Below are 72,089 nucleotides of genomic sequence, written 5' to 3' on the forward strand. Positions count from 1 at the left end.
CCCACCCATTTGTTTCTGCATCAGACAACACAGTCTGGACTGAGTGATCCAGTAAATCCTGTCACCCACTCAAACCACCAGCTGTGAAGAATCCAAACCACTTTGAAATATCAACTTGCTGATTGCCCAATGTCTCAGTCTCGGCATGGGACTGTCCAACTGCAAAACATGCCATTCCTGTTTTTCATTACAGTGTCATACTTTATCTGCAAAATACAAACAGATGGGTAATGACAGCAGGAGGAGTGAAAGGAATTGATCGAGAGAGACGGATGAGTAATCCACGGTCACATTCTGCTGTCTGAAAATATAGTTGAAGTCTACAGAGAGCATGAGGAGTGAGTAAGAAAAAGAGACTGAGCAGTAGAAATAGGATAAAGACAGACAAAGAAGAGAAGCTGAAAGTTAGAGGGAGGTAGAACATAATGAATGACAGAAAGAAAAAGAGAAAGAGAGGCGATAAAAGATAATGAAAGACAGAATGGGCGAGGGTGTGGGGGACTTAAATATATATAGACTGTGAACAGTCATATATTAAGATTTGCCCTTAATGTTTTTTATAGAGATGGGTGGATTATGACATCCTTGATTAATTATGTCACCGTGGATACAGTTTTGGCATCAGGTCTGCTGCAACTCAATGGAAAACACAAGCAGTGACGTTATGTAATGCGTGAGCATGATGTTTCAGACCACAGTCAGACAGCCATGACACAGAACTGAGGAGCCATAGAGACACACAGTACTGTGTCCATGATAAGAAACAGAGGGAGAAATGACTTTATCTCACACCCACTTCATTTTGGTTCACTAGTATTGACACAGATCATAGTAGATATTGCAAAACAAATGACTTCTTAAAGTCCTCCCTGTGTTGGTTAATTGAACTTGCATCATCAGGTAAAAAATGTTTTGGCATCACAAATCAAGATTAAACACTGTCATGGAGGATATTTAGCTTGTATCTCATGAAGTCATTTCCATGTTGGACAATTCTGTGCCCTATGGTTTACTTCCTCTGCCAACATTCAATGTCAATGCAGGAAGCACAGTTTCTTTGTAGTTTTGCATACTGGTACTTATATTTTATGTTTTTATTGAATAGTTAATCTACTTGTAATCAAACAGGTTTGGGGAATAAAGCAGATTGATGATTTTTTTTGCAAATAATTCACAGTACAATGCAGCTTTAGTGCAGCTCCTGATATATCATCAATCAGGATCAACACTTTGGTAATCCACTACAGTGATAGGACTGAATTATGCTGATGAAAAGCAAGTCTGAATGAATGATAGCTGTGTGTTTGTGCGTATGTGTGTGTGTGTGTGTGTGTGTGTGTGTGTGTGTGTGTGTGTGTGTGTGTGTGTGTGTGTGTGTGCGCGTGTGTGTGTGTGTTTGCTTGGTGGCATCATTTACCCTCCTAAGCCTTATTTACAGTACCTTAATGACAGGACCACAGGCATGATGATGCATCACTGCCACACATTACATAGTAGGCAAACACACACACACACACATACACACACACACAGAGAGAGAGAGAGAGAGAGAGAGAGAGAGAGAGAGAGAGAGAGAGAGAGACAGAAAGAGGGTCAGTTTACATGTGCAGTGTGACTGTGGTGTATTTAAGTATTTAAGCGTCATAAACAACAAAGCCCACAGCAGGGCCAATCACTCAGATGAGAGGTGAAATTGCCTTAATGGTGTGTGTGGAGTGTAAAAGACTGCAGATGCAAACAGCGAGTCTGCAGGCTAACGTCAGACACTGGCCTAAACACTGTTTTAGGGGCTGAAATTACAGTCTGGCTGCTGCTCTGTCTACCACCAACACACCAATTTCAGGAACCTGCAGTGCTGCGAGCTGACAAGAGTTTAGTCATTCATCTCTCGCTGTAGCAGAGGACGACACATTAAGAGAAGGACCCTTCTTTCAAATGCAGTCGATTTAACGTCAGTATCACCTCATCATAAACGAAGGGCAAATGTCAGGTTAATGGAAAACCAAAACATTTGGGAAAGATGCATTTACTTAGAGACAAATTTTCAATAAATGATCGTGAACGTTTCAGGTGAGTTTCTGATAATGCAAAGAAAATACAGTACCTTTGGCGTGCTGCTCCGATTCTGACTTCATGTGTTAGTTCACATAATGGCTTTCTTTAATCTTTCTTGCTGTGACTCAACATTTTGGGAATTAGAATAATTGGCTTTCTTTCTGAGCGTCAAATGAGAAGATGAGGACAATATCAATCTACTATTTTCACTCTTGCAAGTAAGTATAGAAAGTAGGTGAGCACTAAATGACATACAAGGTAAGAAAGAAATGCAAAATCATTTTAGAATGTTTGCGTACCCTTTTTATTTTCTAAAGTGAAACACTATCAATAAAAAGTTTTTGTTTATATCTCTCTGTCTCTATGTAGGTTTTGTGTGCGTGTGTGTCTGTCATAACCAGTGCACCTGGGCCTTTGTGTGCCTTGACAAAGACTTTTATCAGAAACTTAAGACAAAACCTTCCAACAGTTAATCTCTATAATGTCTTTTCTCTTATCAACGCCACCTCAAAGCACAATCATAAGCTAATATCAGCACACTCCCTCCAAAGGCTAACAGTAGATAACTCAGCTATCGCTAACACACATTAGATCATTATTATTGGTTTGCTAACGTGCTGTGTGCTCTTAGTTTAGTTTTTTACATATAAAGCTAACACAAAACCTCATGACTAATGATGGACAATAGGAAAGTGTAAAGATATAACTTTTTTCTAGTATGGACTTGCTTTTACCATTTCTTCATTTCCCAGTATCACCATGTTGCTGCAGATGGTGTAAGATAATCTCAATATGTAATATCTTATTAATGACAACCCCCTGAGCCTCCTTTGAAATTTATATTCTAATATTGACTGTTGAATATGACGCTGATCTGTGGCGTCTATGATATCATAAACTTTGTTTTCAGTGTCTTTTCTGTCAAAATAAGAAAGGAAAACAAAACAATGAAAGAATCGAATTAGAGAAAATTATGTAATATAAGCACATCGTATTGACACATACAGTATGTTTTGAAACAGCTTTTGTGTCACCATGTGATTTCACACATCAGTAGAGAAACAGGAGCATGCAAACAATCTGACCTTATCGTCACAGGTCATTAGTTCTGAACGTCTCAGAGAGAGAGAGAGAGAGAGAGAGAGAGAGAGAGAGAGAGAGAGAGAGAGAGAGAGAGAGAGAGAAGCACTGGAAAACTACTGTCTGTAAACTTACTGACTTAATTACAGCCTGTGTGGGGGTCTACTACACACATGCAGCCTCCACTCTCTCCTCTAACAACATCCAATAAATAAAATAGTTTAATTTACATGAAATTGTTGATCTGTATGTCTGTTACATGTCCAGATCATTACCTACTTATATAGTAGGTAATGATCTGATATAGCGAAAGGTTTGTCAATATGACTTTCACAATGATGCGTTGCTGCAGCGAGCCAAACCTCAGACACATTCTGTGCCTGCGTGGCTGCTCTAACCTGTTAATGTGCATGCTGAAATGACATGAAAGAGGTTCAAGTGAGGTTAGTAAACAGCGTTGCTGCCAAATCCAATACAAAAAAACCAACAGAAAAAAACATGAAAGGCCTCCATACTGCTCCTGTGGTGTCTTCCAAGTGTCTGTAAGCTGCAACATTCAAATTAGACTCGAAACGAGGACTTTTTAGACCATGTTTCTAAACCTAAACGTCCACTGTGATTCACGCGCACACGCGGATCTGGAATCTGGATTATCAGAGGACATTTAGCCTATTTTATTGGATTTGGCTGCAACGCTGTTTACCCCTTAAACTCCAAAAGTGTTTTGTGGACTCAAACACTTCACCCACCCCTCCATCGGCATGTAGATAATGAGTGAATTTTCATTTTCATTTGCATTCAGAGAATGAACACCAGCTCTCAAGCAGGCTTGTACATAACTGGCATAATAAATGTAATTTGATTCTATTCTCTGGTTTGTATATCCTTGAATCTGACTTTTCTAATCAATGTTGTAAATAATATAGGTTTTTTTTTGGTAGTTTTTCTTTACTCTTGTTGAGGGTTGAAGGACAGAGGATGTCACACCTTGTTAAGCCCTATAACAGATTGTAATTTGTGAATACGGGCTATACAAATAAATTCTGATTGATTGATGATAAAAGATTCAGTAAAAGTGTTGAAAAAAAAACCATTTACATTTACTCTGTCCTCTGTCGTGACAATCAAGGGATGCTTCATTCGATCATCTCATTGTCACCTTCTGTCTGGCCTGGAAGTGTTCAACACTAAGGTAAGACAACAAGACAACATGATTCATGATCCTGTCTTCAAATTCATTCTTGTTGGTATCACAACCGTAAGGAACAGAACAATATTATTGAAGCAGTCAGAAACCAGACTAATCACACATTACTATCTGTTAAAGCATTCAGTGTTATATGATAACTAAGAACCATTCAAGTAAACAGACAACATTTTGTAACATTTTAGGAGGTCATGTCAAGCAGTGACTAGTCCACAGACGGACTGTGAGGGGCCTGACACGCCGCATGTTTGCTGTGTGCTCAGTGAGTTTGATGGCTGCTTTCAGTAGGAGCAGGGTGATTATGGTGATGTATTACCAGGAGCTGTTATGGTTAGTGCTGACAGCTGAGGCCAAACATTTTCACACAGACCTGTCTGAGGGAAGTGGAGACACTGTCAGGTTTGTTTAAACTGTCGCACTCCTTCATAATCTCTCTCTGTCTTTATACCCCCCACTCTGCTCTCTTTCCATTTTAATGTCTGTACTCCTGCTATCTCTCTCTCTCTCTCTCTCTCTCTCTCTCTCTCTCTCTCTGCACGCTGCCTCAACCTAGGTGGGCTGGGGAGACTATTCTTCACCACTGCTCCTCTCTTTTCCTTTTTCTTCCCTTACTCTCTCCTCTCATTTCTTCCCATCTCAGGTGTAGACACATAATTACTGTATGGGCTCAATTCAGTCTCCAGTTACCCCTAATGTGCTGCCTTTTAACTGTGTCCAATCATGTGTTTGTTTGCACTGTGCTCGTGTATGTATGTGTGTGTGTGCGTGCGTCCATATACACAGCGATGTACTGGACGTGTGTTCAAAGTGCGTGTCTTTCTGAAAGGGAAGAAGGAAGCGCAAATACAAACGTGCGTGCCCACACACACACACACACGCACACACACACACACACACACACACACACACACACACACACACACACACACACAATTAGGAAGGACATACTTCTGGAACAAAGGCAGCAGATGCCTGAAAGCAAAGTTCTATGATCAGGTAGATGCCTCTGATGTTTGACAATTCCAGAAAGTGTCTGTGACCATCAGATACAGGCGAGGGAGACAACACAGAGTCACAGTTAGCTGTCATGCCTTTTGATCTAACTTTTGAACTTTTTGAACTAATTCCTTCAGTGCTGCCAGATTTTCCACATCCAGTGTGCATCTGCAAAACCAAAAAAATAGCCCAACCATGACACCCTACTGAACAGCGAGTCATGAATAAACCATTGATAAGACATTTCAAATGAATTAGGTCAGTCACAGAATCATTTATTCAAAACAAAATTATTATGGGGAACAGATTCTGCAATTATTCTCCATCACCTCAAGATTGCTACAGTGGAGTTAATGTTAATGTGTATTTGGGTTTTGAAAACTATGCAAGCATTAGCTGATGAGAGTCATGAGATGTGGGTGAAAGGTCCCAAAAATCCTTTGTGCTTTTGTTTCGTCAAACTGTTGTATCTGAGCTTCAGTGTCAGAAGCTTCCATCCTGTCTCAAACTCAATCTTAACATGAGTGAGTGAGGAAGAGCAATGACTGCTCTTCCTCACTCACTTCTTCCCTCAATACTCAGCTCATCACTGTTGAGCTCAAAATCTTTGTAGCTGTATTGATTCTGGGCCAGTTCATGAAAGTAAGTCTGCTGATGCATGTGGTTCTTTCAAGTGCTCTACTGCCAAACACACATCTGTTTATGTGATATGAAAGGAAATGATCCCTCCATTTTGGAATAATGGACTTTTCGTGTTAAATACTCGTGTTTTGCACTATACGCCAAGGCCACACACAGTAAGAGCCAAAGCCAAATCTGATGCTCCAACATTTAAAAATCCATTCTTTACTACGGTTGGTTGCAGTGAATAATAAAATGTTCAAAACAGAGATTTTTTAGTTTGATCCAAAAATGTGCAGATGGATCTGAAGTCAATATGCAACCAGAGGTTAGTCATGTTAGTACATGTGTTTACATATACTGATATACATATGAGTATCTCTCTCTCTTTTCTACTCCCTCTTTGCCACCCACTTCTCCTCTCTTCCCCAGGTTTCTCCTCTCACCCCAACAGGTCGAGGCAGATGGCCCCCACACTGAGTCTGGTTCTAAAGGTTTCTCCCACATAATGAGGGAGTTTTTTCTCTCCACAGTCGCCGAAGTGGCTGCTCATTGCCGGAACTGTTGGGTCTCTCTATATAATTTAAGGTCTTGACCTTATTATGTTATGATTTGGCTCTTAAATTGAACTGAACTAAATACCTTTTATTATAATTCATTCCTCATTTTTTGTGTAAAGCACTTTGTAACCTTGTTTATATAAGTGCTATACAAATAAAGTTATTATTATTATTATTATTATTATTATTATTATTATTATTATTATTATTCCACAAGCAGCTAAAATCTGTCCTAGCTGGAAAGTGGTGGGATCAAATTCAGTCATCATCATTCCTGTGCCTGTAGGGAGAACATGCAAACTCCACTGAAAGACCTCGACTGGCTCCAGCCTCCGACCCAGAAGCCTGATAATATGAGCTAACAGTGATCACTGCACCACCATGACACCCTGGGTTTCAGCCAAATCAGCATTTCTTTGAGGTCTAGATGATGTGTTAGATCTTCCCATTTCTATTGTGCTCACCACTACTAGCTGTTGAGCATGCACACACGCACACACACACACACACACGCACACACACGCACACACTCACACACACACACACACACACACACACACACACACACACACACACACACACACACACACTAGTAGTATCAGTCCATTGTTACATTGGCTTACATATGGGATTTACTGACATAAAAAAATTATCAAATATCAGCAGAACTTTACCAGAGACCTCTCCACTGTAATTTTATGGTGTCCAGTAAATATACAAAAGCAGTTGTCTTTACAGTATGTGAGTGTTGGTGAATGACCTGAAAACAAGTGTCAGCAGAGTGCTATGTAATCTCACACAGACGCTCCTCTTCAGACAGTCTCTGACATTATGAGACAGACTCAGGAGGCATTTAAGTAGAGGGCTGGCTCTCAGACGCTCCGCTCAATTTTTTTCTCTCTCTAGACAGGAGGAGGAGGGGGAGTGGGAAGAGAATGAGGGTCTCTCTTTCGCTCTATCTTATCCTTTATCCTTCTCCTTCCCTTACCCTGTCTCTCTCTCTTCCTCTCTCCCTCTTTGTATTTGTCTGGGTAAGATGTATTTGTACATGTTTTCCAAGATTTGGTGTTAGAGCACGGGAGTCTGTACCAAGAAGCGAGTTTAACATACCCAGGATATCTTTCCAAGATCCAGCTGAACTTAACCTAACAATCGCAATCAGTCATGGACCGACCCAGGCCACTGAGCATCGTTGCTGGTGACCATGGTTCAAACATATACCACAGGAAAACAGCATTAAAATGAATGTGCATTAGAAAACACAAATGATGGAGTCAAAGAAAGTCAACACCAACTCTGCCACCTGTCCCATGTGAATATTTCCATATATGCTCAGAGGAAAAGATTATTACAGTAGTTATCGTAGCTACTGCATCTCCTGCGATGCATTAGTGTGTATGCAAGCAATATGCTGCTACCAATCTATTTGTATATTTATACCTCTGATGGTGTCCTTTATTATAACAATAATAGGAAGTGGAAGTTTGAGATGCATGCATACATGAGAAAAGATTATAAACCAAATACATGCACAATGACATATTTGAACAAGTCAGATGCCAAAAGAAAAGGATTAGAATCCCCAAATAGAAAATAATAAATCTATACTTAATAAAAAACATTGCTATTGACTAGCAAAATGCATGTGAAATGTGCACAGCATTTTCTGAGCAAAATGTACCTGAATGTTGAGGCTGGGGAATGACTTCCTTTTGCAGCAGTCCCTATAAATATATATAGAGTACAACACTGTACAATTGAATAAATAATTCTAAATGTTTTTCTGAAGAGATAAATATATATTTGATCCTGAAGTTGTAAATGTCTGTTTAACAAAAAATAAAATGATTATGACTCAGGTCATTACGTGTATTACTTCGTTGTTCTGCCGGTTTTAAAATCCCAAACTGAATTTCTTTTATGTACAATGCTAATATATATATTTTTTTAATCTAATTTAGCAAAAGCTACAACTCCTCCATATTTGTTCATCTTGTTAACACTCTAACCTACAGTGCATGCATTCGGCAGTCGGTAACTGTTGTATGTCAATGTCACAAAATGCAATGAAAACTCCAATGGGACCTTTTAATGTGATTAGGACACATACATGTATGTGACTAAGGTTGGAATACTCCACATGTCTTAATTTGATTATTGCTTATTCTGAGTATGACCTCATTCAGGTTAAGGTAACCCGAAAATACTGTTTACATGGCCGTGGCTTAGTCACACAAATGGCTTACTTGGCTTCATATTGGAATATCCCTGCCAATGTCAACATCGTCACTGTCAGTAGAATGGGCAGAAATCAAAGAAAGAAACTTTGTTGAATTAAAATAATGTAATAATGTATTTTAATGTTTAATATATCCCATGATTATAAATGAACATTTCAGTCAGTATAACTTCTTTAGACATTAAATATTGTTCTTACCTTCTCATCTCTACAGTCTACTTTGGCAGCATAAACAGTTTTACATCACTTGCAGTCTTTGTAGTGAACAGATTTGTTGCAACAACAAAAATGAAAGGAAATTCAGTTAAAATGTTGGCATAAATTGAAAATCCCAGGTTACCAGATAAGTTTTATAGGACATCATTTAGTGTGAGAGGGGGAAAGAGGGCAGCAAAGAGCCAGGTCAGGATGAATCTGCAACTTTTACAGGAGGACTCGAACCTCCCAAACAGGTGAGCTACTGAGCGGATCATTTGTTTAATTTTAAATGTCAAGTTGCTACCATAAGACGTGATCATTCAACAGGCGTCTGTGAAGAGGAAGCAATGCTTTCCCATGGCACATCAAACAGAGGAACAAACTCATAAATCTCACCTCGCTGACTGTGGTAAACTTTATTGACATAGCATTGTCTAAAGAAATGTGTTTGAATGTGTGACCTAAAAAAACCCTCATGTGTGAAAAGTGGAACAACTATTTGCACCTGAGGGAGAATCATGTGCTGGAAGAACAGAGTGATCCTGTTATGGTGCCATGTCAATTATTTTGTCCTGGGTTAAAAAAGGACAGTACATACAGGCAGAAGAGCTGCACCCAACTGCAAAGGCAAAAATGTTGGAGATCTGCCAACAAGGTATCATCCAGTGTCAGTAGGAATTACCCATGTAGGTATTACAAAAGTTAAAATTCATAAAATCACAAACATCACTCGTGGTGTGTGTCTGCATACCTAATGATGTGATATAATCGTTGTGCATCCTCAGGCTGATGTTCCATGAAACACTACTCAAATATGCATATAACTCATAACTTAAAATGCTTAAGTCAAAGCATGTAATCAACAGATGTAATTATGTTTATTATTCATATGACACATTTTGCTGCAGGCAATATTGTGACTGCAGACTGAGAGGAGGCTGATATGTTCAGGTTGTCAAAACCTTTTTAGAATGGTGGATCCACATTTTGAATACATTTCAAATGTAAGAACTTACACAATATCACACCAACAGACATTGTGTAATTATGTATACAAAAATACTCATCTTTGTGGTGTGACAAAGTTGCTGAGTACATGTCTGTCCTCATATAACATTTTCAAAACAGATATTCTGAGTATTGTCAGGTCTGCTTTGTTAACATCCATGGGCGTCGCCTGGCCTGGGCATCCGGGGCTGTAGGCCTGGATGCAAACTTCTTTAGCCCCGAATAATTTGCCAGTCGCCACTTTCTGATTCTTAGATGCATCACGATGACTGGACGACTCTGCATGCAGAGACAGAACATACTCGATTCATGTTTTCCACTACGTGCATTGTTTCAACCCTTTTCCACCGCTTTACACTTTAACAATAAACACCATCACTGATCACAAGTTATTAGGACACGTACAGGACTGACGTTTACTTTGTGTTCGTTTGATTCGCTCTAGAGTTTATGAGACACAACTGCTACACAACAATAGATGTAACACGACACGCACAGACAGGACATCAGGGTTAAAGTGACCGGAAAGCAGTGGTGCTGCTAAGGGGGAGTTCAGGGTTCAGGGTTAAGCCAAGGCAAGGCATCATTTACACCATGTTTTTAGCCTAAATGTCATCTTATGCCCTCATATGGTAACTCTTACACAGTGACCAGTATTCGACAAATTCATCATGACAGAGACAACTAATGTAAACTGAAGACAAAGCCTCTCAGAGATACTTACCACGTTTCCACCAGTCTTGCAAAATTGTGCAGAAGAAGATGTAGACTTGCAATTATTGTAACTTATTAAAACAACTATGCACTTAAAGAATAACTGGTACAGCATATACTGATACTGCAGATGTAAAACTGTGGTATTTATCAGGTATTACAAAGTCTTCAGTGAAGGAACATGAAACATAATAGAAAATATTTGTATTAAAGGAGACTGATAGGTGTCCCTTCATGACAACCTGACAACATGTCTTGGCTTTTAGCTGAGTGAGATTGACATACGGTAATAAACTTTTATTTAGTAAGATGCTTCTTGAGACCTTCCCAGACTTCCTCGTTTCCCCAGTACTCAGGACAAATTTTACTTTTTTGTTTGATCCCTACTGGCTGCTCACAGCAATACTGGCTTGTGTACTTTCTTATGAACATTTTCACTTAATTGTATAACATTATGAAATGTGGCACTGCATCCGTTTTTTCAGTTCAGAGTAGTTCACTCTAATCATATTCATCCATGCTGACAGTGCTGAGCCTCTGATTGAAAACTGGACCAACAGTGATTTATAAAGCTAATATTGACTTAAAATGCAGGCAAAGCATCATGCAACAAGAGTGGATTGGCATAGTGTAATAGCCTATAGCTAGAAAGATGATAATGATGCTATGCTTCATAAATTTATTTCTATATATATTTTAATTAACCTAAGATGAGACTATTGCTATAATCATCTTTGTAAACCATCTATGGGCATAGGCCACACACTCCAGAGGTCAAGCAGTGGTGGTAGACATGCCATGGCTCTCTTTATCTTAAACAGTGTCGTTATCCAGTGTCTGCTTTATTCAAATCAGCTATGGCCAGGTAAGCTGTCGTTAGACTCTATGGTCAGACTTTCCCCTGGTGTTCATACAGCAACTCCCCTCCCAGACTTCTAAAGGCCTCACCCACCACTCTTCAACATTCCTCAATAGACATGGAGGAATAGTATAATGCAGTAGCATGCAGACACACTACCAGCAGCGTGGAGCAGACCGATGTGAGAATGCTGCTGCTCTCGCTGCTTCGCCTGGTTCCCACAGCTTGTCAGTGGAAACCCATGCAGGGAAAAATATTTGGCTTCGAATCCTGGAAGACAGAGCAGCAGAACCCAACCAACCTCAGACCTGGTCCAAGTCAGGACGGAAGAAAGAGGGAGCAGCCTCGGGGCAAATACCAGGCTGTCTGAACAAGAAGGGGAAAATTCTATCCAAACCTGACAGGACTCGATGGGCTAGAAGGGAGCCTAATTTCACACATAATTACTTGGGTTTGGCTCAAATATCTTGTTGAAAAAATCTTCTTCTATCTTGTTGTAGAATTAGTAATTAGCAGACAAAAAAAATTGCAATGAAATGTTGTGGCTTTCAAGCAGGTTTGGAACAAAGTATTTTCAGGCTGAAGTCAGATGAGGCTCATAGTTTTTTTACATTGGCCAGAATTTACATAGTATTTTAATTTAAAGCATTACCTTTTTAATCTTTTTCAGGTTTGTTTGTTCAGTCAGGCACCTTTGAAAAAATACACATTGGATTTTCCAGCAATTTTCAATGTAGAAAGAAATAATCAACTGAGTGATGATTTGCCTTTCAAATGTGAGGTTAGTTGCATGGACAGCCAATGATTATAGATAAGTCTCAGTGTCAGCTTATCTCAAAATCAATCGTGACAGTGACAGATTTGCCAAAACATATCAGGAAATATTGAAATGTGCCATACAAGAGTCCACAGTCCAGTTTTCTTGATTCACCAACCAACAATATAACCTGCCAGTCAAATTAAAAACTCCTAGTGCATGCTAACAGTTGAGGTCTGACTCGAAATGCGATACACGGGTCATGAAATACTGGACTTCAGTATTGTGTGGGGGATCTTGGGAACGGGGGGAAAAAGGGAAAAGTAAAAGAAAATGAAAAAGTATTTATCGTGGAGGTGGTCTTGCTTTAGCGTGACTTTTAGTTTGTGAGTAATGGTCCAAGGCGCCTAAAGAACACTTAAAGTGCAAGAATAGAGCCACAGAGGAATGTGCACAGTCCTGTTTGAAACTGCAGAGCTGGGCAGAGCTCTTAAATCACGTTAGTGAACTGGATTCAGAATGTTTTTATACTAAGGGTTTGCAATTCCCACAGAGTCACCAGCTTAGCCACTACTGCTGCTCAGGGAAACACACCTTGGTGGTTTGAATTATATTAATTTCTTTAATTGCCTGTATATCTTAAGATGCCTTAAGACAGTCTACAGAAAATAACTTACTTACCATTCAACATGTTTCTGGCAACAACGGCACTGTAGATATTAAACTACAAATATCAAAGTGTAGGATGGCTTCACGGTTTTCATTATCTGCTGTATGATTGACATTACCACCTATTCCTGAGCGTATTGTCCAACACTTGCTGTCTAATTATATTTGCAGTTTGTATTTCTCCGCATGGAACCACATGAACATGTTTCAGAGTAAAAGGCAAAAACGAACAACCAAACCACTGAAAGTAAAAGGCAATCTGCACTGGCAATATTGTTTTGTAAAGCCAAAAGTAGCGAGGATCTTTGAAGACTAACAATTATATGTTCTAATCTACCACACAGGAGATATAGCATGTGAAGTGATTTCTGAGGAAAAGGAAACTAAAAGACTCACAGTCTGATTTCTCACACTAGTGGCTTGAAGAATCACTTATACCTGACAAACGTGTTTGGTGGAGTGAAGGCTATATTAGTGATTTAGTTATTCTTAAGACTTCAACAAATAAAAGGGGAATGAACATGTTTAGATTTTCTAATCTGGACAATCTAGTGTGTGAATAACAGTTGCCAAAGCAAATGATGAAGTGCAGTGATGTGCCATTGCAAAAACTCAGAAGAAGGAGGTCATCTTGGACTATTGTGCATGTATGAACACCCATATATGTCATTTTTGGACAAGGAGTTAATTCACTTAAACCTGAAGTGTTGGACATTAAGTGCCAACTTTTTTAATGCTTTGGTCAGAGGTTAACAATCTCACATACCTCCACAGTCCTATCACTTGACTATGCAGTACCTGTTTACCAACAAAATGCAGGGTTAGGGTTAGAAATAGAAATAATATAATAAGAAATATTAAAACATATTTGAAACTGTATTAATCTGAGGTTTAACACCATAGCACCACATGGTCCATCCATCCATCCATCATGACATTACTCTATACCCAGTGACCCCACACCTGAGCATGGTGTTGACTTGTCCAGACCACAGACTACATTTACAATGTGAAAGAGAGGGAAACAGAGTGAGGGAGGAGAAATGATGAGTGGGAGAAACATGGAAAGACAGAATGATCTGTTGAAAATCTCACAGCAGACATGTTGTCCTCCAGCATGGATTCCTGAGAACCCAACCATTGTGGAAAACCTCTAACCAGGCTTCCAGCTGGATTCCTGCTCTCAGGGCTGACCACTAGAACTTGACAGGATAACAGACACAGGATTAGATATAGCATTTAACAGAAATACGGGAATAAGGAAGAACCTAATTCTTTGAATCATTTTACATGTATACTTATATAGTTCACAGTTAGACCAAAATGCAGTTGATGGAAAAGGAATCGGGATCAGCATAATGTATATCACAGCTCCTATGGGCACTTTTTGTTGAAAGCTATAGTCTTTAGTAAAACATGGACCTTCTACGCTCTAAGACTCTATTTTACAGACTGATCGTTCCCCTTATAATGGTAATTGGTCTGTATTTATACAGAGATTTTACAGTCATGATGACCACTCAAAGCACTTTACAGTAGAGTTTTGATAAACACATGCACAAGCGGATTTTCTTAACAAAGCAGGAAGCATACTACTTACCTGGAGTCCAACTCAAGCTCTGAAATAATTGACAATCTCTGGAAAGGTAAAGCACTGTGGAAAATATAAGTCTTTTTGTGAGGTCTGTTGTGTTGTTTCTTTATTGACTTGGTCAAGTTGACTGAGCCAGTTGTGACCTGAAAAATGTTTTCCCACTTGAGCCATTATGTTTAATGAACTGAAATTACAATGTGGATAGTCTTGCTCAAAAAGGCTTGAATGTATTTGTACTGATCAAATAATACTATAAAAATTAAGATTGAAATCCATGTAATCCCTCAAGAGGATCTTGTTTCCTCTTTGTTACGCGTCTCTTACCACCCAAATACTCACCACTACACCCTCCTGACAGTCCATTTGCAGCTTACCTAAAAAAACAGCTTCCATTTTTGATATCTTGAATCTGGCAGTGCTGTGGCACTCTACATCATGTTGTCAAGTCAGGATCCAAACTACACAAAACGCACATTCCACATAAGGAGTGTTTCAGCAAGATTATTGGATGTCATCTATGAGACATCTAAGGTTGAGCAAAGCACAGCAGGCATGCCCGATTTTGGATTTTTAGCAAATATACATTTTCATGATACAGAGATCACCCAGAGAGAGAAAACATGTTGTTTGACACATATTAAAAGCTAAAAATATAAGAACAGACATCCCTGCTCCCCCTAGGACACAACACGTAAAGAACACATCAGGCCTCAGGTCATGTGAGAAGCACAGTATTGTTATGAATTCATACTTTTAATTTTTTGGTAGTCTATGTTTTCTTTGAGCCATACGATTACATGCTAACAGGCTAACAGGATGTGTGGGTATCAAGTCAAAGTAACATGATTTATGCTATATACAAATACATAAAACTGATAACTTAATGTTTTTATTTAACTTACAGTGACAATTATGATGTTGCATATGTGTTAGCCACACCTCTCCCGTGTGGACACGTGAGTGCACAACAACACATTGTGGTGATTCTCTGTCCTTTCACACTTGGTATCAGTCAGCAGCAGTTACTTAAAAGCACCACCTGGCAAATGCTGCCTATCTACAACACAGCTGTGTCCCCACCTTCCTCCAGACCTCTGATCAATAACCTTTCACCCTGACCTTGACCTGCCACCCCTGCAGCATCTTTCACCTCCCTGCATGACAGCAGATGATCATCTTTTTCCTGCAGACTCAGAAGGCCAGTGGTCCTCCATCCTGTGGGCCTTAGAGTCTGTGTACACACGCACTAAAGTACACACACACACACACACACACACACACACACACACACATCCGTTCACCCTGAAATTTGTAAGCTGCCCATGTCCCAACAGGAACAACCATGGAAAGTAAACACGAGGAATACAGTATGTGATGGGATGACAGGGTCTCAAAAGGCAAAGTAAAAGTGAATCAGGAACAGGAAATCGTTATTGGTGGAGTCAAGGGTGAAGGTTTGTTATTTTCTTCATTTGGGGACGTTTGAATGAGTTTATCCTTGACACAAACTTAGTTTTTCTTATTTATTTTTGTTAAACTTGTGTATGAAATACAAATAGATGATTAGGTTTTATTTAAAAAAGAATCCTCCGTAAGTGTGCAGTTTACTTACATATGTTTATTAGCAGTGTTTAAAACACCTTGACAATTAATCAGTCTTGTTTAAAATGGTAAATTGTCTGTATTTGTATAGCCCTTTTCTAGTCTTGATGACCACTGAAAGTGCTTTACAGTACAGTTTGCCATTCACCCATTCACACACACATTCCTACATTGCATCTATGGGCAGCACTTCCTTTATGAGAAGGGGGGTTCAGTATCTTGCTCAAGGACACTTTGGCATTCAGACGGGGAAGACTGGGATCGAACTGCCGACCTTCTGGTTCGAGGACAACCCTTTATACCCCAACACATACAAAACCATCCTGCAACCACTATGCATTCTACAAAAAATAGCCGATGTTCAACTCTCACTTCAGGTCCTGGGTGATGAACGTGCCCAGGAAGCGGAATGACTCCACGGTGTGACTCCACATTTCCTATGAGGGGCCATCCCGGAATCAATATCTTGGCCAAGGACACTTCGGCATGCAGATGGAGAAGACTGGGATTGAAATGCCGACCTTCTGGTTGGAGGACGACTGCTCTACCCCTCAGCCACAGCTGCCCATCTTGAATCATTTCTATATGTGCTGTACTGGAATTACTGTTGAATCCACATCATTGGCTTTGAACTAAAAAATGACATTTCACCAATTTTACAGGAAGACCAAATCAAAAGAAGACAATTATTTTAGCCTTCATTCAAAACACATATATTTTTCTACATTAGTGTGGTGGTTTTTTTGTTTCATATTAGACTTAAACCAAGGGCAAATCTGGTGACAGTATGAAGAAAATATCACAAAAATGTGTTTAAACAAAACAACAATTCATTGGGATAAAATATATTTAAAAGTCCTTACATTACATTAAGTCATTGAATGTTATTAATTTGGCTGAAATACCAATCCCAACCATATGGTAAAATGGAAGATATTACAAATATAATATAAATATAATATAATATAATATACTGTAAAAATAAAAAAGTATGATTTCAAATACCATTAATAGAATGATTAACAACTGAAAGAAGGTTATAACACTTTGGAAATATGAAATAAGCTACTGAATATTGAGGTTACAACAAAGCAAAACAATGGCACAGGGTAAGTAAGTCTTTCCTTTCCACAGCAGTGATTCCAGGTGGATATGTGTGTGGCTTTTTTCCATTTCATGAGAACCTGGTCTCCTGTTTTCAAGCATAAAGCATTCCAAATGTTTGGTCGGATAGTCCATATTTGAAGTTAATACCTTTTGGATTTTCTGCCAACAAACTTCTCCCTCCTTCATGTGAGCCCCCTGTTTTACGAGATGTAGAAATTAGGCCGTCATCTGCACTTAAGTTTCAACCGTTCACACAGCACAAGGTTTTGCCGTGCGTTTTACAAAGAGAGGGGATGATCCACAGTACAGAGCTTCACAGAGGTTGAGAAACAGTAGAAACTGTTGTTGAATTCGAGCAGTTATTCTTTCACACACACATACAGGGATTTGGAGGCGGTGACCAAGTCCAGCATTATGTCTGAGGTAAATGCACACAAGTTATTGGTATTTACATTGCAAAATTAATAGGTTTTAAAACAAGTTTTGGCATCGTTAAAAGAAAAGCTAACCAATTTAACAAATAAATAATACAACCCATTCATTTATTCAAATTACTGACTGATGTTGTTATCTGCAAAAAATATTTTATAATAAGTTGCATTTAACGGGACTCTGTTTTGTGTTGTGTTAGTAACACAGTTTATTTCCATGTGAGGCTCACTGTTGTCAGGGTTAATCTGCTGCTGTGAATAACTTGCTGCCTGGTCTCTGTGTCACCAAATTAATTAACATGTCCCCAGTGTATTAATAGTCTTGTGTTTTCCTCTTTCTGTTATGTGTGGTGGCTGCGTGATCTGGTTCCTCAATCGTGCCTCTCCTTCCTCTATTTTGTTTTTCTCTATGTTAAATTGTTTCCATCTCTTTCTGGACAGATTGTTCCTCCGACTTTAATCTCACCAAACCTCACCAAACCAAAAACCCTTTGTTCCCTTTGTCAATAAATTACGGCACCACATAGCTCTATCACTGGTGTCTGCATGCTGGCGCTTTCCCATGTGAAAAATTTAGCATTTTACTGTGATTAGGGAACATCAAGTGTCTAATTTAAGTGTTGATCTTAAATTAGACACACTAATTTGTCCCACTATGAATTCATTATGATGTGCACAGTGAACCCCCCCCCTCACACACACACACACACCGACATATTGATAAAAGAACCATCGTTCATAGTTGATCTGGCCATCGAGAGCACCAAAAGAAACCCTGCCACAACAGTGGATCGTCAAAGAATCCATAATGTTGTTATTGTCCATGGCAGGCAGAACCCAACATAACACTAGTGGTTTTGTATGTAAACTCCGACCATAGGAATATCGGTGCCATTACTTTTGAAACAAACCACAACCTATGTGCATGTGAAATCCAGTAATTAAACAAAGAGCACAACATCTATAGCCATGACACCCTATTTCCATATATTAGCATTATACTTGGGAAATACAATGTTATCATAATTGATGTGTCTAAAGTGCCTTGAGATAATGTATATTATGATTTGGCGCTATAGAGATAAAATTGTATTTAAATTAATTGATGGACAGTAAAGAGTTGCTTGATAATTTATATAAATACAAGCCGTACACTTGTGTCGGTGGACTTGCATGGGCACAAGCAGGATGTCCTGTGGACACTGATTCAGAAGTAGAGCATCATGGCTCAAGCCTGGAAAACCACTGATGCTCCGGCTCAAAGTGATTTCACTGGCCATGCCCTGTTTTGCCATCATCATTTCATCATCTTCATTGCCGTCATTCCTGTCATCATTCCTGAGGGAGAATCGTCAAATCAGCTCCACATGAGCTCATCGCTTTGCCTGCATATACAGGATGGATTACCACACTGTAAACTGATTGAAAGTATCCACACACACAGGCACACACACTAACTCTCCTGCCTAAGATGTGAGGAAGACATACTGAAAGGGTTTCTTGAAAGAAAAAAAGTGTGCATGTTTTCAGTGTTGCCAGGGGGAACAAGGCCCAAACACAGAGAAAGGAGTTTGACACTTAATTTCTCTCCAGGGCTCACATCCTCTTTGAGGCACCACACACATTCATATCATGCATAAGCTAAACCACACATTCTACACATACACCAGCACGTAACATGAGCGGGGCCGGGCGCCCTCTCGGCTTCTCCAATCCCTGGAGAGTCGCAGGCGTTTCCAAAGGAGGCTTTTCCAGCAGAACTCGGGGTATTTTCCAGCACTGGCCTCCTCTCCATTAGCCTGGCTGGCCTACAAAGAGTCTCTGGCAGTAAATCCACTGCTCAGCGTGTTATGGCGCAACAGCTCTGACAAGAAAGAAATGTCACAGGGCCCTGCTGCCAGACCACAGCTAACGGCTGGCTAAAGATGTGAACGAGCGCCAAGAGGGGATTCCTGCTACACACACGTCACCACAGCAGAGGCGGGGAAAGGAAGGGGTGCTGAGGTCTGAATATGTCACTGTGGGTCATTATGGATCCATGCCAGAGCAGAGCATTTTCCTACGTGTGTGTCTGTGTGTGTTTGCTGAGGCCCAATAGTCCCCTTAAGTTTAAAACAAGCCTTATACCTAAGACCACATTATATTATCTCAGCTGCACATTGGTCATTACGGTTTTCTAGCTGTTTGTTACCATGCAGCAGCTAAAACAACCTACCACCCTATGAAATCACATAGATTTTTGTCCACTACAGATTTCTTTCACACATATAATCAGTCCCCACAACCGTATCACGCAACGTTGAAGAAATTGAAAATAAACAACAACCTGCATCTACCCCTTTGCCCCGATCGGTGCCAATATTAAATGGGGTCTTTCTTGGCTCATGCCTTTTACCAAGTTTCGTGGACATCCATTCTGTAGTTTCTGTGTAATCCTGCTGGCAAACAAACGATCAAAACAAACATACAAAGGATATAAACAAAACAAACCCAAAGAAGTGCAGAGGATCATCCCACAGCTGCAATATGGCCAGTGAAGCATCACTCCATGGTAACTTGACTCTTGATACAAACATACACAGAGTAAGAGAGAGAGAGAGAGAGAGAGAGAGAGAGAGAGAGAGAGAGAGAGAGAGAGAGAGAGAGAGAGCGAGAGAGAGGGAGAGATGGTGACATTGATATTGAGGGATTTCCAAGTCCACAGCCGCTCTCTGATCACTTCCACATGTATCTAACAGTTTAGTTCAGGTCCTGTAGGTAATGCTGCCATCCATCCTGCTATGACATTCACCTATATGATAAACCTCTTGTCATAACTCTATGGAAACCCTGCCTGTTCAATGATTTGTGTACAGTAGGCTCATGAACAGACATGTTAATGAGCTCCGTCATTACTATTTTTTTGAGCATTCTGGTTCACTGGAAGCCCACCTCTATGAAGAGAATCCACAATGTTACAGTAAATCATTTCTAGTTTGAAATTGGACTGATGGATATTTGAACCCTTTCAGAGGATTTTGTAACCCAACAATTCCTGACCTAATACAGCTCTCACACAAACAGCTGTTTCTAAGTATTGGATTATTCTGACTTTTGCATATGCCACAATGAAATTCATGAAATTTCACATTATTGTTAATTAAAAATCAGCTTATAATTTATACAAACATGTTTCAGTCAGGAACACTCTTGTCATTACAAACCATTTATAGCAACAAATGGAAATCCGACTTTCGTTCCTGCAGTTTTACTCCTGTAGCAGTAGTGTAGCAGGGATCAGTGAGGAGAGCATCATATTTAAATGGTCCGACTTGATGTGAGAATGGATGTGATTGGTGTATGGCTGATTGGACAACAGAGCTCTGGCATACGACTTCCGTGTTCTGCATGAACTAACGCAGAGCTTTAGCTAAGTATGTTGGCCTTTTAGCTGTTTTTGCAGGGGGGAAGTTGCTGTTGTATCTGAGCTATTTTTTGGGGAGAAGTAACACTTTTTTCTTGGATCTAGATGTAAAAGATACATCTCATTGTTGAGCAGGTAGCGTACAGTGGGTTAATAAAACTCTTGCCCATGAAGACCTGCTGCATCTAAGATGAGAGTCTAAAAAGAACAGGGGAGCTGAGAAATGCACAGTTGGTAGCTTGTCACCTTTTACATGATCTTTATTCACTGTTGTAAATATAAATATTGATTGTAAAAGCTTTAACATACAGGGATATTATTATGTGACAACTTGTTGTTTGCCTACAAATCTGATTAGTGTGTGTTCTTTATCACAGCAGTCAGGACTCTTGCTGTACAAACTGTAGAGGATTTTTTATTGCACCACTACACCTAAAGCTGGGATGATCACATTTTGGAGTGAGAGCAGGACAGAAAGAATGCATTAAAGAGGGGAGTTTTCACACACATGCTAGTTATTCAATTTTTGGAAGCGGATCATGATGACTGTTTTAGCTGTTTCTGCACGGTATCCACCCCCCAACCCCCAACACACACACACACATAATTGTGCACGGCTACTTTCATATTGCTCTGTGTCCAGAGGAGATTCAACACCCATGTTATTTATTATTGCTCTGTGTGTATGTGTGCTCCCAATGTTTCCCTCCAGCTTTGTTTGGTGTAAGAGTCCCATGTGTCTCTGGCTGGGACGTATCAGCACTGGAGAGAGGTAACAACACTCTCTTCATAACACTGACGCCAGATGCTGGGTGTTCCTCACATTTAATGCAGTTGCTGTGTGGTGGGTACATGACACATCTAAGCCCTGGAAATATGCTTGAACTTGCACAGGCTGTAGATGTTCACATATGTTACATTATTAGTTATTGATTTATTGATACATATTCTGATTCAAATTCTGCTTGTGGAATCTTCCACATCTGGGCATATTATTTTAAAAGGAAAAGAAACTTTTTGAGAGTAAAAACTGAATTCATCAGTTAAAAGTTCAAAACAAACCCAATCAAAACTAAATATCTGTCTTCCACATACCTCTGCCAACGTCTATTTGTTTAAATTTCTTTGATACAGACATCAGAAACCAAGGACATGTTTCATCAGATGAAGTTAACGAATTAACTTCGGTTCAGGAGCAGGGCCTACCTGAACCTTCTCGTCAACAATACCATGCCATTACTTGTATCCCTCTGGTGGGTCATAGAGCTTGGCTTTTTAAGGTAGACATCATTTAGGATGCCTTACACTTTCCTGCAGAAACAGTCCTAATATCTTTGACTCTCTTTCAGAAGGCTTTGTTGGAGCCTTACCAAATGGTCTGTATTTATGTAGCGCTTTTCTAGTATTGATGACCACTCAAAGCACTTTACAGTACAGTTTTGCCATTCAGCATTTCACACACATGAGTACTGTTCAACTGTGCAGCACTTTCTCTATCATAGATCATTCATACACAACCCCCAACCTTCTGGTTAGTGGACGACCCACTATACCTTCTAATCCACTGCCGCCCATAACATCTCCGCTCCTAAACAACAAATACAAATTCCCTTACAAACTAGATTTCTCAACAATTCCATCTTTATCTCCTCTATTTTGGCTTTCTATCCTCACACAAGCTTCCTTTCAGAGTCTGGTACCACTATCCAGTCACTATAGAATGGAGTTACTGTGGACTCAATTGTCACTGCCTTCAGAGGAAATTGAAGCACCTCTCTGCTCTTGTCCCCTTTCTGGCCACCTCAATTATTCCATCCACATTATTACTCGAGCCAAATCCCTCCTGTCCAGCTTTTAATAAAAGCTGCATCTCTCATCTCTCTCCATGATAGAGTTGTTCTGGATGATGCATGCACAATTTGAATGCTTCTATGGCAACATTTCCTGGAACGGGAAACATAGAACATTTCCTTCTTCGATCATGTCTTCATCACTCAAACCATGGACATTCAACTTTACACAGACGTGACTCCTGCTATAAGTTTCGGTGGCTAATATGGAGCAGGACGATTGGGTTCTACTCGGCTGTCAAAATCCAAATCTCTCAATTCAGGGTCTCGCTTTCCTTCAACTGCGCTCTCTGAGCTATAGCAAATCATCAAAGCTGCCATACTTTAGGGACACTAATGTATTAGAAAGTCGATAATCATTCACACTGACAACATCGCAGTTGTTGAGATCATAAACAAGCATCGATCTCATTCCTCAGCCATTACAGTTTCAGCGCAGAGCAGGCTCATGTTGCTTTTGGCTCAACATCTGTTAATACGTAAAACAATCAAAATCCACCCCATCCCTATCCTCATCCCTTCATCGTCCGTCCCTCATCCCTACCTGAATCCATTCATCCTCTCATCTCTCCCTCCCTCTCCCCATTAGTGCATACCTCTTGCATGTCTTGTTGGTGCTGGCTGGGAGGGCCCATAATAAGTTCAAGTGGAGTGATGCTGAATGAATGAGAATTATCTGTGCTGTCAAGTTAGCAGCCTAGCAAGCTATTGGAGCTTGGAGAGCTTGGAGAGCTCCAATAGCTCCTCACTCCTCACTCCTCACTCCTCACTCTAGCTAGCAAGCTAGCATTTTAGTCTTCGACTATTATTTACAACAAGACTGCTTGATATGCATTACGCCAACTCACATATTCTACCATTACTGACAATAACTCCTCAATTCATTTGTCATTGCTGTTCCCTTCATCTCTATCAGACATTTTTTTATGCACATATACTTTAAACATAGACACACCTTTCCATTATGTTACAAACTGTTTCTTCTAATCAATGAGACTATTTTGTTGATATTCTCAGTTACATGGGACATCTACTGTACTTCTGTCCGTCCCGGGAGAGGGATCCCTCACATGTGGCTCTCTCTGAGGTTTCTACAGTTTTTCCTTACTCTTGTTGAGAGTTAAGGGTTAAGGGTTTAAGGATTTCGCAACCTGTTAAGCCCTCTGATACAAATTGTGATTTGTGATTATGGGCTATACAAAGAAAATTTGATTTAACACACACTCTATTGTTTGCATACACTGTCCTGCTACCAGACTGCGCTCTAGACCGCGAATATGGAAATAAAATATGGATCAAATATGGATCCATCCACCACTAATGGTCCACCAACAAATGCACTATTTACTTATGTTTGAGAAATGTTTGCTAGAAACTGTGGTGGCCATTTGTTATAAGAAATAATAAAATACTTCTAGACTTGTAATGTTAAGAAAGAACAACATTTAAATAAAGCAGCTTGTGCTTTTTGGCAGACAGATGCCAAGAAAAGCATATTTTTCAAAATGTTGGGGTATATCTTTCTAGCAACTGTAAAAGTGCAGTGAACCTGCAAAGCATCAATCTCAGCACTTGTTTCATCTTTAGTGATTAGATTTAGACACACTGTTTGCACCAACTCTTCGTTTTGAATGTAAGCATTGTGAAAAGGTTGAAGACCATTGCAAGTTGTGTTTTCTCTTCTGTCTCATATATCCCAGAGGTATAGTGATGGAATCCTTTCAACCCGTTGCTGTTTTGACATGCCCCATCTAGAGCAAATTATGTGAAGTACAGGAAAAGGAGCTTTGAAAATCCCCTTCTGGAGGCATTCTGGCTATTTTCCTCACGCTGTGTTCAGCCAGTTAGCTGAGTGTGTGTGACTGATTAACCATGTTTCACTGATAACTGTGAGTGTGTTCCTCTCTACATCCAAACTGGGAAAAGTTTGTCCAGGCCTCCAGAGGTGGAGACTGCTTAACACACAACAACCAAAAGCCAAAGTCTTAAATTGTGAAATCTTTGCAGGGTGAATTCGGGTAATCTGGGACATTGGGTAATGTAGGACACCTAAACTCCAGTGTTTATTTCATGTTCTAACAAAATCTAGTCAACAGGACTTTTACTATAGGTTAGCATGAATATCATGTGACTGAAATGACTTCATGGGGGTGATATTACAGAAAGGGGCGGGGCAAGTGTCAATCAGAGGCTCCTTCTTGGAATTTCATGCCAAGGTCAATTACATAGGATTCTGAAAAGATTAATGTTAAGGAAATCTGTCGCAAATTAGACATTGTTCTTGATTGTTATAAAATACATTTTGTGTGATGTATTCAAACAAACAAATCCCATTCATGGATTTTTCAAGACATGGAAAGTACCAACAGTACCAATCAGTGATTACTTTGTCTGTATACTTCAGGGCTAGTGTACTACACATTTCTAGATACTATGATTTAGGAGCTTAACAGGAGATTCAATGGGGGCACCACTGGATGTCCCATTCAAAGGATCATAAGCCTACTTTGTAGTTCAGAGGGTAGACTGGTTGGTTTATTATTGTATTTTTTCAGAGTATACTGTAGCCCTTTTTAATTTATGGTGAAGATATATTGGGTTTGAGTGGGTATTTATTTCAAAAGCCACTACAGTATTCATTATGCTGCCTGGTTTTCTTTGTTGTTGCCTGTTCTTGTGATAAATATAGAAATGGTGAATGCATGACCATCTTCTCTCAGTAAAATAATAATTTTGTAATCTGTTGAATATCAAACATCGCATGTGTATGGGTGCTTAAATGTAAACTGTGTATTTGAAAGATTTGGCCCTGGTCTTAGATATATAACTTCATTTTTAAAATGACTTTAACCATCTGTGTTTACATCTTAGATTAAACTAAATTATCCACTGCAAACATTAAACATGTCTTCTTCTTGGGTCACATCCACATTCCAAAAAGCTCAAGAGAATAAGTCCAGGATTAAAGTTGCGCTGTGCAGATACTTTGGAAAACTATGAGGTCTGACTGCCAAATAGTATTCCACTGGATCCAACTGTGTGTGATCTCTTAATTTAATCACTTAAATCCAATTGCTGTCCTTGTCATATCTGTTTCTGATTGATTTGATGAATCATCACTGATAACAGCTGGATTGTGTTTGGCGATAGTGAAGCACAAAATAAGTGATCACACAAAGTATGATAACACATGAACTTGACTCCTTTGAACAAAGACTAACTTATTTACTCTCTGACCTTTGTGCCATTAGTGGGATAATAATTATATGTACTTTATACTTTTGCACCTGTTTTTCGGATGCAGATGTGTCACATAATACCATTTGTGATTTTCATGTACAGGATTTCCAGGCGCAGCCGTGTTGAGGAGTTGGATACAGTTCTGTTGACTTCATCAAGCCGTGACTTTCAGTGCGCACTCCGGCTGTTTGCAGCCAAGTTTGACGCGGTCAGGATGATAAACAGCACCTCCAGCTTCAAGGCCATGGTTCTCTGTGGGAGAAGTCAGTGGATTACTCTCTCTGGATTACGGTGGGGGGTTGCTGCCCCGAGTGAAAGAGTTTAAGTATCTTGGGGTCTTGTTCAGGAGTGAGGGGACAATGGAGCGTGAGATGGACAGGTGGGTCGGTGCAACATCAGCAGTAATGCAGGCGTTGTAATGGACCATTGTGGGGAAGAGGGAGCTGAGCAACATGGCAAAGATTTAGATTTACTGGTCAATTTACATTCCAGCCCTCACCTGTGGTCAAGTATTGGGTAGTGACCAAAAGAACAATAACAAGCAGCCAAAATATGTTTTCTAAGTCAGGTTTCTGAACTCAGCCTTAGAAATAGAGTGAGAAGTCTGGAGGGAGCATGGAGTAGAACAGCTGTTCCCTCATGTTGAACGGGGACAGTTTAGATTCAGGTATCTAGTCATGATGCCTCTGCGTCTTCTTTTGGAGGAGATCCAGGGGTCAATTGGGATGAAACCCAGGAGTAGACCCAGAACTCGCTGGAGGGATAACATATCCCAACTGTCCTGGGAACGCCTCAGGATCCTCCAGGAATAGCTGGAAAGTGTGGCTTGGGAGAGGGACGTTCAAATCGATCCAAACAGCAGTCAGGAGTTTCTGTTTGAATTTCTAAAAGACGTTCTACTCACCATATTGACAAATACAAAGCCATTGATAGATATGATTTGGGAAAGTCATGCAATCTGTGACTGGCACTGAAAATTCTCAGTAATTCAGCTACAATAATTGATATCTCTTCATAATGGTGCAAACAAACCATCATTGACCTGTAAAATTACTACAAGCTGCAACTTAACTTTTCGCATTTTGTTAGGTGAATAAATACATAACGATTTGATTGATTGATTTAAGTGTAGATTTGGTAGTATTTACCTAGCATCACAGCCTCCACCTGCTCAGCTCTGAACTGCTGCTCATTCTTATGCTCAGTACACTTTCTTTCTCTCTCCTGCTCTCTCTCCACCAGTTGCAGTGCCTTGTGTGCATTTTATGAACCACTTCATCTCTTTATGTTTCTTATCAACATTTTTAATGCCTCCCAAAGTATCAATATTCGCTATATGTTAGTAAAGCTTTTTTTTTTTTGCAACATTAAAAGATTAAAAAACAGTAACCATGTTGGTGGTAATCATCACGTATCGGACCATACTAGACCAGTGAAATTAAAGCTTTGCCTTTATTGCATTAACAGATGTTAATTTGTGTTTTTGCACACGCCCACAGACCATGGCTTACCATACAAGAATCAGATTATACCACCTGGTCCTGGCAGTCCTGTCCTCTTATACTGTAATAGTAGTAACTTCAGTCTTAAAAAGGCAGTGGCTATAGATAGAATTGATCCGTTTCATGCTGAATCATCATCTTAATTTATGACTTGCCATTTGGTCTATACAGCAACAGGAGACAATAGCTATGACTGTTAAAGGTCTAGTTTTCATCTTTAAGTCCATTACCTCCCCTATAAACTTCCTGTTAGAGACACAGAACAGTATCAGCGGGCCCCACACTTTACTGCTTGGCACACACTTACAACAATCAGTCTACATGACATTTTGGCTGCAGTTCAAAGGCTCAGTTAGTAAAGGCTCATATCCTGCAGTGAGCATATTTGTGTGTATGTGTATACTTGTACAGATGTCTTTGTGAGGACCATTTTGAGCCTACAACCTACAGAGTGAGGACATTTTTGTAAAGTATGGACATTTTGGACGTTCCTCACTTCTTCAAAGGGGTGTTTGAGGGTTAAGACTTCGGTTTAGGGTTAGAATTAGATTTAGGTAAGGATTAGGGTTAGGCATTTAGTTTGGACAGTTAAGGTAAGGGTAAGGGGCTAGGGAATGCATTATGCCAATGAGTGTCCTCACTAAGATAGAAGTACAAACATGTGTGTGTGTGTGTGTGTGTGTGTGTGTGTGTGTGTGTGTGTGTGTGTGTGTGTGTGTGTGTGTGTGTGTGTGTGTGTGTGTGCATAAAAACATTCAAACAGATGTATAAGACTAAAGCTTAGATTTGTGAGTATCTTGGATACGTGTGCAATCATATTGTTGCATATTGGTGTCAGGCTGCCGCCATATATCTCATACATATCAGGAAGATCTCAGAAAACAGCCTTGATCCAAATTATTCAAAACCAACGTTTTTTTTAATTTGTCTCAACAGTAATTTGTGTTTTAAGTCACATTTTGTAGCACGTCAGCCTGTAGTTATGTCACACCTATGACAGAATAGCTAACATTATGCAGCATGTGTCTTGAATATGTACGTGAAACACATAATCACACTGTGAACCAAGGTTTGAAGAAAAAGGTTTTGGAATCACTTCTTTAAGTATATCAACGCAAAACAGGTTCTAAGTGAAAACAGTTTTGTATTTATGTTACACATGAATAAAAAACTATTCCATGGTTTTCTCATACTACCAATGGTTAACTCTCCCCAATTATTTCTGTGTTGATGTTCGTCAGAGAGACAGATCTGCATGTTCAGCTGGTCATACTGCAAGAAAATATCAAAACATGTTAGAAGGTGATCAGAACACATCAGTCGAGGCTGAGCCAAAAAAGCTGCAAAATGAGCCTGCCCATGTTTACATGTGTAAAATTTGTTGTTGTCTACATTTGTTTATCTATTGTGTCTGTTAGCTAGGATGGCACTGGTTAGCTCCCTTGTTATAAGACTGTGACAACCAGCCAAGTAGTCACTGAGCTGCCAGCATCAAGGGACACCCACTTGTATTTCACTGTGCCATCTTCTGGTGTCACAGGGCTGTATGGGGAGAATGGGAATGAGTCTGTGATTGTGTGATTATCTCTGTTTGTTACTGACGTCACCTGTAGAGACATTTGAGTGAAGTGAGCGCAAGAGGTCCCAGTCCCTTACAAAGCGGTTGTGCTTTCATTACTTCAAGATGTGATTCAATCCTTCCAAAGAAGATAAAATCATTAAATAAACTAGATAAACAAATATTTAAATACTCAGCCCAAATCTGAATGTCACAGTTAAGTAAAGGATTGATTCACCATATCAGCAAATGCATAAATAGATAAATATGGTTGTTATTAATTCTGTGAGGTAAAGTGTTTTTCTTTCGTAATACATGTAAGTACTCCCAGCTTTTATGAGATTCCTGCTCTTCATTAATAATGATGAACCCAATCAGATGACAAGTTATTACTTTTCAGGAATGTCTCTCATTATCCAGTGTCATGCTACAATAACATGGCTGTTCATCACAGACAGGATCATCACTCTCTATATAATCATTATTCAGTTTAGGTTAGAGGATCTAATGAATCAGATAGGGACTCTTCTTTTTCCTCCCTCTGTCTCTCTTAACTTCATCATGTCCTTATTGGTGATGTTCATTCTTTCTATTCATTACACAAGAATCATGAGATATTGTCCTTCCTCTAAAGGATCCTTCTGGATCTTTATTTTTAAAATGAAAGAGTCTGACGGACAAAGGGGATAGCAAAGGGAGGGCAGTTTAGACTGGAGCTAAATCTTGATTCATGTTGGTTAGTAATGTGTTTCTGCAGTCACCGGTCAGCACAGCACAGCCAGATGAAGCTCCATCACACTGCTCTGAAAACAACAGGACTGCAAACCAGATGTGTGATCACACAGCCAGCAGCACTTGGCCGTTATCTGTGTAGTTAAACTGAAACAAGCTAACAAAACCATGTTGATATTACTGAAACAAACCAGCCCCACGCCCAAAATAAACACACACACACACACACACACACACACACACGCACACACACACACACACACACACACACACACACACACACACACACACACACACACACACACACCTCATGTGCCTATGAGTCCTGGTCAGGGATTTCAGTCACTGACCAGTAAAACAAAATCATTTCAAGTCAAAACATAGCATGCCATAAGACTCCTACATTAATACACATTAAGGATATAATACTCAGTCTCGGTCAGACGTCCTGGAAATGGCTTGACTGCAGGTTATCCTGAAAGCTCAAAGGCTTCACTGTCTCCTTTCTCTGATGCACTAGTTTGAATGTTGTATCATGAAAGTGAACACACGCCTGGTCAGACAGTAAAGTGGGCAGGATTATCAGATTTAGTAATTCAGACAGTTAAAAATTAAGGTCTATGAAAAGTCTGTAACGTAATGCGATTCAACATGATTCAGTGAGCTACCAGCAGGACCGTGTCTGAAACACTATCCGTTACTCTGAATAGAACGCAGAATTTTGCAACGAGTGGAAAAAAGAAGGTGCAAAAACCATTAACTTCAAGATGGAGAGAATTTAAAGAAGCTAAGAATTGACATAGGTTTGGCATAATGGAAGCCAGTCTGTGGAAGCCAATCCTGCACTGCTGGAAATTACCACCATAGCTACTTCAGTAGAACTGCAGCAAACATAAAATCCTACATTTGAGGTTTTGGAAAGTATCATAGACTCTAATCAAATCCACAACTCACTGCCTCAGTGTTCTGTACGAGCAACACTGGTTGGTAGAACCTGCATTAATGAGTTCATAAAGGAATTATGTGTTTTCTTTTTGCCTTTATTTGACATGACACAGAAGTGAACTTAGAGGAAATGAGGACGTGTCAAAAAAGTTTCCCAGCTGAGTTTGAACTGGGATCCGTTTAAAAATGTTGGTTCTCTTCGTCCTTGAGTGAGATCATTCGATCTTTATGGAGTAAGAAAACAAAACATGTGTTTTTAGTCATATTTGGGTGATTACTTTAACATATTGAGCCTGCACATGGACAGTGGAGATGAGAAATATGTCTCTGCAGTGTTGGTTGTGAAAACTTGTCATCGTTGGAATCCAGTGGAGTGGACATGAGTTCAAGCTGTGCACAGCTGCTGGTCTGTGATGGAGGAAAAGGTTTCTTCTAACCGGCACCTGTCAGGACCTCAGTGGATGTGTAAATTCTGAAAGACGTTGTTAGGTTCAGTTAAAAGAATTGTAACCAATTCTTTCTATAAGCTATAGTCCATCTCCAATCATATACACTTAAGAGGAACATTGAGAATGTGGAGCGGGATTAACTTAAAAGATTCTGTTGAAGATATCAGTTCAAACATGCTTAACACCTACACACTACAGGGGGGTGTTTTAAGCTGTACATATTATGCATTACACATACACACTTGTTTCCTAGTAATATTTTTGTGAATGTGAAATCCATTTCCTAGTTTTAGAAATCAGGATACGTCCTTAACTTGGTTTTCAGAAGGAACAATATTCAGTAAGTCTGACAGAAACTGTGGCCTGTAAACACGTGAGGGTTCGCTCACTGTGTGCCAAGTGCACAGGTGCACCAATAGCTCCATTATTAGTAGTTAGCCAGTAAATCAAAGTAAGAACAGATTTTCTGAATTTGGGTGGAGGACAAAACCAGAATCATGAATACAAGAAGCAGGTTTTTCCTGCAATGCATGTAAATCAAATTCCTGAATATGACCAAAACAGGGATATAATGTTTAATCCACTGATGCCATATAATGCCTAATGGCTGATATTATCTATATGTGGGTTATGAGAAGAAAGGTAAATATTAAAGATGAATTGAATAAATAATAATGTGTGTGTCCATGCTGTGTCATTTTATTTAACACTGTAAAACAGATAAAAGAGACTTAATGAAAACGGAGGTCCTCTGTATACTGTACCAGAGCCTGTACAGAACAGAGAGGATGGATGAGTTTTATGAACGGTTTTGTTTACTATTGCTTTTATGAATACGTTACATTGTGTCTAATGACATGTTTGGGATTGTAAACTTAGATGTGACCCATCACTTATGAAAACTACAACCAAAAGACTTTGAAATGAATGTGAAACTTACCTAACCCTGCAAACAGGGACTTTGCCCCACATGTGGTGAAAAGCTGTACAGCATGCATTATGAACACAGTGTATTACAGAGAGTAATTTTGTTTGTCAGTAACTATTGGATTGTTGCTTAACAAAGTGTGTGTGTGTGTGTGTGTGTGTGTGTGTGTGTGTGTGTGTGTGTGTGTGTGTGTGTGTATGTTTGTGTGTGTGCACGCACGTTATGAGCATGTCTACCAGGAATGCAGTGGCTACAGTCTAGACAGCTGATCCCCACCTGTCCTCTCCCAGGATCCAACTGTCGCAACCCATGACAGTTTCTCTAAGTGTCTGACTGGGTTTATATATTAACTTCATTTCATTTTCATTCTTCCCTGTAGAAATCGACTTAGTGTTTCTGTTGACGGACATTGAAGTGACTGAATTTGCTCCATTAAGACGACATGTTAAGCAGCAGCCACTTAAATGCTATTTACAGTCTGTTGCTCTGCTCTGTTAAAATCCTGATTTTATAACTACGTCATCTGACAAAATCATGAGACAGAGTCATGAAAGACAAAGGCTGTGCTGTGATTTGAGTTCTCAAAGAGACAGTTGTCTTTCTCACTTTGTTTCACTAGCAGTTTCAGTATCAGTAGTCTGGGAAACAAACTGCTATTCTCTGACACTCACTGAGCAGGGTAGTTTACAGAATAAAAGCAATACAAAGCATTACCCCCACCACTCCACCCACCCCATCCATGCACAGAGCAAACACTGATGCAAGACTCATACATTTTCAATGAGGAAACACCAAAGGCACGTTTAACAAAGATTAAGATAAATTGATAAAAACACAATAATAAAAAGGATGAGAAAAAGACTAAAAAAGATGATGAAATAATGAATAATGAAATGCCAAAAGAGCGGAGATGTTCTGAAGTAATACACCATTAATAATACTAAAAAACAGGGAAAATAAATCAATGAGTGTGCAGTTGATTCAATTTGTGGAGATGAGAGTTTCTCAGCAGTCATCAAACATCTAGTCGGTTCAGACCACACAGTTGGAGGCCCACATACACCTTTGAGATCTGTGTTTACAAAACAACATGAGTCCAAATAATGAACCAGCATCTGATATAATTTCAATCAGGAGAGACTTCGATTCAACGTTTAAACAAACATTTATTGACATGCGCACAGGGAAAGTGATGTGAATGTTGTAGACCCCTATGTGATGTCATCAGGATTAGAATGGGGTGAAGAAGAACGTAGTACATCCCCCCCCTCGGGCTCTAGACACTGGTGGTGGTTGGGGATCCAGATGAGGTGATGATGACTCTGCTGAAGACTGGAGGAGATTGGGGTGCAGGTGGGTTACGCGCGTCACTGAATGATGGCTGACTGCGAAAGAGAGAAGAAGGGATTCAAAGTTTGACCGCAGCCGCATGATTGGCTGGAGGAGACTGTGGCAGAATCTGATTGGCAATTTAGAAACGCCCACAATCAGCTGATCAATAGGCATAGAGAGAGTGAGAGAATTGAGATTGGTTGATAGTACGGAGGTCTCCCTGACTTACACCTCTTTAGGAAACATGGTAAATTCATGAAATTAACCAAGACGCTTAGAGACCATCCGCTATATATGTCTCTGTATAGGTAGGGAGGTTTCTCTACAACAATACTGATTCTCTATCCACTACTTTTAAATGTGGTAGATGCCATAAACTAACTTCCTGCATGTGACTTACATCATAATCGCTCTAAAAAGCGACAATACTTCGAACTGTTTTGTGCCTCATCTGCACATGCCTCTCAATATCCTGCCAAATGTCTGAAACTCACATGAAATAATGTAAAGTAATAATACATAGTAGAGATGGTACTAAGTCTTAAATGACTAGTGGACTATGGAACCAATGACAAACCTTAACCTGGACACTAACTAAACACAAACCTGTGGAGTGGAGCATCATGAGGTCCCAGCATGGAGTACTGGAGCTAATGACCACTGGGCACACATGACTATTTTATGTTCACACTTTATTTAATTGATAACTTGACTTATGGAACACTGTTCATAAATCGTTCAGAACTCACTACCTGTGCTTATCCTCAAATGACACTGTCACAAGAGCACGTCCTTGTTGTTTACACAGGAGGGCACACAACAATTTGGTGATGATTATGAAGAGTAATGATGTCAGTGACAGACACACCAGTGCAGAATTACTGGCTAAGCCACAGGTACGCTTGCTATGCAGACAGCAGATCACCTGTTACGCTAAAGGCTTTGTCCTGTCGGTGAGAGATGCTGGAGTCCACGGGAGAGTGTTGTGACAGAATTATGCTGCAGCTCATGGGAATCTACTACTGACGGAATGTGGCTATGAGAAAGAACGCAGGAATCCTAAACATGCGGCTCACCTGAACTGCACGGCGAGACACAAACGACTAGAATAGGATAGACTAGATTCTAGAGCAGGCTGTCTTACACGCCTCTATTGTTTCGCAACCTCATGTAAGACGATGAAAACACAAGAAGCATGTTTAGTTTCCTAGTGATTCTGGGGACCTAGCCAGAGTCCCCACAGATGGAGTGGTCAGGGGGTCTGTTTCCCACTATATATTACTGAGGCAACATGGGGACTCTATTGACTTTAATGGACTCATTAGCACACGTTAGAGGAATAATATTGCCTCAACAGACATCAAAGACTACAAAGAGAGTCGGGTTTCAGCAGTCTGACTGTAGGTGATGTTGTGGTACCAGAGGAGGCTAAGTGAGAGAGGCTGGATGGAGTGAGGGAAGGAATGATGGTAACTCTACCAGTACAAGATAACAAAAGATATAAAACATAATGATGTGAAGGCAAGCACACACATTTCAATTCTTTAGCCCTTTTCTACATGATGGTTGTTTGATGGAGGAAGAAAATTGATAGGGGAAGACAGAAAAGACAAGAAGCACATGAGGGTTTAAATTTAAGGTGAAGCCAAGGAGAACTGTCCTGCTCCGAGTCCTTAAGATTTGAGGATCCCAGAGGAAACAGTAGCTTTTTTTTATTTAGAGGTTCTTCATCACATACTTCTGGATACAAATAAAAGTGCAGATTCTGCTTTTATTAAGGCAACATCCATACTAATATGTTTTTGTTTGAAAGCAGCCTAAAATGTTCCCTGGCCACACAAACATTTTTGGCTCTGAATTAGTTTTAATCCCAGTCCATACCAACACACCTGAAGGTGCATATCACGTGACCACTTACACACACTGGGCATGCAGGTACCAGTGTACATAGAAATTGGTCGAATAATAACTCGTCTCCTACAGAACACTTGTAATCTCTACTATATATTATTATTTTACGTTATTTTATGTCAGTTTCAGATATTGGAGAGAAACCTCCCTAACTATGCAGAGACATATATAGCGGATGGTCTCTAAAAATCTTGGTTCATTTCATGAATGCACCATGTTTCCTAAAGAGGTGTAAATCTACACGAAGCTCAGCGTAAGTTCAGTCAGGAAGACTTTCCACTTATCAATCAATCTCAGTTCTCTCACTCTCTCTATGCTTATTGATTATTATAGGTCTATGTAAAGTGCCTTGACATAATGTATATTATGATTTGGCGCTATACAAATAAAATTGAATTGAATTGAATTGAATGCATGTTGTGTTCTACACTGGTAGCCGAGGCTGATGCAGATTGTTTTTTTCTGGAAAGGGGGAGGGGGTCATGATAAGAACCTGACGAATAAGCAAAGGCTATGTAGTGACTGAAAAGACCCACTCATAAGGGGGTTATGAGTGTCTACATCATTGTTTCCAAACATCTCAGTTTCTGTCCGTCTATACTACAACGCTGCCTCAGAGTTTTCAGATTAATATGGGGCCAGCAGATCCCTTCACCTCCTGAGCCTACATCCAGTGATATAGTGTTATCATTGGTGTCAAATGAAGCAATGCTATTACTGTAATCAATAAAAGACCATGAGCAAACTAGAAGAGCAACTGAAAAGGTTGAGAGCGGACCTACTCTTAAATCTGGGAAGAATCTCAAGAAGGGCTGAGACAGGGGCTGAAACCTTCTGTATAAAAGATACTGACTGGTGTGTGATCGAAGCTTGATCCTCTGATTTCTGGAACATTAAACATGGTAGGAATATCTGACTGAATGGGGTCTGTTTCCTTTTCAAGTCTTTCGCAGTGTGTGTAAAGAAAAAAATAAGTGTGTTTGTATTCATGTGTACACTGTGCAGGGCCAGTGTGTGTGTGTGTGTGTGTGTGTGTGTGTGTCTTTGTGGAGGTGGAGATAGATCTGACCTGTCAGGGTCTCAGCCTCTGAGCAGCAGTGAGAGTTTGTTTTCTGTAACTCTCTTCTCACTCTACCTGCTGTCTGGGAATGTTCACCAGCTGTGAGAGCACACACACACACACACACACACACACACACACACACACACACACACACACACACACACACACACACACACACACACACACACACACACACACACATACATCATAATATATCACAGTCCATTTTTAGTCACATGACAGAAGGAGATGTAACTTAAACTTAGTTTATTTTACGATACAAACAAACCATTTGTTGAATCTTAGAGATCTAGGAAGAGATTTGTGATTATACATGAACTGCAAAATGTAACTAAAGAACTTAAACTACATCTGACTTTGAATTTAATACAAATTGACAAGCCTCTGGATTATAAGATAAGAAATTAAATTTTTAAAAATGAAACTGAAACTCTAACTTTAACCATTACTTCTACTAACCTTACCCTAACCTTAAGGGTTAAACATGTCTTCACCTTCAAATGAAACAATTTATATCACTGGGATTTTTTTATCCCCACAAGGAAGACTAGTCCCAAAAATGTGATTGTGTAAAGACATTTAGGTCCTCACAACAGTAATACCTACTCACACACATACATTCGTGGTTCATTTTTTACTCAAGTTAATGCTTAAAAAAGTTCCCTCAATTAAAATGTTCTCCCTGTCCTCCCATATTTGGCCTTCAATTGCGTCACTTCATCAAAACAAAAAAAGGAACGGCAGAATGTTGTGCTTCCTAAGAGAAATGGACAAATGATTATTTTTCGCTGAGGTAAAAAAGCCTTGAGTGTTTAATTTGCAGGGACAAGGTCACAGTAATGAAAAAGGCCAATCTCAGCATCATCACAAGAGGCAGCCTCCATGAGACCATATTCTGACAGAGACAAGGTTACACGGGCAGGTTATTATGGTGAGTGAGCTGTAAAGGTGAAACACCATTCAGAGAGTGAATACGTTAAAGGGCCTTGTTGCTGCTATCGAGCTGCTTGAACCAGACAAAGTAAAACTGTTCAGTTTGTCATTGTCACAGAACAGATTAATGATATACTAAATTATATTCACAGAACACAGAAGGACACACATTTTACTTTCTGTCCTCTGATGAAACAACATTTCACTTTTTATATATTTTTTTATCATCATCTTACATCAAGACACTTCACTAAAGAGAATCCCTTCCATCCTTAATCAACTACAATAGTAGTATGACAAGACAAATTTTACTAATTTTCTAGAAATTTAAATGACGCTTGTTTAAAACGTCCCCCCCCTCCCCCCCTTGGGATTGATTGCAAATTTCACATTTGGAATGTCTGTTTTAGCTTTCACCATTGTAACCTGAAAAAAACCTCCATAATCCTGACACATGTAGTGACATGTAACAAATCTAGTTTGCCACTGTGAGCTAATCTCTCAGTATAGCATTTCCATGAAAATGTATTAATAACAGGCCTGTTGTAAGAGAGCCTTAAAGATGGTGTATCAACATCACTCTAACCCAAAACAGATTCGATCAAATATGTGGGCTTTACAGTAAATTACCATTTGACAGTAGCGGTTACAGGTAGAAGGTTGTATTGTATAGAAAGTGCACTGCTTGTGTATTCAGAGGGTAGTTGCCTGAAGAGTAGTAAAAACAAACACATTCCTGTGCAGTTGTAACAGGTGTGTGCAGCTACTGGTAGCTTGGCAGGAAGGCCACAGCAGTACTATAACCCATAAACACTGGTGTGTGCTTTCCATCAGGAGGCTGTGACAAAACAGGAGAAATCGCCTCTTTGATCCCAGCGCCATCCCACCCCAGTGCCTCCCAGTTCATTATGAATAGAGCTACTTCAGATCCTTAAGCTTCACAACATCTTGGTCTGAGTCCTGAGGCATTGAGTTTTTTACAAAAGAAGCTGCTCACGTGTATCAAACGGGAGCAAAAGGCACAAGTAAACAAGTGAGAGGTGTTGGCCAAAGTCAGTGGTGGGTGTCAAATGTTGACTTTTTCTATCTACTCTGGGAATATCCTAGGATTCCCCAGGAGGAGCTAGAAAGCGTTGCTGGGATGTGGGACATCTGGAATAACCTGCTAAACCTGCTGCCACTGTGACCTGACACCTGGTAGAAAATGGATGGATGGATGGATGGATGGATGGATGGATGGATGGATGGATGGATGGATGGATGGATGGATGAATATCTTACCTACCAGAGGTGCAAACCAAACAAGTGAGACTGCATTTAACAGCGTCTCTCAGTCTTTTTTAAAATTAAATATTACAGCATTTGTGGCTTGAAAATAAAACAGACCAACAGTCAAAGCACAAGATTTTAACAAAGATATGTGATGGGACATTGTCAAAGAAGTGATCTGTGTAAACAACATACATGTTTAGACAAATCATTTGGTTAACATGGAAACATATACACGTGTATATGAACATTAGCATGAGCACAAGGATCTTCACAGACCGTTCTGTTAAGTGACAAGGAATTTATAATTTTATGTCTGCATATTAATGACTATGTTTTAGTATTTTAATCATCGCCAGTTCGTCTTCAACGCTACAGTGGTAGTCGCTTGTTCTCGGCCGCTCAGAATTGTGTATTCAGACTTATTTTCCTTGTGTAACTCAAGACTGTATTCACACCGTTTCTTCCTTGTGCCTCCAGGATTCAACTCCCCGGTCCTCCTGCCTTCCCTCCCTGCTGGCGACATCTTATAGACGTCTCCTTCACCCTCCGTCATCCATACCGCATCCTTGATTCAGCTTTATTGGAGGAATAAACACCTTTGAACACCTGTCTATGCACTGGGGTCGAAGACACTCTAAACGTGACAAGGGCTCTGCATAGGGTAAATGGTTTGGTTTTGTATTTATATAGCACTTTTCTAGTCTTGATGACCACTCAAAGCTCTTTACAGTACAGTTTTACATTCACCCATTCACACACACATTCATACAGTGCATCTATTAGCAGCACTTTGTTGTTCTATGAGGGGCAATTCGGGGTTCAGCATCTTGCCCAAGGACACTTCGGCATGCAGATGGGGAAGACGGGATCAAACTGCCGACCTTCAGGTTGGAGGACGACCGCTCTTCCCCTCAGCCACAGCCGCCCATACATGGGTTGTCATTTTTCTTACAGGACGCCTTACTAAAGAGAGTGCGGTCTGACATCGGACTGGTTGTTTTAGGTCGCCTGTCTTTGCATGATTTACTGAACCAAAGACCACTCTGAATCTATGGCTGCTTCTTCACCTCTTTGACATACATAGGGTACATGTATACGTGTAGGCTACAGCCTAGCTTCGACGCAGAAGCATGAATTGGGCTTCAGTCTACAACAGGGCACCTCAGTACACATGCCACCCTGCTCTAACAATGTCATACCTGTGTTGCACTCAGATGGATGTGTACAGTCATACCATGTGTTTGTGTTAGTAGAATCACACCTTTGCCTCTTTAACACTCCCATTTGTCACTCTTTGGAACAGTGCTAATGGAGAATGTAGCCTTATTCTTTCTTTAGCCTTTATTTGTCCACACTAATCTCCACTGTGTACACTTTGACTTCTCTCTCCCTCAAGGCCCTGATGGATTCAGGGGCAGTTGGAAACTTCATGGACTCTAATTTAGTGTCACAGAGATACATCCCTCTCATCACACTTCCCAAACCCAGAGAGGTGAGTGCCTTAGATGGCAGACACCTGGCTAAAATCACCCACCAAACCACACCTATTACTCTGATTACTTCTGCCAACCACCAAGAGTTCATCCAGTTCCTAGTCATCCCCTCACCTCACTCACCCCTGGTTCTGGGTTAACCCTGGTTACAACTCCACAATCCCCACTTTGACTGGAGATGAGGCATTGTGGTAGGTTGGAGCATCCATTGCCACTCCAACTGCCTTAAATCAGCCTGCCCGTCTTCATGTTCCCATCACTCTCTTTTTTCTAATCCCCCGGACTTATCCCACGTTCCCCTAGCCTACCACGACCTGGAGGAGGTTTTTAGTAAGGACAAGGCCCTCACATTACCCCCTCACCGACCCTATGATTGCGCCATCAAACTCCTCCCCGGTGCCACGATTTCCTCCAGCAGGCTGTACAATCGGTCCAAACCGGGAAGAGAAACATGGAACAATACATCCAGGAAGCACTGACTGGAGGACTCATCGAACCATCCTCATCTCGGCCTCACCAATGCTGTTTGTTTGTAAAAGCTGAGAAATTCATGTTCCACACACAGTCTGTTTCGTTACATTATCTGTATCTGTATCTGTTACATCAACTTAATTGTCTGTATCCGTATCCGTACTCAGGATTAAACCGGAAGTGTTTGGGACCTAACCGGAAGTGGGTATTTTAAGCCTGACATGGATATGGGTTGATCAGAAGTTGCTATATTTATTGTTTATTAGAAAACTATTTACAGAACTGCCTTAGAATTGAGCTTCAGATCAATGTTTTTGATCACAATAGTAAGAGAACTATTCAGAACAAGTTTTTTATAAACTTTAGTGAATCAATGAACATAACACATGCAGTATTAACTGGTCTATATAGAATGAAAAATAGTGAATTGAATATCACCAAGATACACCCCAAAGCTTCTTGTTCTACTTATGGAATGATCTTCTCCTTGCACTTTAACTCTATTCTTTCTTATAAATTTAAAAAGCATAGTCAGTCAGGGCTAGTTACATTTCGTTACAAAGACAGCTTTATTTGTCATCCACAGAATAAAAAATGATTTATGATCTGTGTGAGTGAAACAAATTTTAGTTTCAACATGATCAGCACATCATGACAACAGTTGTACAGTATGCGCTGCTGATTACTGTTCTACCATAGATAATTTACACCAACTCACCTGCAGCTCATTCCGTGATCACCAGCAGGATATCTACCCTGGTCGTTCTCCCAGTGATCGCCAGTTCGTCTTCAACGCTAGTGGTAGTCGCTCATTCTCAGCCGCTCTGCATTGTGTATACACACTTATTTTTCCTCGTGTTACTCGAGACTGTATTCTCATTGTTTCTTCTTTGTGCCTCCAGGATTCAACCCCTGCCTTCCCTCCTCGCTGGCGTCATCTCAGAGACATCTCCTTCACCCTCCGTCATCTATACCGCATCCTTGATCCAGCTTTATTGGATAAATAAACACCCTTGACGTTTCCGTACTGGATTTTGCTCTGTGTTCTGTCTCTGCGCTGGGGTCGAAGACACACTAAATGTAAAACCAACATCCCATCAGCAAGTTGTGCAAACCTGCGTAAAGTGAGCAATGTAACTGCAGGAACTTGTTAATGCAAATTCAAAATCAATATAATTATAAAAGACAAAGCCTAATTTACATCATGAAGGATTTCCACCTTCTTTGCTTGGTCATGCTTGATGACATTACCACTGATAAACCGTTTATATTTGGCAGACTGAACGTTTCAGTCATCACATCCCTCTGCATCCGGTGTAGCACAGGTCTAACCCAGACGTGTGTTACACTATCATTGTTGAAGTATGTACTTGCGTGCCACAGGGCTGAACACTGCCCACTGTCTGTGGTGTGGAAGGGCTTACACTCCCATTACAGGATATGTGTGTCTGGCTTAGGGTTTCCTCTGTGTGTATGTCTACGAATGGCATTACTGCCAACAACTAACCCACTCCTGCTGTCTGGTGTGAGGCGTGACTCATAACACATACAAACACACGTTCTCACACTCAAATACTACAGTTAGAGAAATGCATTCGCTGCACATCAGACCTATTGTATGATGTGTGTTACAGTAGTCAAATACAGATGGACAAATTGACTCTAGAAAAGCAATGGACTTATACAATAACACATTACATGATTAAATACACATACTACCCTTCCCAGCATAAACATACACATACACACACACACACACACACACACACACACACCATCTACATGCCGAAGTGTCCTTGGGCAAGATACTGAACTCCAAATTGCCCCTGACAGCTGTGCCGTACTCATAGAAAAGGTGCTGCCCATCGACGCACTGTATGAATGTAGGTGTGAATGGGTGACTGGCAAAAAAAACTGTAATATAAAACGCTTTGAGGTGATTGTTCTATGTGAATATTGACTAGTTACCATTTGGTCTCATCAAACATTCCAAAGATGTAAAGGTCTTCTGGAAATTCGAATGTGAGTAAAGACAATAAATGCAGAACACTGTGATAGACTGCCAGCCTGTTTGCTTTTGAAGCATGTTTTCACAAAGAGCATTGATGGATGGATGGATCAGAGTTTCCCTCATGTAAGCTGATGTGTTGTAATCAGGTGGCCACCACTTCTTTCTGATTCTCTCTTATTTTACACATGCAGAAACAACAGATACAAAGATACAGGCAATGCAGGACATCTGGTTGAGGCAACTATCGTTATAAAGCTTCGACTGGTGGTGTGAAAATAACTGTTTCCCCATCTGCAGTTGTCATCAGCGGAGAACTAACAGGGTGAAGAGAAGGCAGTGGTAGATTTTAATGGAACAGGCAACAAAAGCTGAATGGATCACTTTTGATTCATTGTTCCTGGTCATACACCAGAACAGGAACCTACACTGACACAGCATTATGATCAGCATCCTCTTTACTTGTCTAAGGAGGCCCCCCACTCAATTGAACAATACATTTATGTCAATCATTTATAGCTCTGTTTAAATCCGTATGTCCCACTGAATTCACATTTCATCAGCAGCTGCATAAAATTTCAGTTTCCATAAGTGAGGGTTTTCAGGTCCCCTGCTGTTTTCCCTGACTGACTGCTAAGTCGGCTCTCTGATCCAGTCTTTCCCATGTTCTCCAGGATCCGTGCTCTCCAAACTTTCCCTACATTCACCAAACTGTGGTTTAAGCGAGAGCTGCTTTTTCTCCTTACACTGGTTCCTGGTTTGGCTCAAAAGCAGGTCCATTTTTAAACACTGCTGAAAGACAGAGCAAGACAAAGGGAGGGTAAATGGGAATGGGAGAGGAGGGTCAAGAGAAGGAAATGGGGTAACAGAGCAGAATACATATGAAAGTACAGGAACCTTGGTGTTCTGTGATATGTGTAAATGGGAATGTAAATGCCTAAGTGAGCAACAGCTTGGTTGATCATAATGAAAAGCATCTGATGGGCAATGCATACCCTGCTCATGTTTTGCATATACTATATATACACAACATATACTATATATTTTTCCCACCATAGTTTCATAATGATCGTTTCACATATATTTCACATAAAATAAAAGATCTCCAACGAGTTTTTCACTGTTGCTTCATTGTAGAGCTGTGTACACTCTCTCCTCTGCTCGTGCTCTCTTACTCTTGGACCCATCAGCAGCACCAGTAGAAATCCGACCGTGTCAATGTTTCATTAAAACACCCATAAAGTTTTTGCTTTCCTCATCAGTCAGGCAGGATTCAGCATAAACTTAAACAACACTATACTCCATGAACTGTTTGTGATGACAGAGCAGATAAGATCTTCTTACTTCTGTCAGTATCCCATCCCAATCACCTGTAGTCACGCTAACTCTGTGACTACACAGCAGAAGAGAGACATCTGCCACTTAGTGTCTTGTTTTAAATCAGAGAATGTAAAAAAAATATATATATATATTCTTCAAGTGTTACTGCAATAACCTTATATATATATATATGTGTGTGTGTGTGTGTGTGTGTGTGTGTGTGTGTGTGTGTGTGTGTGTGTGTGTGTGTAAAATTATAATAATGTTAATCTCAATTATAATGTTTTTATATTCTTATGCATTTTCTATACAGTTTACAAACTGCTTAGAAATCACAAATCACAATCACAAAACAGTGTGTGGTTGGGAAGTCACTCGTTATTTACTCACCCTTTATGTTTTTATTATCATAATTGTTGCAAAAATCAAAACACAATTAGATCACTATGTCCTCCAAACATATTCCCTCCGCACAGTTTCCATGACCAATCAGTTGGCGTTGCTGAGGCAACAGTGAGAACCTGATTGCGATCACAATTATATCACGATTACTGTCAATTAGAGTAATTAATTTAGATCCTTGTGGCTGCAGGAAAAAGCAAACAACAGAAAAACAGGGTGGCTGTAAGTATGTAAGAGGCTGCAGGAAGCTAGGACCAAATACATATTATATATATGTATGTGGGTGTATGACCATCGTGTCTGCTACCAGGCATCAGGTGAAAGACATGCACCTAAATGTTGCCAAGCTTCCCTTTTCTACTCAGAGAGAAAGAGTAATGTTGAAAGAATAGCACGTGAGAGAGGAAGGGAAAAGAGAAGATGAAGTCACGGTTAGTAAGTGTGACCAATAATAAAATAATTAAACCATGCGCTTTATCATGTAAGTAACAGCACAGCACAATATCTCATGAGGCTAGTGAGTGAAGCAACCAGTGGGCCTACAAACTGCACACACGCAAACATTACCGACATGTTGTGTGACATACCGTGCATGGAGTTCAGTATGGGGGAAAGAATCAAAAGGCAGAGAAGAGGGTGGGGTCAGAGTGAGAGGTGTGTGTGTGTGTGTGTGTGTGTGTGTGTGTGTGTGTGTGTGTGTGTGTGTGTGTGTGTGTGTGTGTGAGAGAGAGAGAGAGAGAGAGAGAGAGAGAGAGAGAGAGAGAGAGAGAGAGAGAGAGAGGACAATAAAAAGTGTTTTTCCAGCACAGCATACTTTAAAGTTGAGTTGCAACAGTGTGAGAATGCAGCTGTGAGTGTTTTATTGTTGACCAATATGAGCCTATGTTTTCTTTTACAGCTGATAATGTTAGTTTGGTATATAAACCCAGAAAGATTTATATAGATTTCTTTATGTGTGGACTGTATAGTATCTAGGCTTGTTTTACACCGGGAACTGTTCAGTGGGGACTGTGCAAGCTAAACCCAAGAACCACAGGGGTCGAGTTAAAAGGGAATTTGGTTTGGCTGCCTGTTAACACAGCATCTGGTGGATAGAGCAGAGCGTCAGATGTGAGCCTGAGAAATGACTGTGGCAGCACAGCTTGTCTGACAATACTATATGGGTTTCTGTACAGGAGGGTGCTGACTGTCAACCTGTCAAAACTGAATTTGATATGTCCTAGTGACATGACGCGAATGATTACATAGATTGTTACTTTGTTTCTGTAAAATCACCGATGGGCTTCTCTGAGCTGGGATGGAACACCTGTCCCTTGATTTGGTTGAGGAAGTCACATCAGGGCGTAAAGGCACAAGAATCCATCACACAGTCACAGAAATACAGAGCCATTCTAAAATATCGGATTTACAGAATATTTAACATTTACAGAATTTAAAATAATGACATATCAGATGTAGATTTTAGCCACATGACACTTCTATAAGTCAAGCCCTCAAGATGAAGAAGCAGGACCAACCTAAAGGTCCTCATGTGTGCTTTAATCCTTCATGCTTTGAACAAACTTTTTATTAACTTACAACAAACCAGCTGCCACAGAAGCACTTTTATTTACAGGGGGTGTGTGAAAATAACATATTAGACTGGTCTGTTTAATGCAACATTTTAGTGAAGAGGTGAACTTTGGATCTGACAACAAACCCATTCAAGTTAATCATTATCTGTATTTAGCATCTTTGGTGTCACAATAACTAGTTTTTTTTCTTTTTCATTAAAACTAAATAAATGATATAAATATATTGATAGTAGTAACTGCCAGTTAGAAATACAGTGCCTGTGAAAATCTGAGATTATGTAGAAAGATACATATCTAATCATCTGAGAAGGATACATACACAGTCTAAAAATTGCCACCAAGGCATGTGTATGATTGAATGTTTATTTCAGGAATTTAAAAAACACGAGGCTTTTTATATTCAGTACAGTAAGAAATGTTTAAAAGCCAGCATCTTGTCACCATGGTGAAACTGCACATGAAGACCCTCCCTGTTACGTTCAGAGTGTCTTTGGACCCCAGCGCAGATACAGAGACACAGAGCACCGTTAGAGTGGAAAGTTTAACAGGAGTTTATTGTCTGATCAGAATATGGCACGAGGATCAGATGAGGTGGTGGAGAGCGAATGGTTCGCTCACAGAATCCAGTCCACGAGGAAGGGAGGCAGGAGAACCGGGGAGTGGATCCTGTAGACACGAGGAGACGTATAGTTAATGAAGCAGGAAACAAGACACGGGAAATATACTCTAAACACACTATCTAGAGCAGCCAAGAACGAGTTACTACCACTGTGGTATCGAGGACGAACTGGCGATGACTGGGAGCATGACCAGGGTAGATATCCTGCTGGTGATCAGGGAATGAGCTGCAGGTGAGGTGGCACACACCTGCAGAGGGGAGAGAGACAAGGGAAGGGGGGGGAACACTGGGGGCCACAGAGGAGCTGTGACACTCCCCTGGCTTTGATTCAACATATGAACAATTGGTGGCATCAGTTTAATTGAAGTTTTAATATAGACCCGCAGGAAATTGCCTGTGCACATTTTTGTTGTTTGTTTGTCCGAATTAATTTCTATAAAAGCAAAGCACAAGTAAACTGACAGAAGTCATCCCAAGATCCCAGCTCATTAAACACACAAGCAACTTGTTGAAAGGCGTCGCTGATTAAGGACGAACAAAGGCAAAGTATGTCATTTATTGCAAGTCATGCCACTCGTTTCTCATTGCAAATGACCCATTGAAATGAGAGTGTCCTAGTAAATTATAATCCCTCTGCTTTGACACTGTGTCCTCATACTTGCAGGAAGAATGTTTGGGAAGTTCAGAGTATGTTCAGAGCTGTGGTTGTACCCAAGAAGCATGTCTGGTGTCCTCAGTATACCACTGAGGGTATTGAATTTATTTTTAAATTACTTTTGAAAAGCCATTCAAATATAAAAAATATTTTTTCCAAAATGAACTCTATTGAAGTGCAATACTTATAAATGGACTGTAATTATATACAGCTTTCCAGCCTTACCAACCATGACAGTATATGTCACATTCATCCATTCACACACATTCATACAATGCTTCTATAAGTTTGTTTTTTTTCCATCACACACCATTCATTCACTGTCGTCACCGCCGTCAGGAGAAATGTATCTTGCCCAAGGACATTTCAAAATTTAGACCTGAGTAGACCGACTTTTGGAAGGAGGACCTCCTCTACCCCCTTAAGCCACAACCGTGATATGATACATCATCTGATTCTGACACTGATTATGACCGGGTCATGGACTCTCACCTCTCTGGGGTCGAAAATCATCTCCTTTGTCTTTTTGATGTTAAAAATTAGATGATGACTGACACACTAGTCTTTAAAGGTGTGAATCTCATCCAGATACATTGCGGGGCAGTCATCCCTGTGCAGCAAGCTTAAAATCACTGTATCATCAAAACATTTGATGCATTCATTAGTGTACAGCATGTAGTGGAAAGGAGAGCTCAGACAGCCTTGTGGTACACCTGTGCTACAGTATTTGACCCTGGAAAGTGAGCTTTGAAGAAACAAATCTCTCTTTTTCTTTCTGTTATTCTAAGTAAACCAAAAAACCCTTGGAATCTGCACTAATCCCCCCAAAGGTCATTAGTGATATCCTGTTATCAAGAAGTGCACTCTTGGGAATGTGTGTGTTTGTGTGTGTATTAAATATATATTTCAAACCTTTGTAAATCTAAGTTGGAAAATATGTGATGAGGAAAGATATGTGAGAAACAATCAAATAAAGATTGAGTAAAAGAAAGAACATAAAGGGTCTAGCTAATCAGAGATAAAGAGGATAGAATGTTGGAATGACAGAATTGTATATAAGCAGTTACTTTCTCACATGACCTCAGTTGAACACACTTCATCACCTTGGAACAACACGTATTTCTGAAGATGATTCAGCACCGACAATTAAATTAGCAACACACATGAACAGTGTATTGCTAATTTAGTAGTTGAGTAAATGTACTTAATTACTGTACTGTACATGCTTGCATATTGAATAGTAGTGGATTAAGTATAAATCAATTGCAGCAACACAGAGGATAATTTCTTTATTTTATTTGAAAGTTGAAGCTACAATTTCCTTTACAGATGCATTTCTGTAAATTAAATGTAATCTCTCTATTATATTTTAAGAAAACCAAACATTGTCTCTTAAACATGATACAGTCAATTAACACTTGTTGATTACTCATTAACAGTAATGCTTTAGTATAATACATAATAATATAACAGTGATATCCTGCCTCCACAATGACTACTTTGATACTAAATACAATAGTATACGCAGGACTTGTGTCTTGTGTCAAGTGTTTTTCCCTTGTATCTTTGCTCCTTAAAAATCTGTATGTGCTATTTGAGCTTGCGATGAGATTTTTCTCTTGTTCAGAGGACGTCACTCTTCTTTATCTCTCGGAATATGGTCATGAGGCTATACTCAGTTACTCATCTTCATGTGGTCATAGAACAGAAACCAAACATTTATCTACTTAAATGATACTTCATCTCCATGTTTGCATGTTTATTGACTGAATGAAACCCACCGACTTACGTGTTGTGACATTCACATGTTCTCCTCCTTTCTCACAGAACAAAAGAAGTCAGGGGTACAAAATGACCTGCTGATTAGCAAGAAGAGTTGATACAACATCCTGGACATAATTGACAAAGGAACCTTTGGCAAAGTTGCCAAGGGCGTAAATTTGTGCACAAAATAGGGTGTTGCAGACTGCCGAAAAAAAATATTTTAATTCCACTTCAAACAGATGGCCACCTCCTCAATGCAGGGAAATACAATTCTTCAAGGACAACCAGCCCTGGGAAAACAAGGTATTTTTAGCCTTGTTTTGCTTTTACCTGAACTGTTGATATTATTTGAATCAATTTGAACAGTTTGGTACATTTGAAATGGTTGACACATTTAGGAAGAAGTATCTGATATACGTTCTGTTCTTGCAGAGCCCAATGGAATACAGACAGGGCCCTGGAGCCAAAAGAGAGGCGGTTGACTGTCAGTTTCCTGGATCAGCTTGAAACAGTAAGTTGTCCTTTTCATAAAAGTGGTTAATGGTCTCTATTAACTCACTCACACAATGCCTTAGGAGATTGGAATCAAACCACTAACCTTCTTGTTAGCGGACGTCCCGCCGAGTTCTGCTGCTAGCGATCATCTTTGTTTCAAATCCAGATTTACCCAGAGCCCATTGAGACGACAGATCTCAGAGCCTTCATCAACCTGCTGAAACTTCTTCTGCAGATGGACCCTGAGCTGAGGATCACTTCTGCTGAGGCTCAGCAGCACCCTTTGGGTCCATGAGACATGGAGGAGGAGCTGGACACCAGCTGGTAGTGAGTGACTGTGTGTTGGTATCAGCAGAGTTGGATAGATGCATGATTGGATGAAGTGACACGTTTATTTACTGATTGATTGAGTTTTTATTTCTTTCTCATGTTTTACTGTGTGTGTGTACGGCGCATTTAAGAAGATGATCTTCTGCAAGATGGACGAAGGATAATTCCATCCTGAATGACTTAGTCTCTGCTTCTCCTCTCTCCGTTGATGGCATCACTAACGTGGCTGCCTCACCTGGAGAAATCCAGTTGATAAAGATGGACGACTCTCAGGAGAAAACATCTGATGATGAGGAAGTTCAGGTCGTGTCTACAACTTCTCCTTGCGCCTTTGAAGGCAGCACAAATCTGCCTGAAGGAGTAGCAGCTGCGGGGGTGGGGGTGCTGAAGCTCTCAGTCACAATGTCCTCAGTCGTGATCGGTCTGAGGAGACGACTGATGGGTCCCCTGATGTCAGAAAGAGGCAGAGCCTGCTCCAACAGGTCAAAGCCAGGCAGTGATGACTTGATACCAAATAAAATAAAATAAACAAAGGATTATTATGGCTTTATCAATTTATGACCACTGTCTGTGATTTATATCCTTTAGCTAGTGAGGTTCATGTAGGTGTGTTTTCAAGCTTTGAACGTTGTCAGGTTTGCATGACAACCAACCAAAGGCTGCTATTACCAAACAGCAAAGCTGACTAGGCCTGCACAGACACAGTGTACTTAATGTCATCCTTTCTGACTTTTGACATTAAACATATTCCAGCAGGGTTATTGTGGTGGATTTTATTTGCTATTTCAAGTTTCAAACACACACAGCATAATGACCAGCCTTGAAGAAATGACTAAAAGATTATTTCTGTCTGTGCCACATGTGGGGTCCCCCCCATCCTCTTTCGAAGTCTCTTGTGTGTGTCGATGTATGAATCTATTTTTGTCATTTTGTAGATGTGATTATGTGGTGTGGCTGTTCTATTTTTACTTTCTCTTTTCCACAAGAGCCCTTTCTTCTGCCCCTCTCTCCCGGCAGTTCTCCAGCAGCAGACCTACCCTCTTATTTCAAAAAGGGGAATCATCTGCAAATTGCATGCTGTCTTGTGTCTAATCATAACAGCTCAATGTAAATAACTCGACTCCCTCCCCCTCATAAGTGGTAGATGTCTCCCCACCCTCCACCTTTACCCCCCGCCAACCCCAAACCCAAGTACACATGCTTCTAATTCTCTCCTGACAACAGAGACAGAGAGACAGAGAGTGGTGATTACCACTCATACTATCCATGTGTGTTCGGTTACTATATATATATATATATATATATATATGTATTCTCTGTGTTGATTGAATCCAGACTGGATATAAAAGCAAAAAGTAAAACTGAAAGCGAGCATCCCTAAAATGTTGGTGATAATCCCACAGGAAAATACAACAATACTAATAATAATAATGTTTTTTTTGAATGTGCTTAACAGAAATAAAGCAAATGGGAGTTCAAGAAAAAAAACATAAGACTAAAATTAGGGTTTGTGAAAATATACATTTTAAATTTACAAAGACAACAACATATTTAACATTCATAAAGGCTTTCCAATGAAAGAAAGTTTAAAATTGAGTGAGTATGGAAGACTTTTGAAGGACACTAAAGTTGTTCCCTGTATGATGATAATTCTCACTGCTCCACAGTTTGACTACTCCAACAGCATAAATTCAATTCCCCTTGGACACAAGCCAGAATGTACAGGGACAACCAGCACGGAGACATTCATTTGGAATCTTGGTCTTGGTCATTCTGCAGGTATCTCTGACTGCTAATAAAATCATTACATCTACATCTTTAAAATACAACATGAGTTAAACATTTTAATGCTCGTTTTCTGGCACCTCAATATCTTACTGACATGCTTGTTAGCGATGAACCAGCTCTGCCACTTTGATCAACTGGAGCAGGCCGACTGGTTATTTCCCAACAAAAACTGGTGAAAGTGCCTTTAGCTTTTACGCTTTAACCTGCTGGAACATCCTACCATATTATGTCAGGTGTGCTTCAACACTACCATCTTTTAAATCTGAACTAAAAATGTTCCTTTTTAGCTGTGCTTTTCAGTAGTCTTGTCAACCGGTCTTGTCTTTTATAACAACTTTATTCTAATTGTTTTTGTTTCATTTCATTTTATTTTTATTTTTAACCCAATCCATCTATTATTTTATGTCTTACTTTTTTAACCACATGGTTTAGTGGCTGCTACTTTTGTGGTAGCTCACAATCTGTGCAGCACATTGTGCGTCCACCAGGAATGAAATGTGCTATATAAACAAAGGTTTGCTTGCTTGCTTTAAGTATCACGGTTATTATAGCCATTACAAAAACCAGTCTGACAGTGCTAAAGTGTAACACTTTGTATAGACTATTTAGACAATTTTATCAAACTTTTCCAGAGTTTTGAAGGAACTGTTAATAAACTAGTTAACCTTGGTTTAGGAGCAGGGCACCTCTAATCTCCAGTCAAGCCTACATATACCCAGTCAGAGACAGACTGGTTCATATGCAGCACGACCACAAAGGTCCCACTGTTTCTAACTGCAATATTTTACTAACTCCCCAGCTGGGGAACCTCTTTGGCACACTCACAAGCAGCCATCATCTTAAGCCGGCCTCGAGTACAGTTGACCTTCTTAATTGACTGGAACTATTTCAATGCTTACCACGCCAACTAACAGCTATACTAGATTACACAAGTCTGCTGCCTGTCAGGCATATCTAAAGAGTAGTGGCTGCTGTGGATGCTGTGCCTAAGGGCAGAGCATGACTTGAATAGACAGTCTTGATGACATCTATCAAGCTTGCATACAACTCCATTAATTCACACTTTAATTCACACTCTAAGCCCGGATGGAAGATGCCTGAGACGGAACCCCCACTCTGAGTCTGAGACCACGTGAAGCATCTTCACCTCGAGCCCTTCACTCAACACTCAGTCTTGCTCCTCAACATCCAACATATCAATTTCTATTCAAACCTTTAAATCACATAATTGGGGCGTGCACCTGGAGGCATATAAGGTCAAAGGAAATTGAAAGTGATATTGGTGACAGTGTGTGTTGTGTGTGTACACGTGTCAGCACAAATATGTCTAATTATAGTTGTTGGGTAAATGACAGTTTAAAACTGACATTTAAGCTTTCCCTACTCTGACCCAGTGACAAAAGGCTCCTGTGTCTCAGCCGATGAGACACACCTGTCCCACATTAACATGCTGTACATTACTGCTGCATTCAGAACACTGCATGGCCACAGGTACAACTTCATATCCATAAAGAAGTTACAATTAATACACTCAAGCACTAAGCATGCACATAGTTAAAAATAAATTTGATTGATAGTTTTGGTCGGATAAAACAAAGATGAATCACACAGCAATGTCAACTTCCAGATTGATATGGGAGTTATGTTATGTAACAATCAGACATTTCAATGCAGGTAACAAAGGACCTCACTGTGTCCAATACAAAACAAACAGATCAGAGTAAAATGACATAAACATAAAATCAACATCACACAATAAAAGCTTTTTGTAAATGTGAAATTTAGTAATGTACAGTAATTGGTTTGCAATCTGGACCTGTGAATGACCATCAATCTAACAGAGGGTTTCAGAATGTGTGGCTCACAGGGAAATGGAAGTTTAGACTTATAGGGAGGAGCCAGGCTTTTTGGTCTTACTCGTGGTGACTGATATTCAGTATAAGATTAAGTGGTGCAAACACACTGCCTTAAGCGGCCTGTTTATTTGAGGGAAGAGTTCTAGAGTCCTGCGATGATCCCTGTTGTGTTTGAATTCTTAGTTGTTTGAAATTACCAAGACAAGTCCACATTTCTGTGAAAGTACTGGTCCCTAGTGCAGCGGTCCTTTTAAAAACTGAACACAAAAGGTAGAACTGTATTATTTGTTGACTGGTCAAACAGCTGCAGCAGCTGTGCATGAGAATGAGTGCAGTATTAGTTCATTGCAGATACTGTATATTTTGGATTTGATAACAGTGTGTGTTGCTTCTTATACCCATGACCTCAACCAAACCCAAGTTTTTGACAATGAAAAAACAGCGGATTTTGTAAGATCATTAGAGTTCATTCCCTGGCGACTAGTATGAACTCCAAACTTTATATGAGAGCCTGTTGTGGACCAAAAAGTTGGAGAGGCTCAGCAATGGTCTGAATTTATATAGGGCTTTTCTAGTCTTGATCTAGCTCTACCACAGCCACAGCTACTCCGAGTAGTGGCCTTTGGTGGAGTGTGTGGTTTGGAAGCTAGCTAGAGAGAACCTCTTTGTCACTGAACTACAGTCAGTCTAGGGGGACAGTGGGACATTAGAGTGAACCCTGGATCAGCTGGTGTCTCCATGTGTGGTGAAGCAGATACATTGAAGTGTACACTCACATGAACTCACTGTACAATAACATATGAATTCTCATCAAAAGTCAAGTAAATGTACTGTGTTTGATAATGTCTAAACGTACGGAATGCTTTCTTTATCATCTGAAAGTGTCAAATCAGCGTTAACACTAGGGCAGGTCAACTAAGGACAGGTGGCCTGGAAGCAACTTGCTTTCATTCACTTCAAAGCTCTAATAACATGTTAGTTGCTGTTGATCTAAGAGGGCATTGTGTTTCTGTCTTGTTGCCTGGGGTGAAGAGTGAGAAGGTGCAGTGTAATAACACAGTTGCTGACAAGGTATTGTTGCAGGAATATGGAAAACTCCACTGCAGCATCAACTTCATTGTTGTTTCTGTAATATTGTGATTTTTGAAATGTTGCTGTGTTTTGTGAAATATTGATGTTTCTGGAAATGTTATTGTGTTTTCTGAGATGTTGTTAGAAATGTTGTTGTATTTTGACCCTCAGGCCCACCATGGAATTATATCTGTTTGAAAAATCACACATAAGCTTCATAACAACATTACACCACAGTGAGAGAGGCAATAGGGAGGAGAGAATCAAATGCTGACTTAACCTATAGACCAAGTTTTTTAAAGATGTGCTCAGGAGTAAGAAAAAGAGTGTGGAGAAGAAAAGCGAAACCCCGGTGAACAGTGATCTATCATAACACTGTGAGGGACAGTCACATGTTAAAACTGTCATATAAAACCTCTCATATACATATTAACTATACCATCAGACAGAATACAGCTTCAATCACCGATCATTTCACTGTGCCTTTAACTGTAAAAAAAAAACACATATACCCCTCCTTCCCTTTACCTTGTGTGTGTGTGTGTGTGTGCGTGTGTGTGTGCGTGTGTACAGTGTATACTGTCATAGAAAGACTATGAAAAAAACAGTGAGTTAAGATATGATGGTTATGTATTACAAAGTTACGTGAGTTTAATGAAACCACATAAGAGACTTGTTTGCTTTTTGAACTTTTTTGTTGGCATTTAAAAGGCACCTCCAGCTCATTATTTAATAGGTAAGTGATTAAACTGTCACCTTTGTAAGCTGCATGATGTATGGCTGTAGGTTGAGAGGATGACTCTACTGGCATGTCTCCACAGCAAAGTCAAAGAGAGCCTTGAAGAAGAACAATTGAGCCGTGGATTTACACCCACACACCCACATCACCTTTTGAGAGAATAACAGCAAGATGGGACAGTTTCCAGGAGATTAAGATAATTGTGCTTCGTTCCAGCAGGGTTGTGAAATGATGGGGAAGGTATTGCAGCAGACAGCCAGAAAGACTTTATAGCTAAACTGGAAGAAGCTGTCAGTTCAGTTTCGTTCAGTACAGGTAAACAGGCTACTAAATGAAAAAAGTTAAATAGTAGTTAAAGGTCCAGTGTGTAAGATTTAGGTGAAAGGGATCTATTGGCATAAATTCAATAAAAAATAATCCAAGTGATGTTTTCACTAGTGTGTTTCATCTAAATTGTATGAATTGTTTACTTTTTTTCTTTTAATTGTTTAATTTATTTACCCTTGAATGGTTTCTTTATACTTAATATTTACATCTGGAGCAGGTCCTTTCTACGGAGGCCGCCCTGTTTTTTACAGTAGCCCAGTCTGGACCATCTAAACACCTTTTGAGTTGTCATGACAGCTGAAGGATCCACAGGTTCTCTTTCATTTTTGGAAGGGGAGGGTGAGGTGAGGGGTATTGAGCTGTAACATGCAACTTCACCACTAGATGTCACTAAATTCTACACACTGAACCTTTAAGCAGTAGTTAATGAAAACTACCTCTTTTAGTTGAGTCAAATTTGTATTTGTATGTTGCAGAAGAAAGAAACACAATGAAAACACAGCAAGACAAAAAAGCAAATGAAGAGATGGTCGGAAACAGTTTTGTGATGTTTTCCTTTTACAATAGCCTCACTTTTAATATTGGACTATTATTCAAGGAATCAAATTAGGGTCACTAATATTTTGTGCTTGTGAAATCACGTTGTAGTTGTACATCACCTTTATGTGTGTGTGTGTGTATAAATTGGCTAAAGAGTTAAGCAATGGTCACAATTTTGTACGTGTAGCACAAGGTTTGTAAGTAGCTGTAACTTCAATGTTAGGGCAAGAGCAAAATTCAATTCACTTTTATTCTGCATTTTTATTCTGGGTCTTTGTATACTGTTTTTTGTTGTTGTTGTCTGTTGTAAGATAAATGCAAGAAAAATGTCCCTATGGGACAACAAAAGTTTATTTGATTTGATTTGATTTGACTTTGTGAAACCTCACCGTTGAAAAGTAAGCCGCCTCTCCCACCACATGCCTCACGTGTTGTGCATAGGGCACCAAGTGCTAGAGGGGTCACCACAACTATGACAGGCACCTTTTTATGTTGGTTTACTCACTTGTTATTGTCCGATTTTTTAAAGCTTGAGTCAAATTCAACACCATTGTTTACTGAGCATTATATGACAGTTCAGAGCACAACCTCATCAGCGTACAGCCCTCACTGCCTGCGCGCTCTCAAAGTCCAGTCTCTCTTTAAAACAAACTGAGTTTCTGTGGGTCCCTCCTGTATGCTGTCTAAACGGTTCCATGTGATGCAGCAGATCATTGAAACAGGACACAGCCGTACGGTGGAATTTTCGCTTTTGACATTCAAACACAGATCAGCTGTTCCTCCGATGTGAGAAGGTGTGACCTAGCAACAGCAGGCTGTGTGTGCGTAGCCATGTTGGTTTGTGACGTGATAGTAACCACGCTCGACTTCTTCATGCTTCTTCACAAAATGTTTTGTGTGTGGACGTGTACACAGGTAGCACTCTAGGAAATATTGGCTGACTGAGATTAACGATTTAGTGGACAGGGTGGCCACTAAGAGATCAAAGAGCTAAAGTGCTTTCTACATAATGTGGTCTATGGTTCAGTAAAAGAAACTTTTTAATGCACAGGAGCACAGAATCAAAAAGTCTGTACAAATGTTTTATTTGTCTAATTTGGATAACAATCACATAGAGGCCCTGGTAGTTATCATATAACTCTATAACTCTGTATTTTGGAGGACGAAGAGGAAGACCAAGTACAGGAGCAGTAATTTCACATAGAGTAACAATTATAGATGATGTTCTGGTTCATGGCAAGACTATGAGGGAGCAGGACAACGTGTGCAACCGAATTTAAGCAGGTTCTCAGTGGCCTCCATAGTCAGGACATTCAGCAAAGAAAAAAGGGTAAAATGACTTTTGATGATTTTTGGTCCCTAAAAGTTACAGTATAATACTGGAGAAGTTTTTAGTAGAATGTCTCAGTTAATCATTCCACCAAAACTCTAAAAAGCAAAAGATCTTCCTTACAGTATTATACTGCGTCTGTTTTTCATGGTATTAGGGATAACTTGCCAAGATAGTAGCATGTACACCTCTGATGATCTTTTTGTAGAAATAAAAGACAGCCATGTGCGGGTGGAAGGACATGTGTATTCTCACAACAGGAGACTCTCATTGTTGATAAGGTCCTTCATAATCGGAGCCGGTGACACCAACAGACTCAACAAGCTGATTAAGAAGGCTGGCTTCATCACTGGCTACAAACCGGACTCTTTTGAAGTGGCGGTGGAGCCCTCCGCTCCACCGCCACTTCAAAAGAGTCCGGCCTTTGAACAAACTGTTATCCATCATGGACAACCATGAGCGCCCTCTCCACCACCTAGTGGACAGACAGCCTCACTGTGGCAAGGACAGATACAGGAAGTCTTTCCTGCCCACAGCAATAAGACTGTATATTTCTTACCTCTTATAGTTTCTATCCACACCAAAACTCTCGGATTACTTCCTGCAATAACTGTGAATTTCCTGCAATAACAGTGAATTTATTTTATTTTATGCATTTATTATATTCATATAAATTTGTTACTAATCCAAACAAATACTGCAATTTTGCAGGCTTGTCTCTTTTGCCGTCTTTTGTATTTTAGCCTTTTTTTCTTTGCTCTTTGTGAAATGCCCTTGACATGCATTTGTTATACAATAATTTCCCAAATTGGGATCAATAAATTACATCTATCTATCTATCTATCTATCTATCTATCTATCTATCTATCTAATAATACATTCCTATTGTGTGAAATACAATAGTGGATTATTAAAGACCACGTGCATTTTGAAGGAATAAACAGTGTGAGTTTTCCACAATTGACCGTGTCCTGCAACACAACCAGATAAGGATGAAACATTTGAGCGAAACTCAAAAAGAGTGATAAGGCAACGATATCAATATGTGCAAGTAAGCAAACATTTACAATGAATCTACAGCCCTCATATTACTGAATATTGTATTGTATGTAAGGCAGCACATGTATACAGAGACATGGAGAGAATGTTCGAATTGGACTCCGTGGAGAGGCCTCGTGATTGCAACTTCTTGGATGAAGCTGCATTCAATCTCTCAAAAAAGAGACGGAGATGTTAAAACATAATTGGTGCCTGGCCAGCGTGATGGCCACATGACCATATGTGCTGCCATCAGCAGCTTTGGGGTTCTCCACTGCCATTTTGGGCCTTACAACACTGAACATCTTCTATCATTTGTGGATGTTCTATGGCAGGGGTATTCAACTAAAATGTAAAGAGGTCCAGTTAGAGAAAATTTCTTGAAGCAAAGGTCCGGAAGATCATAATGTCTAACTATTTAGTGTGATATATATTTAAGTAGCCTAGTAGTTCTATCAACATCTGCATGTACTAAATACCTGACTGTCAAATCAAATGAATTCAGTACGATTCAAAAACTTTTGGACAATATTTATTGTCACGTAACATAGAACTGAACATATGTATGATTGCAGATATGTATAATGTTCTCTCATTAACTAAATAAAAGTAGGGCTGCATTTCAAAATAAGAGAAAATAAATAAAATGTGAAAATTGTGCATGTTCAATTAAAGGGCTTAACTTCAGAAAAATAAAGGGAGCAAAAGCTTGAATTTCCCTTTTTCGGTTTCACTCCTGTTTCTCCACTTTCTCCGTCTCACTCCTGTTTCTCCACTTTCTCCGTCTCACTCCTCTGTTTCTCCACTTTCTCCGTCTCACTCCTGTTTCTCCACTTTCTCCGTCTCACTCCTGTTTCTCCACTTTCTCCGTCTCACTCCTCTGCTTCTCTCCCTTTCTCCGTCTCACTCCTCTGTTTCTCTCCCTTTCTCCGTCTCACTCCTGTTTCTCCACTTTCTCCGTCTCACTCCTCTGCTTCTCTCCCTTTCTCCGTCTCACTCCTCTGTTTCTCTCCCTTTCTCCGTCTCACTCCTGTTTCTCCACTTTCTCCGTCTCACTCCTCTGTTTCTCTCCCTTTCTCCGTCTCACTCCTGTTTCTCCACTTTCTCCGTCTCACTCCTGTTTCTCCACTTTCTCCGTCTCACTCCTCTGTTTCTCTCCCTTTCTCCGTCTCACTCCTGTTTCTCTCCCTTTCTCCGGCTCACTCCTCTGTTTCTCTCCCTTCCTCCGTCTCACTCCTGTTTCTCTCCCTTTCTCCGTCTCACTCCTGTTTCTCTCCCTTTCTCCGTCTTACTCCTGTTTCTCTGCCTTTCTCCGGCTCACTCCTGTTTCTCTCCCTTTCTCCGTCTCACTCCTCTGCTTTTCTCCCTTTCTCCGTCTCACTCCTGTTTCTCTCCCTTTCTCCGTCTCACTCCTGTTTCTCTCCCTTTCTCCGTCTCACTCCTGTTTCTCTCCCTTCCTCCGTCTCACTCCTGTTTCTCTCCCTTTCTCCGTCTCACTCCTCTGTTTCTCTCCCTTTCTCCGTTTCACTCCTCTGCTTTTCTCCCTTTCTCCGTCTCACTTCTGTTTCTCTCCCTTTCTCCGTCTCACTCCTGTTTCTCTCCCTTCCTCCGTCTCACTCCTGTTTCTCTCCCTTTCTCCGGCTCACTCCTGTTTCTCTCCCTTTCTCCGTCTCACTCCTCTGTTTCTCTCCCTTTCTCCGTCTCACTCCTCTGCTTCTCTCCCTTTCTCCGTCTCACTCCTGTTTCTCTCCCTTTCTCCGTCTCACTCCTCTGTTTCTCTCCCTTTCTCCGTCTCACTCCTCTGCTTCTCTCCCTTTCTCCGTCTCACTCCTGTTTCTCTCCCTTTCTCCGTCTCACTCCTGTTTCTCTCCCTTTCTCCGTCTCACTCCTGTTTCTCTCCCTTTCTCCGTCTCACTCCTCTGTTTCTCTCCCTTTCTCCGTTTCACTCCTCTGTTTCTCTCCCTTTCTCCGTTTCACTCCTCTGCTTTTCTCCCTTTCTCCGTCTCACTTCTGTTTCTCTCCCTTTCTCCGTCTCACTCCTCTGTTTCTCTCCCTTTCTCCGTCTCACTCCTCTGTTTCTCTCCCTTTCTCCGTTTCACTCCTCTGCTTTTCTCCATTTCTCCGTCTCACTTCTGTTTCTCTGCCTTTCTCCGTCTCACTCCTCTGTTTCTCTCCCTTTCTCCGTTTCACTCCTCTGCTTTTCTCCCTTTCTCCGTCTCACTTCTGTTTCTCTCCCTTTCTCCGTCTCACTTCTGTTTCTCTCCCTTTCTCCGTCTCACTCCTGTTTCTCTCCCTTTCTCCGTCTCACTCCTGTTTCTCTCCCTTCCTCCGTCTCACTCCTGTTTCTCTCCCTTTCTCCGTCTCACTCCTCTGTTTCTCTCCCTTTCTCCGTCTCACTCCTCTGCTTCTCTCCCTTTCTCCGTCTCACTCCTGTTTCTCTCCCTTTCTCCGTCTCACTCCTCTGCTTCTCTCCCTTTCTCCGTCTCACTCCTGTTTCTCTCCCTTTCTCCGTCTCACTCCTGTTTCTCTCCCTTTCTCCGTCTCATTCCTCTGTTTCTCTCCCTTTCTCCGTCTCACTCCTCTGTTTCTCTCCCTTTGTTTTCTCTACCTATATCTCTATCTGTCTTTTTCTTTCTACCGTCTTTTCATGTGTAACTTGCCTCTAACTCTCTCATCTGTCTGCACTGTAGAGTCACAATGTTTACCGCCTGGAATGCACAGACTTGATTGGCTGAGTAGTATCACGTGGGATGGCTTAACTCGCATGCAATTGGTCTGTGCGTTTCTCATCCGCTAAACCACTACCGTAAAGACTACAAAAGCTGTGCTAATTACAAATAGAAGCGCCCCGTCAGGTTTTAAATCATAACCTTCTGTTTTGGCTGTAGGTCCGGGTCCGTACGGGACGGCTTCTGGGTCCGGACCCGGACCGCGGTCCACCTGTTAGTGACCTCTGTTCTATGGGATGCTTTGCTCAGACATAAGCAGAGAGGCAATGAGAAGGCAGTGCATGTTTATGGTGTCATTTTGGACAATGTGAACTTTCACTGTAATCATAGAATCGATGAATGGTTCATCAATAACCAGCAGTTTCTCAATGTTTGCTTTCCACCATACTCTCCTAAGTCCTGTTGCAGAGCATCTCCTCCAGCCGATGGATGCGGCATGTTATGATATCGGAGTGAAATCTTTTCAGGGCTGGATTCAGCATACAAAAGGATTCTTTCACCGTTGCTTAGCAAGGGAGAGGACTGCCTGTGATGTTGATGAAGTCAGAATGAATGACATTGCTTGATGTAAAATCATATAGTGCTTTTTATATTAATATTATTTTTGAGGGAGGGTGTTTCAGGAAATGCATTTTAGCAATTCAGAAAAACAGTATGATCTTTAGTCCCTAAAAGTTACAGTAAAAGTATTCAATAAAATGTCGCAGTAAATCACTCCAACAAATCTCTAGAGGAAAAATATTCCTAACAGTACCATAGTATATAGTATTGTATACTATAATATAGTATAGTAGACGGGTAGTATAGTATACAAGGGTTAGGGTTAGGGCTAACAGGGTTAGGGGCTAACCCTAACCCTGTAATATATGTATAACACTACGGATACACAATGGCATACATAAAGTATGTAAGTATAATAGATCAAGTTGGTTTTCATGAATCAAACACTCACATGGAGCCATAACATAGAGCCTATGACAATAAAGCCTTAGCACCTGAATCTTGAATATTATACCAATGAGTCTAGCATGAAAGTGTTTGTTCATGTCATGTTCATATCCTGAGATAGTGACTTAGACATTAGTCTGACAAAGAGAAAGGAACAAGATACCTAGCAGAGAATAGGACACACACACGTGTGCACACACAATCAGAAACACACACGCATCAAAAAACAAAAACACAGGATTATGAGTAGTTTTTAAAGTAAATTTGTCTTCTCTTTTCTGACTTTTATAACAGAGCTTGCAAATTAAGCTTCCCCTGCAAGAACTGAGCGAAGTGATGAAAGCTGAGCTTCTACATCTATGATACCACTGTTTACCTTTACTTAGTTTGTGTTTTCATCTGGTACAGCTAAAGAACCACATGCACTTAATTCTTGCTTTTCTTCAACATCGTATAGGCTTCATTATCATCCACATACCAACAACAGCACGTCTGTCAGCCCATATTTACTCATCAACTACTAGTGTGTGGTAAACAATACAAACATTGTGCCATGTCATGTGCAGTCTTTACCATTGGCAACTGTTAAAACATAAAACAATTTTGAGATGATGAATAAAAGTATTGTAAATGGATTTTTGTTCCTATGGCTGTTGTGGTGTTAGCCAAAGAAAATCAACTAATTGTCCTGTACAGCTGAGCAACCACACCATACTGTTTAGATAAATGATAAAAGTGGTGCCCTGCTCGGCTGCGGCTGCACTGCTCCCGTTAGCAATGGACAAATAGCAGTAAGAAACTCACTGTGCATCTGTCTTAGCCCCCACCTGTGTAACTGCTAAGGGAAGTCCTCACTGATAGACCTCAGTCAGTACGGGTTGGAAATAACATCTCCAACGCTGATGACTCCCTGAGCACTGTGCTATTTCCCTGATGACCCACCACTGTCATGCCAGGTTCAGTACACCTCCCCCCTTCCATCCTCACCACCTTCTATAGAGGCACAATAAAGAGCATACTGACTGCATCTCTGTCTGGTTTGGGGACTGAAAAGCCTCTGGAAAAAAGTTCAAAGCATGCGGAGCAGACTCACACACACACGCACACACACACACACACACACACACACACACACACACACACACACTCTGGGTTGTACTTGAATTATCTCTGTAATCTACCTCGATATGCCATGTGTATAATAAACTCACAGTTATATTCATGTGCAATCTACCTTGTTGCAATATGTAAGTACACTCAATATATATACTTAATATACTTGTGGGCGGATTCGGCTGAGTGGTAGAACTTAAAGTCAACCAGAAGGTTGGCAGTTCGATCCCAGTCTTCCCCATCTACATGCCGAAGTGTCCTTGAACAAGATGCTGAACCCCGAATTTCCCCTCATAAAAAAAAGTGCTGCTAATAGATGCACTGTATGAATGTGTGTGTGAATGGGTGAATGGCAAACTGTACTGTAAAGAGCTTTGATTGGTCATCAAGACTAGAAAAGCTCTATAAATACAAAACCATTTACCATTTAAATTTAAACATGCTTCCATGCCTCCTGAATGGCTCCGCTGGTCTGCCCTGCACTCGGGCCGCCCACCGCTGTTCGGGGTGATCCATAGGCTGGGTGGGCCGATGGTGTTGGGGGGGGGGGGTCAGGCCAGTTGGCTCCCCAGCCTGAGTCAGGTGATGGGGGTATATGGGCATGGCAGAGGGGGGCACTTCCAGCTGCACCAGGGGGATAATCAGAAGAGTTGCGTTGGGAGACCCCGGCTGTCAAGTGACGTTGCCACACTGCTTTTAAAGTTATTCTATGTTTACCTAGTTATATTTTGTATTATTTATCCCTCTGTCTGCTGTATTGTGAGCCAGATGCAACACAATTTCGTTAAGCTCTAACTGAGGTCAACAAATATTTCCTTGTGCTTCAGAGCACTGGTCGATATTTGTGATGGTTCAAGTCAACAGTGATCCAGTTCAGTTGAAAAGTAATTTGTCATTTTCAGAATGTTCCCTTCAAGCTGTCAAGACTGCATGTGCAGTGTATGGTGTTTTCAATCTAAATGCTTGACTGTCACACACCCATTCAGTCACACACATGACAGCAAGCAGTCACCCTGACAGTCAGGAGCAATTTGGAGTTCTTTGTCTTGCCAGAGGGCATGTTGACATATGGACTGAAAGAAGCATGAATAGGTCCACCAATGCACTCATGCTGCAGCTTAGCCACAGCCACTCATTGTTGTTAAATTTGCACATAATGCACAAGCAAATCACACCGACTGTTTGTGAAGTAATCACAGTATTGACATGATGTAATTGTCATTGAGCCCCCTGACTGATATAATAATATTTTCATATTTTCCGGCTGATCAGAATGGATTAAAAAAGAATGAGCAACCACAGTTCATTGGTTGGATGAATGCCTGCTACCATCGCTGCAGGAAATCTCAATTCAAACTCATCTCCTGTGTGATGCCTTGTGGTCTTTAGCTTGGCTTGTTGTCACTGTGAGGTTGTCAGGACTTCAGGCAGTGCAGTATTAGACCTCTCCAAAGGGTCACCAGATAAAACTGGGGGTCATAAGATGATTAATGGTCAGTGGTGTAGTGCCTGTCATGAACAGGGTCAAAAATCATTAAAAAAATCTGAACTCGATCCCGATCGAAACATTAGGTCAAATTAGCCACTACAATACCAGACGAAGAGTGTAGCAACTAAATCCCCCATTCTTATGTTCACCCCAAATGACAGGCACACAGAGAGGGCTGATAAGTAAGCAAGCAGGGCTCATAAAATCTTTATGGATTTTTTGACAGTCTTTCAGGAATTGTGCCATTATGCCCAATGTCCAGTCCAACACTAGGTATATTGATAATAGTTTCCGCAACTTCATAAACCTCTCGCAGAGCTACAAAACACATATAATGAGCACAAAGTTAATTTTGTAAGTGGTAACGATTGCTTTCTTTTAATTACTGTCGTTCTTTTGGAAGCAAGATTAAATAATTGTCACAAATATACACTGTCACATGTTTTTGCACATTTTTAAGTGGTTTTCTATCATCTTGAGGTGTTATAGTCGTTATACAGCATATACCTGTGTATCATAAAAACAACGTGTTTGGGTTATTATGGATTGTGCACCGGACCCTGTGCAAACATGAGAGCTTCACGTCATCAGCAGTGCCTCAATGTAATGGGTCTACGTGACAAACTGCATATCCTCACTGATAACAATAGAGAGCAGGACTAATGATTCATTTGCAGTGTGTATTCTGTCACCCCACATCAGTTACTCAATCAAAATAAACACATTAATTTCTTTGGCACAATTTATACACAAATGTCGCACTGTGGTTTCTTTGGTGACCTCTATTGTCACAACCATGAACAGCACACAGCAGGTGGCGGAAATATCAGAATATTCTGATATTAGTATAAATTTTGTTCTCTAAGGAACAGGAATGCAAATGACGTGTTTGCCTTGGTGATGCAAACTGAACGTTTCCTCAGTGAGCCTTTTCACAGTCAGCAGCTGATCTGTGAAACTGATAAGGTCTGAAAAAGTTGGATAAAAACAACAAGAATGGATGAAACACTAAAACAAATAAACTTCTGATTTCCGCGGAATAGTGGAAGACTGGCCCCCCAAAAACACAGATTGTCTGTCTCTTACGGTCTGTGTAGGAACATCACAGAGAGGCAGCAGCACTCAGCACCAAACAATCAGACAGAATGACAGACAGCGAGGCACTCAATCGATGTTTTGTCACTGTTGATAAATCTGCATCATGATTATGTGGACTCTTGTTCAATTTGGTCAGGAGAGAAGCTTTGTGTCTAAAATCACTGGGAAGAGAACCACAGACCTGAAGAGACACTTTTAGGTGCGTCACACACAAATGAGGGAACAGAATGAGGTTAATTTACTTTTAAAGCAAAGGACAAACTACTAAAGGCAGTATTGTAACATCGTCTATTGGCATCTCACAAACATTTAATGTTATAAAATGTGTGTGTCATTCATTGTAAATGAACATCTTGCTTCTAGGAGTGGTATATGGACACTGGCTCTGCCGCTAGTATTTGTAAACATACCGAAGCACAGGTCAAGCATCCTATAGGCGAGATGCCTGGGGGCCTGGTGCATTCTGGGAGTTGAAGTATTTCTACCTTTTGGAAAAAAAGGCCATCCTCCCAGCAGTGATATATTTTCATAACCCTCTCAAGAAACCAATATCTACAACATGATGCTTATCAAATGTGAGGAAGACTAATGAGTTTTTGGTGATTTTAAGGGACACGCTCATAAAAGTAAGTCATGCTGCCTGAGGGAAGGGCCACACATGACTGAGTAAACAGTGACAGTGACTCCAGAGGTGACCTTGATACCAGAGATAACATCACAATATGTCAAAAGCATGATGTTTTTCAGTAAGATGAGCCACTATTCATTAAGTCATTCCCATCATTTTATGATAAAATAGAGGTGAGTATAAAACTGCATTGAAGCCAAGACCACCCATGGTGGCATTGCATTGACATTTTGTAATCCTGCTATGTCAACACATATTTTAGTCAATATTAAAAAAAACATGTGATTTTTGAGAAAACAAGATCCTGTTATCCTGAGATAATGAGAAACAGTTACAAGGAATGACTTAAATGACAGGATTACAAATAAAACCACAAGTAAAGCCATTTGTGGCTTGTGTAAAACTTCTACACACTTATTCATTACAGAACTGAATGGCTCAACAGTTTTACTGTTGAGTGTGAACCTTTAAATGACTCGAATAATTGTGGTTTATAACAGTCTTATCATTTTCTGAATAAAGGCTGTCCTTCCCAGTTAAAACGGAGATCGAGTTGGTCTGTCAATGAATAGAAACCTGCTGTTTTATTAAAGTGCTGGTTCTGACCCTGTGAGCCTGACTGTGAACATACTCTGCAAGTGTATTGTTTTCCAGCTTCTCAAATATGAAAATACAAAACTTCAAACATTTTTCGTTAGTGCTTCAGCTGATTTGTAGCCAGAAGACTACATCCCACTCAGCTGTTCATGTTCACCATAGCAAAGTGAAATAGTAAAACACAATATGTTGGCCTGTACAAAATATTTTGTGTACTGTAATGCCTTTAGGCAGGGCAAGGTTTCATGTTAACTGGTTGATGTGATCATATAAATAACATGTGAGCTGATGCAGTAACAATGCTTCTTACTCTGAGAGTAAACATTACACACAAGCAGGTGGAATCATTGTTACACTACTAATAGAATATCCCATGGGACTGTCATTGTATCTGGAACACATTGTTGTCTCAGTGTGTGAGGCTGAATCTAGCACAGCATTTGTACATGTGGGAAACCGAGTCACACTTAATTACAGAGCTGTGTTCGAGGAACGCTTCAACACAATACTGTTTACTTATAGTAGTGGCTTTTTCACAAAGTACTTCCTGTGTAACATTCTTGTGTTGGCTTCACAATGCTTTCTGGTGGTAGTGGAGAATATGATATCACTCTCTCACACACACATAGACACGTAAATACACGTGTAATACCTGGCACACACGCATGCATGCACGCACACACACATGCACACACACACATATATATATATATAAAGAGAGAGAGAGAGTGAGAGAGAGAGAGAGAGAGCGAGCGCGCGAGAGAGAGCGCGAGAGCGAGAGAGAGAGAGAGAGAGAGAGGATGTCTTTGACTGACATTACATTGATTTACAGTAATTTCCTTGAGACTTACACTAACCTTAACCTAACCTCATCCTAACCGTAAAACTACTTTGCATTAACATTTAATGATTAATGTTATGGGGATTTGATTTTTGTCCCCATAATGTGACTGTGTAAACAGATATACTTGGACCCCACACACATAGATTCATCAGTTCTGAGGACATTCACAGGCAAAATGAATTCCCTATTTTTTCTCATTATGGCATTATGCTGCGAAATTAGTCATGTGAAATTAGTTGGAAACTAATTTATTCATATCACTGAGCTTGCTTTTGTATACATGAGTCAAAACACAGCAAACACATAAACAACCACAGACTAACATTTAACCCTTGGAAACTACTTGATTGATTTTACATATGTTCATCTATACAAATAAGATACAAACATGGCGTATGAGAAGCTGAATATTAGTACATAATACTGGTGGATGTTGTCTCAGAAACATAAATCAGCTGCCACCCAAACATTAACTTTTTCTTCAATTTGCCTTCTCTTTAAAAAAAATTCACCACACATCGAAGCCGTGCTTTTTAATGTCATGTGAAAAGTGTAGCTTAGCTCTTAGCGCCTATCTGTCACACCAGACTGATATGTAACACTGTGTTAAAGATACCAATGTAAATTAAAACATTGTATTACAATGCTTATTAGAAAAGGTCCTTCAGCTTAGCATTTGAAATTGGAGCCTTGTATTTTTCTTTCATTATGGAGGGACAAATATTTCCTTTGACCATTACAAATATTAGCTTTTAGCATTGTTTGCACAACTCATTAAATCCAGGGGTCGTGGCCGGCACAGTGGAAGCTGTGTCGTAAAGCTAGTGACACCTATGAGTTTCAGTGAAGAATGCTGACACTCAACGCTTTCTAAGAAAATAACTGTTTTACCAAAATGAAATTGAAGAACAATACTTATCAGAGCAAGATTTAGGATGGGGGATGAAATAATATATTCCTGTTCTAACAGAAAAAAAAAATGGTCATATATATGTGGATATATAAAATAAATCACAACATTACTTACTTCAGTGCACAGTGGTACAGCCACGCAGTGGTCTATGACATATAACTCATGGTGGATAACATTGGTCAAGACAGATATTGCTGTGTTAATGATATTACATTGCTCTTTTTATACTTTATGACTCTAACATGGCAACTGGTTTGTTTGTCCTGGTTGAACTTGTCAGCCATCTAAAGCTGTGTTCACTGAACCCAAGGCAACATTTTGTTTCGGCTTTATTCTCACAAACTTGAACCTGATTGACCTTTCATCAACTCTTAAGCAGTCTCATTTGCTTTTTTCACTTTTGGGGGGCTTTAGGTGCAGTAAATATCTAGAGTCAAAGGAATTCTTCTGAGGGGTTGCCATGTTTGCAATCTCCAAATCCAATTGAAAAACTCTCCATGCACCTTGGACATATGACTTACTCTTCTTCTACAGTATTATGCACTGAGTTGTAATTTTTATGAAACGAAAAGTCAGCAGTGAAAGGTTATAACCGTTTACTCATAAGTATTACTGAGCAATATGGTTATATTTAATAGAAACATGTTCCCAAGCTTGATGTATATTTGTAAACAAATGGCAACTTTATACAAAGATAAATATATAATATCCAAATAGCCACTTAATGAAATAAAGAGTGTTCTACTGGGTTACACATATGTTTGTTGCTTTTCAATTGATGAGTAAATGTGAAGTATTGGTAAGGGCCTTTTTTTATTCGGTTGTGGTTATTCCCCAGCACTGCACACCTGCCTCCAAACTCCATATTGCATGTATCACATGAAATGCGACTTAAATCAGTGGTGCCTTAGGGTTTAACACAGTCAGTTCTGCCTGAGAAAACAGGTCTGTACAATACAATACAATTTGTACACTGTACTGTAAAGCGCTTTGAATGGTCATCAAGACTAGAAAAGTGCTATACATAAATTCAGACCATTTACCATTTACAACTTGTACAATAAAACCAATGAAGTTGGTTTGTTCATGGGGAGGTCTTATGTTATTTGGTCTGATTCAGAAAACCACTTCAGTTTGGATTAGTAGCTTTGCATTGGATCTTTCATACAGAAAATGTCAGTGATGAATAAAATTAGTGAAACAGATTTAGCATTTGACTATTGCTTTGCAGAAATGTTTTGAGGTTTGTAAGCTCTTCCACTCTCCTGTGCAGGGATTCACTGAATACATTTCTTCATTCTTGACGGTAAGATTAAAAATGTCATGAACGTTCATGATGGTTTATCCAGTTGTTCATCCTTGAATAATAGTGGTGTCCCCACACAAAAGTGTCCAGGCCGTCCAGCATCACCACAATGTTCTCCGCCGGTAGTCTAAAACAAAACATCAAGGACAGAGATGAGCAAACTCTGTCAAAGACAAACAATTCAGTGGTTTTATGAGCCATAAGTCATATTCATAGAAAATAACCCACGTTACAGAGTTTATTTTTTTATTAAAGTCCTCTGTGTCTGTAGTGTTATTTGGGGTTGACAAATGCATGTGTTCTAAATATCAGGGGGGGGGGGTGTATCCTGTGCACCTATGCAACACACTCTTGTTGGTAGAGGGGTTCTGGGTTCTGCAGGAATGTGTCTTAATTACTATCTGACTTACTGTCAAACCAACTGAGAGCATGAAAGCATGAAAACATGGTCAAGAGGTTCTGTCATTGTTTAGACCAAACATCACAATGTAATGTGATGTAATCTAAGTGACTTTGTAGAGATTGTTGGTGCAAAACAGGTGGTTTGGGCATCACAGAAAATGCTGACTTGATGAAATTTTCATAAATAGCCATCGCAAGAGAATTCCTATACTCCACAGGCAGACCCAGGTCTGGAACTGGACAGAAATACAGATTCATCTGGACCAGGAACAAACTTTTTTTACCCCAACTTTACCCAGACTGCTTTTGAGTGATGCATTACTTCCACGTCTTCTCACTTCTCAGTATTCAGTCACGCACGAGAATTACAAATGCTGGTTAGCGAAACAACAGTGATCACAGTGACAAGTAGTAACTGGTAACAACCCAACTGGGCGGTTGTGGCTGACCAGAAGGTTGGTGGTTCAATCCTCTTCCCCATCTGCATGCCGAAGTGTCCTTGGGCAAGACACTGAATCCATAAATGGCCCATAGATGTTGAATGCACTAAATGTAAGACGCTTTGGATAAAAGCGTCTGCCAAATGACATGTAATGTAATGTAATGTAACAGAAAATCCCTACCACACACAACATGTCCAGTTTGAATAACAGTGGCCTCAGAACACACATAAGAACCAAACCTGCTGAACAAAACCTGTTGAAGTTATTGTCAAACATTCAGCAGAATAATTGTTGTCATTGACACAGCAAGAGCACACAATGAAGGCTTCACTCAGAGTAGGAGCCTTTTTTCAGGCACTCAAAGTCCTGAAACAGTGTTGATGACAGGATGGAGGCCTTGCTAGGAGGAAAAAGGATGATGAATGAAACAGATACTAGTAAGATTAAAAGAGATTCTTGTGGATGACATAAAAAAGGCTTGCCATACTTGTCTTGTGTAAAACGAAGGCTACAGGATTGGCATATTGTGTGTTGTGTTGATTTTGTTGAGCCTGGCTTCAGTTAGTTTTAAAATACAACATCATACCTCAATGACATTCATTGTCAATCCTCAGGACAGAAACAACACAGTGAGTGAACTCACTGCAATGAGGAAGTGGGAGGAGTTTAAACTTGGCATACAGGATTGCATGATGCACTTTCTGAAATCGGAGGGAAAAGAATCTGAACATTTCCAAACCTGCTTTGATGAATGGAATGGATCACTGTCTTGTAGGCAGAATATGGCCCAGAGGCCAGATAGACAATTAATAAAACAACCCATGAAAAGATGTGAGGGAACGGAATCAAGGACACCTGTTTCCACACAATTTAATATGTTAATGTGTGTCAACGATTGTTGTTCTGAGAGCTCCAAGCTTCTG

The 72,089-nt window shown here is 40.2% G+C and overlaps 1 long non-coding RNA gene across 1 annotated transcript; it reads left to right on the forward strand.

Annotated features, from left to right (window-relative positions):
• The first annotated feature begins 23,957 nt into the window (after positions 1-23,957).
• Positions 23,958-40,663, forward strand: LOC117760791. Its single transcript, XR_004613733.1, has 3 exons — positions 23,958-24,062; positions 25,464-25,471; positions 40,653-40,663. It is a non-coding gene; the product is annotated as an uncharacterized LOC117760791 (long non-coding RNA).
• Positions 40,664-72,089: the final 31,426 nt, after the last annotated feature.

This window comes from Hippoglossus hippoglossus, chromosome 4 (genome assembly GCF_009819705.1).
Source record: "Hippoglossus hippoglossus isolate fHipHip1 chromosome 4, fHipHip1.pri, whole genome shotgun sequence".
Taxonomy (NCBI): domain Eukaryota; kingdom Metazoa; phylum Chordata; class Actinopteri; order Pleuronectiformes; family Pleuronectidae; genus Hippoglossus; species Hippoglossus hippoglossus.